This window comes from Ostrinia furnacalis, unplaced genomic scaffold (genome assembly GCF_004193835.3).
Source record: "Ostrinia furnacalis isolate ACB-3 unplaced genomic scaffold, ASM419383v2 OfSCF5444, whole genome shotgun sequence".
Classification (NCBI taxonomy): domain Eukaryota; kingdom Metazoa; phylum Arthropoda; class Insecta; order Lepidoptera; family Crambidae; genus Ostrinia; species Ostrinia furnacalis.
The window spans coordinates 353627-414574 of NW_021135683.1; the positions used below are offsets into that span (position 1 = coordinate 353627).

Genomic DNA, 60948 nt, shown 5'->3' on the forward strand with positions numbered 1-60948 from the left:
ACCATTGGTTATTTTAACTACGAATCAAAAAACCGGGCCTTAGTAGTCTCGCTATTAATTTAGTTTTACAATTTCCTAGCTGACGTGTTTAGAATCACAAAAGCGTGAGAGTTGGCCCAAATTCCCGCGTTACATTTTCAATACCCGTCCATAACTTTAAATATTGGACATAATAACAAAACGTAAACACAATTATCGCGGCCATCACTAAATTTCGCCTGTAAATATTCAAAATGTGTTGCCATGTTTAGGGCTTGTTTGTAAACTGTTATCTATATATATAAAAATGAAACCCGTTTCGCGTTGTCACGGCATTACGTGTGAACGGCTGAACCGATTTCGATAATTCTTTTTTTTAAATGTTTGTGGAAGTCCAAGGATGGTTCTTACGGAAAAAAATATTAAGAAAATCTCTACGCTAAGGCGGTACGAAGTTCGCCGGGTCAGCTAGTAAAAGATATTAAAAAGAAAGCACATAAAGAGAAAGGTATGATTAATAGCCTATTGTAGTATGAAAAACAAAATTAATATTTGTACCGGCAATCTTTATCGGCCGACGGAGAGCAAACTGCCGGGCTAAATTAAAAGTAAGCATACGGTTAAGTTGAAGGCTCCAGGGCTGCCGTCTGTCCGGGATCGTCCGGATTTGACCTTATTGGAGGACGTCCAGGGGATAGATTTTACTTTTAGTCCGTTTAAAACTTGTCACTGTACGTATTACTCATATATACATACTCAGCTGTTAATTTGGCCGAAGAAAAATGACAGATAAACATCATTTTCTGCCAATTTCCCTGACTAATTCAAGGTAGCACAAAATCTCGAAGGTCTTTCATTCGTTTGATAAATAAAAGGCATGTCTACAAAAATTACCAGATTTAAGTATCTGGGATGAAAACAAAACTTCACGCCAATGTACGAAACTGCGCAATTTTGGACTACATCAGCAATTTAGGTGATGACAGCCCTGTTGGACGAGACCGGCTTGTATTATGTTACGCCAAACGAACCGAGCGCGCGATAATCTTAGCGAGATTTGTTCAAATCTGCTCTTAGTCCAGAACTTTGCAAGTTTGATAGAGATACCATGGTACAGGCACGGTATACAATCTTTGGTTTAGGTTTGGTTACAATTTCGAGGCCTTGCTTCTGTCTTATGTTTTAGAATTTCCTTGAAATTCAGGTTTACTAAACGTTTTCGATAATACAAATATGTCCGTTATCGGATAGACAGACATGGTATGGTATAGGTAATACATTCAAAATCACTACAGCTGAGAAAGCCTTCGAAAACCCTTAATATCAACCGTGACATTTAGTGTTTTATTAATTTCTACATTAATAATCGGTTTGCTTACACTTTCTTGGCTCAGACTTTTAAAGTAGGTACCTATTACCACAACATTAATTAAATTACCTATTTCATAAACAGTAAAAATTATAGCCGATTTCAAGCTGATTTATTGTAATTGTTAGCGAGTGGCTTAAAAAAGCGTTTTTAAGGTAAAAATTGATAACGCACGGCCGCAAAATTGCCAGCTTCAACGTGACCACGGGGTCGTAGATGTTTACACAATTTTTATTAAAAAATAAAGTATAGGTACAGTAAAAAAACCGTCTGTGCTAAAATAAAGAGGTTCAAACCAAAAACATTAATACTGGCCAGTTAACATAATGCTTCATTGTTTTAAAAAATTACACGGTATTCATTTTCAAAACGATTTGACGTTTCATTCTGTCATTTGTTTGGAAAATAAGTTTACTTTTTAAAGATACTGGCCAGTCAACTCCACATTTCATTGTTTTAATTAGTATTTGTTGAGTCGGTGACCTTTTTCTAAGGCACAAAATTCAAGTCGGCCTCGATGATTGATATTGGCAACAACAAAAAAGAAGAAGACCTTTTTTATTCGGGGTTTCTTTTTCTTTTTAATACCTACTTGTAACATTCTAAATTATTATGTGCCAATAAACTTATTCTTATTGAAACTTGGAATCAAAAACATTTTGTATAATTTCTTTAGTTCATGTAAGTTATAAATTACTGTATTGGATTGAAAAAGAGGCTGACATAGGTGACTGAGTTTCTTCCGCCACTTCTTCTTGGCACCAACCCATATGTTGTTCCGAAGTGGTGATAGGGCAAGCTATATTTGGGACGTGTATAAGTGCCATGGAAAGGGCCTACGAGGGGAGGCTGAAAAGTTTTGAGCCTAGGGTATTAAAAATGCCGATAGAAAAGTGTAAAAAATATATTTTTCTATTTAATCTGCCTCTACTACAACGGACTTCTTACATTTGTGTAAAAGAGCTTTTAACCCACTGAAAAAAAATTCGCAATCTTTGCCTTCGAAATGAGCCTTTAACGCCGCCTTCCTTTCTTTGTCACTCAAAAATCTTCGTTCCTGGAGGTCTTTTTTCCAATTTGAGAATTAAACAAAATAGCTAGAGAATTGGACTAAACTGTGTGGTGGGTGATTAATTTCTTAAAATCCAGTTTTACCCGGGGTAAGCCATGCAACATGCGCGGTGTGCGCGGTTGAATTGTCTTGCAGTAACAGATTTCCTTTTGCCAGTTTGCCTCTTAATATTTCAACAACCACTTGACGCACTCCTATCAACAGTACAGCATAATAATCCCCGTTTATTGTAGTTTTTTTTAAGTAGGTAGTCAATGAATAAAATTCCTCAAAAATCCCAAAAATAGTGGCTATGAGCTTAGGTGTCGATCGCTCCACTTTGAATTTCCGCGGCGGCGTTTTCCCTTTTGAAACCGTTGCAGTGACTCTTATTTTGACTCTAGATCGTACTGCCGGATCTATTATTTATCAATAGTGATAATGTGAGAAAAAAAATTGTTAGGATTATGGTCAAAGATGTCCTAAAACTCCTGCGAAGTTGTGACTCGACGCTGGTTGTCGAGCGGCGAGAGCATTTTTGGCACCCATCCCGCGCACCCCTATTTCATGTGCAAATGAGTATGAAAAATATCGCCGTTACGTTCTTTGTTAATGCCTATGGTTTCAGCTATCTGTCACAACTTAATTCGCTGATCTCTAAAGCAAGATTTTTTAAGTTTTCATTATTTTATTCGTTAATGGCGAAATCTGGCCGCCCTGACTTGCGGTTATCTTTTAGAGACTCCCTGGCATGCTTGAACTATCGGATCCAATATTTCATGATGGCAAATGAAGGCCCAGACTCCCCATAAACTGTAGACATCTCTTCAAATGTTACCGTCAGCGTTTTGTTCCTCTTTTTGAGGAGTTTTATGACAACTGTGTACTTCGATTTCGTACATTGCGCGGATAACTGAGACATGATGATGTTTACTGATTAATTACTAAAAGCGTGATGACGCTAATGAAATGAAACTTTGTACATATACTAAGGAGGTTATTGGCTAATTAAATAAATTGAAAGCGAGTCAATAATAGCACTTGAAGATACTTAGGCTCAAAACTTTTCAGCCGCCCCTCGTATGTACTAAATAAACTATTTCATTTCATTTGACTTTATGTATTATATCGAATACACTTTCATGGTACCATAACTACATATTATTTTCGCCGTTCGCGTTCCGTGTTCACATACCCACAATATCGCGGTATTGTGAATTCCGCGACAAACTGGAGGTCCTTTTGCCCGGTCCAGCTGATAAGCTACGTCAAAGCTGATGCGATCCGTGCTCTATGATGTTTTATCTTGCTCCGGGTATGTAATAGAGTTGGGGAATATATATGAATGTGTGTAATATGGCATTTTACTTCATATGGGAATATACGTGACATTAGCTGTTCAGCAGATTGTAAATTGTTAATGCTTACCTGAATGTCTAAGAAATATCAAAAGTAGGTATTACTATAACTTACTAGAGAAAGAGTGGCAAAGGATTGTGTCTAAAAGTGAAGACACAAATGTCAATGCCAGATTTTGTATGGAAGGTGGTGTCTTTTTTTTTCTCGCGGCCATCGACCAAACTTTGTTTTTTGATTACAAAATAGTGTAATAAATCAAACTTACTATGGCATGTATACCTCTAAACTCATTCTGAACTGAGTTACCAGCATTAGAAGTTTGATGATTTTACATACTATTTTGTAATCAAAAAACAAAGTTTGGTCGATGGCCAATCGAAAAAAGACGCCAATTTCCGGCATTGTCTTTTTCCCTCAAATTAACAGATAAAATAAATCAGTACTGTATCTTGATAATTAAATATGGTCATTAAATTTTACAGTAACTTTACATTTTGTGATTTCACTGTATTTGCTCAATGAGTCCTTATTTGATTCTGAGTCATTCTGAATTCGAGTGTAAAATATTAATTTAATTTAAACTTTCAGGAACCAGATTAATATTTTCTTTCAACTTTAGGTACATACAGCTCATAACTTTTTCCATTGACACTCTTACATCTATGAACCGGTATTAATATCAAATAGCTAATTTGGTTTATAAACTAGGGCTCTTCGCGTTAATGAGCCCGCCAATGGCCCGGCGATAACGGATCGTCTCGTTAAATTTTGGTACGCTGTTAGTACAAGAAGACGACAGGGCTGTCAGTTAAAAGTTAGGTAAACCTGTCAGTGGGCATATTTTGAATCCTTGAAACAAAAGAAAAAATCCAAAAAAAAAATTGATTGTGAAAATAACTGATGTGAATTTCAAGTAACAGAAGTTATAACATGTAAACGCACACAGTAATCGCATACTACTAGTTCAAAAAAGAGTCGATTCGCACGCGATTTTAATACTTTTAATACATCCCGGCGAAACGCCTACTAAAAAAAATATTATTGAAAGGGGACGTTTCGCACATTCGTGCGAAGGAAAATTGTGCGAAACTACTACTAACCCATCAAAACTGTATAAGATGCTAGTGTTTACTTTGATGTACCATCGTCTGTACATAATTTATTCAACGCAAATTCATTTCAATTCTACTTACATAATGAATATTTCTACCGAAATAATATTTTTCTCCTTCACAAAATCTTTCAATTTTCTCAATACGATGCCACATCTCACTAATCTAAAGAACAATCAGATATAAATTGAAATAAAAGTAAGTTCTCTTACTGAAAATATAATTAACATTGTTAAGAAAATAACAGTATCAAAATGTGGCAACCCTAACGAGACAAAATCTGAAAAATAACTGATAGGCTGCCATTGCCATCTGTTACTTGATCTTTGATTAAGAGCGTTGTCACATTTTTCATGCAGAAATCGAGAATTTGTCAGATTTCGAAATGATTTTAGTCATATAATTTATTGTTATAGCTTCTTTTGACTTATATCATCGTAATTATCATACGTTTTTACGGAATGTCTATTGACAAAATCTCGTTCAAATTNCTGCGAGCTATTTCGGTTACTTTGGTTCTCCTGCGGATCTCCTCATTTCTGATTCGATCACGCAGAGAAACTCCGAGCATAGCCCGCTCCATCGCCCTTTGGGTGACCTTGAGCCTTCTTATGAGGCCCATAGGACGACGACGCTTACCAGAGTTATTCGTGCTCAATACTGGTTTTGGTATCGTTTACAATACGTCGCGGCGTCGCAAACAAGTCTCCCGCGACAATGAGCGTGTAATTGAGACCTGACATTCCTTTATCCGTATTTGATGTTTAATGAAAATTTTGTTTTCAGTACGAGTTCAAGGCGAAGGGGGTTAAAAAGCGAAAGGTGACTGTGGACGTCTCGACTGACGGAGTTCGCGTTACAACTCGCAAGAAGAAAGCTAAAGTCAAGGTACGTTATATCGTTATGTATCTAGTAATACTCCTATACTAAGGCTGGGTTGTACCATGTTATTTTAACTCTAACAAACGTCAAAAGTCTGTCAAACTCCATACAAAAAGCAGCGGTTATTGTTATAGTTACAGTTAAAGTAGGATGGTGCAACTCAGCCTAATATTATAAAGGCTCTTTGTTTCTTTGCTTAAAAACGCGCTAATCTCAGGAACTTACTGGTCCGATTTGAACAATTATTATTTTTGTGTTAGTTAGCCCATTTTTTGAGGATTTAGGCTACTTATATCATCACTAGCCCAAAGTAACTATTCCACGTGCACGGAGTCGGGTTACAAAAGCTACCATAGATTAAGTAAGTAGATAGGTAAAACAACGATTTTATACCATTCACCCAAATACGAGTAAATGTCTCGTAAAAAAATCATGCCAAGAAGATTATATCGCATTTTACTTTTTAATCAGAATAAACAGTACCTTTCGATTCTCAAGAAGTCCAAATACATTTATGTATCCTTTCATAAGTAAACATTATGGTGACGCAAATGCAAATATTTTTACTTGTTAGAATGTGTACAAGTACATTTAAAAACGCTTTGTCCTTTTGAGCTATCATATCTATTCAACATAATTGAGTAGATGATCCTGTTTATAAAATATACCTACTTATAATTGTTTTAAAAAACATTTTACGTTCCGGGAAGATCCATTAGTCAATCGACCGGAGGCCGGAACCTTAATGCATTACTCGTCGGATATGTGAAACTCGGTACCACGTTCCTATGAAATTATATCAATGCAGTTTTAAAAAGAGTTATCGATAATGCTTTTTGTATGTAGTCTCGAAATTGGGTATTAAAACTAATAATTGTTATGGTATGCACTAAGTAAATTGAGAGGATGGCAAACTGAACGTAATCGCTTAGGTATACATAGATAACCAAACTGTATGATACTCGTACATATCAAAATCTATTAGTTATACAAAAATTCGTCGGCCGTTTGGTGTAGTGGTTCGAAACGGACTACTATTCCGGAGGTAGCGGGTTCGATTCCCGCACAGTACAAATATTTGTGTGCATAAAAATATTTGTTTGTATTGGACTGGGTTACTATGTTCAGCAGTGGACGTCCTGTGGCTGAAATGATGATGATGATGATGATTGGACTGGGTGTTTTCTATGTTTAATAAGTCGGTATTTACAAAAAAGTAAAGTTACTTAGTTTGGGACTAGAAGCGCAGTATAAAATGTCCAAGGATATTTATTATTCAAAAAACACAGATAGTTATATTGTTCGTTAAAAGGGCACACTCTGTCTAATCAACGTATGTATAAAACACACTACGCTGGGTAACCGTGTTATATCCCCCGTAACGCTGTTACGGCATTTCCACTTTGTCCCAGCAAAATGTACCTACCTACCTATTGCATTAAAACGGCTTAAAAGGTTTATCTATCCCTTCCTCACGATATTCCAATAAAAATTGGCAGCTTTTAACCCCGCAGGCAGAGTTAAATTGAAAACTTTTTCGAGGCCCACTCAATAGCTCCATTCATATTCACACTCGAGGTGACTTCGGTCGATCACAACCATGAAGTTGAGCAATGTAGCTAGCCAATCTCTGGGGAAATCTAATGTTTTGTTACCTCAAAGTTACAAAGGTAAAAGAAATATGAAAAGTTTCAAACTTATTTCGGATAAAGGCAGCTTTTTGGCCCCGGGATAAACGAGAAAATAATGGTAACCGAACCGAATACGTGAACATTATTAAATTTATTTAGGTACCTGTGCTAGAAAACTGAAATAAAAGAGCGGTTAATGCTCTTTATATTTGTGGATAGATGATTAGTTACTTTCAACCACAACTATGAAAATATAGCTATGAATTAAATACATAGTTTCACAAACGAATAACATTGCTTAGTGCCTTGTAACGAACTAAACCCGACACAGTAGAATAATGTAAACAGAACGCGCTCTGTCGAAAGTTATTCCAAATGGATTATGTATGAGCGGAAGCCCAAGGAATCGTATACTCATGTTGTTATTGGCACCCAGGAGATGGTTTGTAATTACGTTTCAAGCACAGGGCTAATTGAGATCTATTTCTTATTGGGACGCGTTCACTGAGGCGGGTGCGTCTAGTGAATGAGCTTTGGGCTGCTCTACACGTTGGCTCCAACATTGGTCCCAAAGTTATTAATCCAAGGTGTGAATCTAGAAAATAGCTTGTCCCAAGTTAAAGTAAATCCTTTGTAAACCCACTTATAGTTATTGCGATACAGGTCTGCGAGCCTAGTGCAATAACTACTGCTGATCCTTGTATTGTACAGTCGCGGAATGAAAAGGTTCGTCACCTTAGTGTCGGTTTTCGCTTGCACTAAGTACTGTAAGAGTCAAACCTGCCAACATAACAGTGCAAGAAACAGTGCTGCTAACATTTAAATAAAATGACGTTTGCTAACGAATAAGGTTTTGCTTGTTTATTTTTCTATCCCATCAGTGCAATGCAATGATGACATTGACCAATTGACAATAGTTTTTTTATTTAATAGAAATAATAATGGCAGGTTGAACCAATAAGAAGGTTTTAGTTTATCAATCATAATAATCTTCTTGACAAGATAATCGTCAAACAACTTTGATCTGAATAATTTTGAACTTTACTGACGAACAGTTAAAGATTATTTTCTCTAACTCGAGATTATTCTGTAACATAGTTTCAAAAGGTAATATGTGCTCGCGATTCGTTGAAGGAATCAATTTGAAAACTGACGAACCTTTTCATTCCGTGACTGTACCTAGTTTTTTTTTATGAAATAAATATTTTATTTATTTATTTAACATAGATACTACTATTTTCTAGTTTCGTACGTAGGACAAGAAGCACTAACATTGGGACCAATATTGGAGCCAACGTGTGGAGCAACCCTATAATAGAATAGCGAATTCATATGATCATCCCAGCGTTTTGCGGTTCTTTTGTAGGTGGTATTCTACCTATCTGCTAAAGTGTGCCGAATCTAATACTCTCACCTTTTATTACACTGACTTTATAGCTTTTATTTGACTGACTGCACGTTAAGCCGCCAGTCTGAATGAGCCATCTCCGAAGTCTATGGCGGATCATAAACTCTGGCTAGGGATGTGATCTCTTTTGTAACCACCTAGACCTATTGTTTTATTTTCTACTTCATTGCATTTAACATTTGAGTACCTACTTGGTTACGTGAAATCCTTGTTACCTACTAAAGCCTGGTCCGTGAGCACGTAGAATCCCGTCCAATGACCCCAAGCTACCCATCCTTATCGCTCGCGCGTAATTATATTGCTGTCGCGACTGTGCGACGCGCGGACCAGGCTTTACCACTATTACTAACAAATTAAAATCTAGTATTTACTAATCGATTGTCATTTTTAATTATAGAGATTTCAACTACCTCTATCGTAGTTTCAGAATAACTCGTAGATAGACTAAAAAAAATACGTCTGAAATTAGCTAATTGATCTTGACTTAAATGCGAAAAATGCTCATCATTCCGTATAAATGTAAAATAATAGTAACCGTTTTGTAGTTAATTAAATTTATTGTGTTCTTTGAACAAAAGATCAGAAGCATAATAAAACGCGGCTCAGGGTCATAACAAAGCAAAGCATGTATAGCCGAGAGCTTTAGCTAATTAATTACTTATTTTTAATTAATCTGCTCTCAATTGAGAACAATCATTTATTTTTATTTGCCAGTTGTACAGTCACGACTGTGACAATGATACGTTGAAATAAGGGATTGCTTGTGTAATTAATTAACTCTATAATCAAGTGGCTCACTCATATTGCACTATTTAGCCCTCTCTAGTTGACATATTTTCAGCTGAATTTTCAATGTGTTCATCATTAAATCTTAAAAACACACCACAATTAGTTCAAATTAAACAGGACATGGGCTTCTCCCAATACGCGCCTTTTCATGAATGTCTTCTTGAATCTAATTCAACTTTTGCCTTCTTTCGCACGCAAGTCGATACTTTACCGAAATAGTGTCCGAGAAATTTTTGGTAGGTACTTAACGCAACTAAAAGGTGTGCTTCGCGGAATATTTAGGTGCGCATCATTAGGTGCGCTTGAAAATGGCTGCGCTTCGAGAAATACCTAAAGCCGCGCACGCGGCCGCACCGCTCGTATGCCTGCCACAGTTATTTATATTATGTAAGACGGCGCAGCGACACCGCTCCGGCGTCGCATCTCGCCGTAACGCATCGTGTGCTTTTACTTCGACTCTAGCTCCTATATATACTCCTATATAGTCGGGAATGTCAGGACATTTATCACCTTATTGCCTTTTACAGCGGAGCTCAAGCTCGATGCTGTTCAATCGCAGCAGCCGAAACAGCACCAGCAGCGAATGCATCGAGATCATGAACCACCCGATCTACCGCATCTTCTACGTGTCCCACGACAGCTCCGACCTGAAGATTTTCTCGTACATCGCTAGAGATGGCGCCACCAACGTCTTTAAATGCAACGTGTTTAAAAGCAACAGGAAGGTTAGTGGCTTTTGTTTGTTAGAGTAGGCGCACACCGTTGATTTTTCGTCGGCCGATAGTTTAGTCGGGCAGTTGATCAGTATGGGCATGTATGTGAGTGCGCACACTACGCCGATTCAATTTGACCGATTCTTCATACAAATTAAAATCGGGCACAACTATCGACCAACTAAAAATCAACGGTGTGCGCCTACTCTTAGTTTTAACCAAAGGACGTCCACTGCTGCTGGACAAAGGTCTCTAAGGATTTCGACAATGACCGGTTCTGCTCTGCCCGCATCCTGGTGCTTTCACTAGAATGTCCCTCCAACGAGTGATAGACCCAGATTACGTCACCAGCTACCTACATTACGTCTTTCGGTGCGTAGTCAGCACACGAGAATTTTCTGCCCCAACGTCTATTAGCTCTACGAGCTATTTTTATAGTGTACTAGCTTTCCGCCCGCGGCTTCGCCCGCGTGGAATTTTGTCTGTCACAGAAAAACTTTATCGCGCGCGTCCCTGTTTCAAAAACCGGGATAAAAACTATCCTATGTTCTTTCCCGGGACTCAAACTATCTCTATGCCAAATTTCATCAAAATCGGTTGCGAGGTTTAAGCGGGAAAGCGTAACAGACAGACAGACAGACAGAGTTACTTTCGCATTTATAATATTAGTTGGGATTTACTACAAAAGAGCTTAATTCTTCAGAGTGCGGATAAGCTGACACAATACCTTAATCAATTATCTAGCTAGAGCTCTAGGGTAAGACTAGACTCAGTGGGTACCTATTTATTTTTATTAACTTGTGTTTTTATGGTTATTTTCACAAATTGTGACACGTATAAAATTTACATTTTAAAAGTATACAAAGATAGGTGAATAGGATTGTAAGTGACTTATATTAAGTTTTTTTATTGATTTTTTAATTAATTACATTTAGTAGATGTTGTCATGTCCACCTTAGATTGTTTTAAGTAATTCTGGATACTTTTGTTCATATAAAAAAAAAGGTTTGACCTGTAAGAAGGCATATAAAGCTCACGGAAGCCATTTATCGCGTGAATGATTACGGTGGGCCGGAAACGTTCGTGCGAACGTTCGTTCTTTTGACGATTTCTCGAAACGAGTTCAACGTGACGAGTAAATCTTACCTTAAACTCGCATAAGAAAGTTATATCTTTATTTTTGCTCCTTTCATTATGATATTTCCTTTTGTATAGAAGCACAGACTATTAAACATTTTGGTTGCAAAATAACCCGTATTACAAGGAGATAAGACGCCACTGTGATGAGCTTGAACTGGTGTGGTCCATACCTATAGGTAGGTCGATTGACCAATTAGCAGATAATAAAATTCCTACTTGGATCAGAGCTCGCGATACTCGTAGCATTTTAAAACGAAAGGTTTTCTATGATTTACTTTTCTTCAAAACTGACGATTTATTCTAAGATTAATATTTATTTTTGTTTGGTCGAATCCACCCTTACGGCCGAATACTGAAACACTACTCAAATCTGTCACTCAGCTGACGGGCTCCTAAATTTAAGTATCCTTCAATTTTAAATGGTATTCTTAAACGCCACTCAACGGATTTGAAGCCGTGATCAGCTAAGCAGCTCTCAAATGTTTACATAAGGGCAACATTTACCAAAAAAAGTATGTTTTCATTTACACAAATGATAACTTTACGTTTTTTATCCATTACACGCAGCATCGTTTGGTTATGTATTGTCTTTTATGGAAATATTACTCAATCAACTTAACATACAACAGTTTATTTTTAGTTTCTATTATACATAAATCTCGTTTTATCATATAAAAAAAATAATGCTTGCATTTTTATTTAATTAAAAAATAATTTTAAAGGTGATACTTTTTATTTTTGAAATCTATTAAGTGGCGATCGTGGACCGAAACGTAACCACAATTGACATTTATCATTGTTGACAGACAGAGCATCAAATTGACAAATCAACAACTCTTGGAAATGCTACTATGCGATGTCCCCATATTATTCCTCAGAAATAAGCATGTTTATGTAAAGCGATTTCATAGCAGCTATTTTGGTTGTTACTTTGTGCAGTATACGATNCCGTTAGTGAGCTAAATGCAAAGCTGCAATAGTCTAGCGGCAGCTGGGTTCGAACTCGCGTTCCTCGAATCCCGACATCGACATCATTGGGCCATCGTCGCAATTCAAATTTAAAAATTTACTAAAATTCATAAAAAACTCATAAACCTCATTTATTTCTGCAAATAGGCTTTAAAAAAGCACTTTTACACGTCCCAGTATTAACCCTACCACTGCTTCAGGACAATAAATGGGCCAGTGCTGAGAAGAAGAAGAAGAAGCTACTAGATGGAACTAAATATTTGCAAGCAACCGCCAGTTGTGAGTTTTATTTGCTGACATTTTATCAGCATTGAAGGAAATGGAAGAAAAAAGTGTATTCTCTTGTTCGATACCCCTCGTTACAAGCTATTTCCACCTTGATTTAGAGCTGATTTTCTGCGACTATTTTATTTTACTTTGGTAACAGTTTACAACAGGTGACATTCAAGATAAAATGTAAACAGAAAGTTCTAATTTCTTTTCATAACTTGATTCGTTGTTTTTATTAGACTAAATAAGATTTATCAGAAGATAAAAGCTTTTTACAAAATGCGTAGTAAAAAGACCAAAGTGTCAGTCAGTCTTATTCATTCCAGCTAATCTTTTGTAAGCTAATATTTTGACGGGACTTTTAATGATTCTTCAAGTAGTAAAGAGAAAGTATTAGGGGTCCGTGCAAAAACTTGTGATATTTGGAAAAAAATCAGTATTAAACCGAAATCTCAGAGCAAAGCTGCGTAGTTAAGCAAGTTATATTAAAAAAACGAAGTTTAAGTAATACAATAAAGTGCCTTGCTGGTTCTTTTTCACATAGTGTCATAACATTTTTCCGTTGAAAATGTAAATATCAATTTTCACAGCTGAAGTTGCTTTCCTCTTAAAATGATTGCATGCATTTCAAATGGGCAATCCTAGAAACTTCTGCTGTACATGTTTCTAGATTACATTGTTATTTTCACCCGAGAACAGTAAAGTGTATGTTCAACTGAATTTTTCAGTGTGAACAAAATTTTTTTTATCACAAACATACCTACTTACTACTTTTCTTTTTCAGGCCTTTCTACAATTTATTCTTAAAATCAAATACTAAGAGTAGCTCCATCCATTCCATACGATTGAACTAATGCTCTGTTAATGGAATATCCTTTAAATTGAATCGAAAATGTTTCCCGTTCAGTCGTAAGCAGACACTGCCAAATACCTCTTTCGAATGTTAACATACAATTTTAATGTCGGGTACATTTCCAACGCTTACGACAAGCCCTCAGAGGATTTTAAAATCCATTTAAAAACAGCTTTCCGAATATTACATGTTTGCGCAGTAAACTGGATTTATTTTTAACTTCGTGGCAATTTGCGTCCCTAATTTTTAGTTACCTACGCTCACTACCTAAACGCCCGTTTTTAAAAAATATTTTGGCATTTTCTAATTCAGTTACCTGGTGAGAGGTAATTATTCAGCCCGGTTAGTCCAGAGTAGAGATATTTTTAAATTTCAAGTTTATTACCAACGGTTTTTGAGATTCCATTGCAATATTTTTATGCCTTTAATTATTAAAAAATTATCGGAATCAAAACACTAGCTTTTGTCGGGGAACATAATTTCTCAGTAAGTATTCCTAGAGACAACATTGTAAAATTATAGAACAACCTCAAAATAAAGTAAAAAGGAGACCTACCTACCTATAGCATTTTAGTGGACCTTTCATGTGTTACAGTCATTTATCATGAACACAGTTACAAGATCTCGAATCACAAAGGCTAAAAACACTCCCCTGTGAAACCCCAACCCGTAGGTGGAACCAAAGGCAAAGCTAGGGTCAAATAATTTAAAAATACTTTGTCCATATTTGCCGCACAGCTGTATAAAGACAATCTGACCGCTCACCCTGCTGTGGGACCTCTAACAACATACAATTTTAATGAGAACTCGTAATTTTAATTACGATATTATTCCGCTTAACTTTTGTTTATTTTGTGTTACTCAGAATACGTCTCTATCTGTGCTAAATTAATTTTAATTGTTTGTTACGATATTTCCTTTAGAACTTTTTATTAGATTAATTCAGAATTATTGTAAATTTAAAACACTTTGTAAATATTTTTAACGAGTTTGATTGTAATTTTTAATGTAGATGAAAAATAATATAACATTTTTACGTTACCATATTCACATTGCATATTTATTATTTGTTACCTACTCGATTCCTGTTGGCTGACATTTTATGAAAATTGCTTCAACTCGTAAAAGTACCGAGTACCTAGTTGAGAGCAGCCGGTACATAATAATCTGAAATAAATTACTCGTAAAAAGAAAAAAATGAGCGCAGAAATCATAAATGAAATGAGAAAATGAATCTAGGTTTATTGACAGAAGTTTCAATGACAAACCGGAAAATTACGGTTTTCCCGTGACAGATGGTCAAAAAGATATGCACGTGAGTGATCATAAATAGGGGTTCCGGTTTATAACTTGTAAAGAACCTTAAAGAGATATACAGTAGGTATGAAATGCAACACTGTGTAACTAATTGTAATACGATTGTGCTTTTTTGAAAATAAAAAAAAACTGTTCTTTTGATATGCCGTTAACAATATTGTTGGCTGTTTATCCCAACTAATATTATAAATGCGAAAGTAACTCTGTCTGTCTGTCTGTCTGTCTGTCTGTCTGTCTGTCTGTCTGTCTGTTACGCTTTCCCGCTTAAACCTCGCAACCGATTTTGATGAAATTTGGCATAGAGATAGTTTGAGTCCCGGGAAAGAACATAGGATAGTTTTTATCCCGGTTTTTGAAACAGGGACGCGCGCGATAAAGTTTTTCTGTGACAGACAAAATTCCACGCGGGCGAAGCCGCGGGCGGAAAGCTAGTTGATAATAAATTGACTATTGAATTTATTGAATTGATGAAAACGTGTCAAAATATATTCACATTTATACGTGGGTGTTTGCTATTTTTACGATAAAAGGTCACCCTTAGGCACATTGCTTTTTAGAAATTGAAATCCCTCTGCGCTCACCCACCATCTTGTGCAGCGAAACAAATCACCCACGACTACCAACTTTTTTTCAATACGAAAAAAATTAAACCCGTACTTTGTGTCATACAAAAATGCATGACATAGAGATGTGAATATACCTTAACCTCTCCAGAGCTGGTGACAGTGATACGGTTATGAAGATAGCAGTGCCTCATAAACACTGGCGGTCGTAAAACGCATCTGGCACGTCACTCGTACGGATACGGTACGGTACGCGACCACGAGAGAGACACCGCGTTCTTAAAAAATAAGGAAACGATGAAAAAGACGCGTCGACGAAAGATTATTCGAGGATTTTTATCTTAATCTTAATAAATGTTCCTGATGCGAGATGGATTCCCAAACGAACAGTTCTGGAACTTCTGGACCATAATGATCGTGGAACATAACTACAATTATGTGCACGCATCAAAATTTCCGAGATTGTTTGTGCTTCAAAAATTACATGACGTGTTTTTGGTTCCCAAGTGCAACAGTATTACAGGCAAATTCATTTTTTTACCTCAGAATATTATCATAGTTCACTGTGGTTGTTATCGTGAATTTAAAATCCTCCTCATTTACGTGACTCTAGATACCTGCCCTATTATCGGTGAAAAATCTTGTTAGAAGAAATTGCATCTAACTCTAGGAAAGCATCTCCCAAAGGAGCGTAAGATCGACCGCTGTTTACAAACTCGTTAAAAATTCCTCGAACCGTTTTTATAATAAAATCTAAAACAGAATTAACAAAATTCATAAAATACAATCTGGAATGAGGGCGAAAGAGAATTCAAAGATTAAAGATGAATCCTTAAACTTTGTGAAGTTTTGATTTGATTGAAGTACCTACCTACCTATTTATTTGCCTGCCGCTTTTTATTGCGTAGGGTAAGTGTCGTGTTTTGTTTTCCGCATATTTTTAATCCTATATTATGTCTGTTTTAGATTAATTATCGAATTAAAAATTAAATTAAGACATCTTCAATAAAAAATGTATCAGGTATCACGAGAACCTTACAACTGAATCAACTTTCATCATTTCTAAAACAATTTTGTAACAAAATATTTCGTTTAATTTCACCTACGCTTTAGTCATGAATATATATTTTTCGTATTAGAACTTTGACAGTGTTTTTTGTACTATTATGTTGAAAAAATATTTATAGGAATATAATTAAGAATGTATTTAGTTGTTTCGTGCTATTTAACATCCATCATACCATTTCACTGCAGTGGTAGGGTTAATACTGGGACGTTTAAAAGTGCTTTTTAAAAGCCTATTTGCAAAAATAAATGAGTTTTATAAGAGTTTTTTTATGAGTATTTTACTTACGTTTCAGATTGTCCAATGTTAAATTAACATTGAAACACAACGTAGCTTTTGATTCAGCTATATCCAAAAGGCTAGCTTTAAACTTTAAGTGATTCTAGTTCGTTCAACCATCGGCCTAGACATTAAATTTAATAAACGAGCTTATCCGCTCAATTAAATAGCTGATTTAACTACTCGGCTGCGTCAGTTATACTGCAAAAAGCTTTGGGACAAATACTCTAAAAACTGATTGGTTATAATTTATACACTAGTGAAGCCGGAGCTGCCCACAGCTAAAGTGTAAGAATATTTTGATACTCGTACTTCTCTCAATAACGTGAGATTTATACAAGTAACTATAGTATTCATGTAAATCTACACTAATATTATAAAGAGGAAAACTTTGTTTGTTTGTTTGTTTGTTTGTTTGTTTAGTTGTAATGGATAGGCTCAAAAACTACTGGACCGATTTTAAAAATTCTTTCACCATTCGAAAGCTACATAACTCACGAGTAACATAGGCTAAATTTTATTTTGGAAAATAATAGGGTCCCGTAAAATATTTGGGATTTTCATAAGACGTGGAAAAGCGCCATCTATCGTCATTGGTTAAAATCTTCTTGCGCCTGACAAACATTTTTGAGGTACGTAAATATTCATGAAGGCAAAGCTGTCAAACGCCATCTATCGACATCATTAGTAAATTAGTAACTAAATATTACATGTAGGAAGTTTATATTATGAAAGTCCTATGTGTTTAAAGTAAGAGAGTTGAAATTTAAAATGTATGCGCTATAGATGCTAAGAGCGGATTTTACGAAACTCTACCCCTAATGGAGTAAAACGAGGTCCACGCGTACGAAGTCGCGGGCGGCCGCTAGTGATAAATAAAACTGAGATCAAAGCCGCCCGTGACGCAGCGATCTATTGGTTAATCAGAAAATATTTAATATCTCCATGCGACATAAATGACATCACATTCTCTTGAAATATTGCCCTGTAGCTACACATCCTTAGCATCAAAGATTGTGTAAAATTAGCCTTATGACGTCTTCTTTAGTCATGTGATTTATATAAGAATTTTGCTAGCGTTGTTGTTAATTTTTTATTGGTACACAATACTCTTAGTAGGTACGATGGTATGGTATCTACGTAGAAAATACCAATATTTTTTACAAAGCAATGTGGGGCTTATGAAATTGCTAGAAATCTATTCAGTTACTGTTCAGTTTTAGGCTATTAAGATGTTACTAATTAGTGTAAACAGTCCTTTACAAAGTTCTATTCAAATAAAATCAGAAATGCTTTAATGAGCATTGATTTGATTTGGCAGAGTTCTGTTATGTTTCTTATCTTGTAGATAACTTTGTATCTTAAGACGAAACACCTACCCACTGTAATATGGGGTAATAAGATTAAAAATAAGAACTGTAAAATCAGATTTTATGTTATTACTAGCGGCCGCCTGCGACTTCGTACGCGTGGACCCCGTTATACCGTGAAGTTTTGTAAAATCCGTTTTTAGCGGATATCTAAACCATTAAAATTCTTAGGTGTTATAATTTCTGAGATTTCGTGATTAATCAGTGAGCGATATAGATTGGTGTATAATTTGACTTTGACAATGTTACGATCTATTAATGCTTTAACACGTTCAGCGCCATAAAGTTTTGTCTTGAAAAGTAATCGTTTTGAAAGGGTAACTTTGTTCTGATACCGAAACTTTCCCTTTGTTCCAACAACTTGTTACAATCCAAAACGCTTAATCTACTCTTAGTAACAATGAATGGCTTTTCTGTAGCATCCCTCTTCGTGTAGGTACATACAAAACATAATAGTAAGGCGCTCGTGGTACGTTACAAAGTTACTCACGTGGAAACTTAAGTTGTGGAGTCGTAAAGTTACATTACTGTATGTAGAATTCCAATCTTGAAATTTACAATGAGATGGCATGACATTCTTGTTACAAGTCTTAAATAATTTGAATTCCTATTGTTCAGTACAGTTTTAAAGTCCCTTTGTAGAGCCGAAATACAGTAGGTACTTGCAATCTTTGTCTGTCTATTTAACAATGAAAATAAAGTGAAAAGTAAGTATTACTTACTACCTACTTACTTTTCACTTTGACGAAAAGAAAAAGTTTAGATATAATGAACTGTGTTTAAATAGTCATCAATTTTTTATCATTATTGGATAGATGACCCCAACAATAATTGTTAAAAGAGCTATTGAACTAAATTAACAAAAATCTAACGAAATCACGTAAATTGTATCCTGTATCTTTCAAAGTTTTTACGTATGTAATCCCAACAAACGTGTAACTGCGAGTTACTCTTGTTTATGGTCTGTATAAATCTTCTATTCCACAAGCTGCCGACTTTTATAATCAATTACAGTCGCCGATCACTCCTTTTCGAAGCCCATAAATATTCAGGAAGTAACAGAACTGTTTGTATTAAGCCGTCCGAGGTGCTTTTTAATTACGCCAAATTGATTACATCGTAATTTATGAGTCGTAGCTTACGACTGCGGTTTCTTTACACGCTCTCTAATAACAACTCAGAGTTTGCACGTGCAGAATTATCGTTTAGACAGTATGCCTAACTAAGAATAATTTTAAACAAAAATATTTCTACACAAAAATAACAACTGTCATGTAATTATGAGCTAATTATAATTATTTTCTTCGTCTTGGACCAACGATAATGACAACTAAAAACAAGGTTGGTAGATACTAATTTATATTACTAGCTAGATACTACTTCTTATTATATTAGTATTAAATTATGAATTCTGTGATAGACGAGTCTTATACTTACGTAGGTATTTTGTTTCTCTCTTAGAAGGTAATAATAATAACATTGTAACTACATTAACGAGACTAGGTAAATATTACTGGTAAAGGTAAAGTAAGTTCGTACGCCAGGGAAATAAGTTTTGCAGATTTAGAAGATTAAGGTGGTGTAAACATATTAACAACTTTGGTCTAACTAATTACAACATATTAATCCCGGTGGGTCGCTTTCATTGCTCTTCAATTCAGCTCATAACATATTGAGTCAGAACATTTTATGGTATTCAACGGCTTATGTTACAATTGTAGTTGGCTTCCGAAGCGTCGTGTCGTAAACTTTCATTTATGTTTTCGTCCAAGTTTATGTTTCCATTTCGTAATGTATTTGTATCTTCGGGAGCTATCAACCGTGTGTGAGGCGTGACCAATAAGTAGTCTTGACGTATTCTCACACGATTCCCAAAAGTACGTGAATGTTTATTTGCGGTCTTTGAAGCGACGCGAGTCGTACGCTCTCACTATGCCGCGACCACTCCAGTTGTTTCGTGAAACGCTGTGTGATGCGCGTGCGTCGCTACCGCGCAATATCGGGTGCGAACTTCGAATCGAGCTGCCGTGTAAATCAAGATAAATGACAATGTCCAGCCAAAGAGATCCAAAACAACGTCGTAATGACCACTTGTTGAAGAGTCTACCCACAGAAGTATTATTAAAAGCAAGAAGCACACTTGTTTCTTTAAGCGGTGCATTAAAACCAAAAAATGAACAACTTCGACCTAAGTTAACAAAACAAGATACAAAAGATAAGAAGAAACACGACAGACTTAAAAGCAGCCGATCAGAACCAGAATTTAGTGAAATTCGTAAATCCAAACACAGGAGTCGAATCGACGATGGGTTGTCTCGAGATTTCCAGACCAAACCAAGACCATTATCAGTTGGTGCTGTTAAGCGATATGAAGAAGTAAATGAGTTTGAAAGTGGCAGTTTTCCGAATGATGTATCTCCTATAGGTCAAAGACATTTTGAATCGGCTGAAGACGTATCCGTGCATTCTCGATTAGTGATTCCTGTTTCTGAAAGATTGGGTAGTCAAGATATCCATGTGCAAGATGGTAGTGAGAGACCACGTAAAAAGTTATCATTTCGTGAACCTGAAATTGTGCCTACAGGTAACGGTGGTGGAACTGTAGGTCGGTCCAACAAGCTTATGGGTGTAAACAGCTTAACGAGGAGACCGAATATGATGTCGTTACGTCCTGAAACACATTCTTCCCTGGAAGGAATCGATTCGGACTTAGAGGTACGCAGTTTAGCCTACTTAACTAATACATAGGGCTTCTAAATTTAACATGCAGACATAAGTTAACTAAAATAATTTTCATATTTTTACAACTATACTCAACATCAAATAAACCGCACCTTCCGCGACGCGAACTTTAACGATTTTCTTCTGACACAATCATGGTGCCCCAACAATATTGGTGTTATTTGAAAGCCCAATAAATATCCTTAAAGAAAAACACATTTAATTTCTTAATAAATGATTAACATATACCATAAATGTGACTTGAAAAAATACCTCACTTTGGGCCCACCTATGGGATCAATGAGATCAATTTTTATGGTTATAAAACCAAATAATGATCTCACGTGTCCTCTTTAACAGATGGATAGCGATTAATCCCAACTTAACAGTCTTATAGCCATAAAAGTTGGCTCTAGCGTAACTACCTATTTTTTGAAGAAGTGACTCTGTATCCTTCTAAAGACACATTTTTTGGGGTAAAAACCTTTCCTTCAATGAAATGAAGGTTAGAACTAGGCTTTTAAATGGTGCCAATATTGGTGGGAAGTGGGGATGCATACGTTTGAAAATGCTTGTCGCGGGAGGTGCGATTTATTTGATGTCGAGTGTATGTGAACATTTCAACTCGCAACTATTTATTTGTACACCCGTAATAATTCTGTGGCATAACTTTTTCAGCACTGAAACACAATAGAATAAAAAGTATCCTACTGTAAACATTGTTTGCGAAATGTTTATTCATAAAGAAGGTAACATTGTAATGTTACAGCTTAGAGTGCTGTTATATTACTTTAGTTCTGTTATGTTCTATGATGAACCAAATGATGAAGATAATGAACAATCTTCCAAAATTAAACTGTAAACATTTAATAGAAACACCAGATTCCCTCCAATTTTTTTTCTGGCAACGGCCTGGTATTTACCTGAATATTAATATAAACCGTAACTAAGCATTATGTTAGTCATAGAATGTGCCGAGCTATATTTCATTAAACGATTGTCTTTGATCAACACCCAACTAAAATCATACTGAAAAAGTCAACGGAATAAATAATTAAACGGAACGTTAACTTCGCCGGCTTCGTGTTTATTCAGTGACTGGCAACGGCCCGTGGCTTCGCTCGCGTGCATTACGTTCTGTCACAAAAAGACTTAACTCTGCACACGTCTCCCTTTCGAAAACCGGGTTAAAAATATCCTTTGTATTATCCAGCCTCCAGGGTCTCAAACTATCTCAATACCAAATTTCATCTAAATCTTTTCAGGTCTTTAAGCCTGAAAAGCAACAGACAGACAGACTTAATTTAGCAGTTATAATATTAGTAAATATTGGCGCCAGTGTACGGAAGCCATAGTCTTTTTATAAATCAAACTCTCCAGTGACATTTCTGCGTATTAATTCGCTTATTACGTCAAAGGCGATACTTCCGTCGTCGGTTTCATTTATTATTTAGAAAACTTTAGTGAACTGGTTCTGTTTGTATGACGAGATATTTTGGAACCGCGGCGCGGTGAGATACGCGGTATTACTGAAACGGTCTTGGTAGCCACCATTAATTCTCTTTTGCGTACAGTTTACGCGTTAGACCAACACACAAGTGCTAATGGAGTGAAATAAAGCAAATATTGTGGCAAAACTTACTGATGCATTCTTCACCAGCACATTAATTATATTAGACGCAACTCGTACACAAAAACAACTAAAATAATTCTAGTGACGTTACAAACTGGATATTCATTCTTACAGTAAACAGAAGGGCTCGTTTTTTACACTTTTCAATTTACGGACATTGGTATGCGTATTTTATTTTGAAAGTGACCTAGTTTTTTACGTAAATATTTGAATGGACTCTATCCATGTCGAAGGATTTTTTCATCTTCTAATTCCACGAAAAGTTACAATAGGTGAAACTTCTGCGAATCCTTGAATATCTGGTCTATCTATACGTTTTCTTGACGAATTTACCTGTAACATTCCTATCGGCTTTCTGTTAATTCTATGTTGAACAATCTGTTATTTTTTCCTGTTTACCTTGTAAAAGGTTGGCTCATTAGATGATGTTCAGTAACAATTAATTAAGTCATTTAGGCTGCCGTTCCGCAAAAGATGTTCGAGATAGCTAAGCTTCAAAATTATTTTTCTACAATGCAGATAAAGCTTTAGCGGATCTAGACTAATAAAACGAGGTTCAGTTACAACCAAATTGTAATTCAAGCTGCCCTAACACAAAAGATGTGCAACTGTTCATGTTGATATTCTTGGTACGCAGCTTAGCACATTAGAGGAACTGACACTACCCTAATAGAATTTTCTTGGAATCCTTATTACATAAATTCACATTGTTGTTACCTTGTATTTTTACAAGACTTCAATGATATTATGTATGTTTTTACAAATTAGAATTGATACAAATATGAATTCGTAACTGCTGCTAATATTTAAAATATTCGTATAAATATCGAAGTTATATTTTGTGCTTTTTTATTGTGATTCGTAGTTTTTACGCAGTCGACTAATCCGCTAACATGATAGTAGGATCAGCTTCTCACTGAATTTTCACGTTAGCGCCATCAACAAAATGGATTTTAAAATTTTATTTTTGCTCGACATTTTTGAGCCTTTAAGCTCTATCGACACTGACATGTGCCCCGCCGAAGGCGTCGCGCATTGCGGTGATTTTGCCTGACTTCATGTAGTACTCGTAGAAGAAAAATGTCATGTTCTACGATATATTTGAAGTCACGTGTCGCCCAGACCTCTTCACAGTCTCTTACATGTCGCTCGTCTGACAAGAGTCATATTAATTACCTTAATGCTACAAAATGTCACCTAACAATAAAGCATTTTATTAACCCATAAAGTTTTAGTTAATCCAACACAATATTTATGTAATAGAAACGAAATAGAGGGAATGGGGTAAACGTAACGCGAATACAAATATTTGTCGACTAATTGGAGTTTGTAACCCATTCAGAAATTATACAAGGTTAGCAATAACTTCTGTGGCAATAACTCTTACAATAAATTCACCTTATAGCGACTGCCAATTATAATAACAGGACTCGGTCGCCCTTCGGGGAACTCTATAATGAATGTAAACACTGTATAATGTTTACCAAACAACGTTGTTACCTGAAATTTATTGGTACACAACGAAACAAAAACAAACGGCGATTATTGTTTTTCTGATGAGATCAAACATAGAATCACACTAATATTATAAAGGCAACTTCTTCACGTGAAACGGCTGGAACGATTTTAATAAAATTTGGTATAGAGTTAGCCGACACCCTGGATTAACACATAGGCTACGTTTTACCGCGGGTAACACCGCGGGGCACAGCTAGTGGGACATATTTTTACAATATCGCTATCGTTGCTAAGTCTACAGACCGCTATTAGTGTATTTTTGATCAAAGACAATTAAAATTTTTAGAAGCAGAATTTACGAGTATTGTTTTCTTTTAACTTTTATAAACTTCTGCAAATTTTCAGAATTTTATATTTAGATTTAATGAACGTGTTCTATCTAATTTCGACGTAACCAATATCGTGAAGGAAGATCTAGTGAAGTTACAAAAAGTCTTTTGATCATACTACGCTCTACGTTGACTTAAAATGGGTAAAAGATGTCACTTTTCTTCATACTTGCTCGAAGTTGTCACCATTCGTCGTACCTTTTGTGATGATGGTCATCCAGCGTATCGTCAGTTGCAGGTTCACTTGGGGTAACTGACAAAATACGGTTTTTGAGTTAAATATACAGTTTTTCTTAGTTTTTTCTGCTCTTTCGAATGGTATACGTAAAAAAATTCTAGCTTTAAAAAAATTACAATTACACGGACATTTTCAGGTGTGAACTTTTCAGATTTCCTTCACAATTTTGGTGTAACTGACATTTTAATAATTTTACCAGGTTGAATTGGTGTAGAAAAGATACTATCTTTTAAGACAATGTTATTTACTATCAGCAGAGTGCATGTAATAAACACGCGTGTGCTTTATTGCCGCCGCGTGCTAGCCTGTCCGGCACGTATGAAAGCTTTTAACCAAACCAACCGCATTTCTTTTACCTCACTCCGTGTAGTGACGATGTCTACGAAAATAGCATTCTGACGTGGCCACCGGGGTGAGGTAGCCAAAATTATGATACGCGCATAAAGGTCATTGTCTCACTCTGACCAACTTTTTAACAACCGTAGTTAAGTAAGTTGTCAAAATAGAATTAAAAACTCAGATAGCCTAACTTTTAATAAAGTTGTGATTGAAATGCCCTTTTTGTACTCCACCTTACTACCAAAATAACTTTCTTTATCAACCCAAAATTGCTATTAACTTTTTTTACTTACTCTACGTGACGTTTGGCGTGGAGGTATTTTTGTTCCGAAGGTCGAAGAAATTATTAACTTTGTTTATGAACAAATAACTCCGATTGTTATAACTTTGAAGTTCAAAGGTTTATTTCGTGAAGCTATGGAAAAGGTGTTTTTGAAGTTTCGCATTTTTTGGACAGGTAGGTATTTCGTTAGTTCTGAAAATGAATTAGTATATATTCAATGCCTTTGTATCTTAAATAGTAAAAAAAATGTTACGCAAACTAAATAATCGAAAGAAAATAATGATGTTACATGACATTTATGGCAAGATTCTTCCTTTGCCCGCGGCTTCGTTCAGGTGGATATCATAGTAGAAGGAATATCACATATCCCTCGGGAACGGTATTTCGTGAGAAAAACACCTGTTTTATTGAGGAGTAGGTTTGCACTAAGTACTTATTATTAATACGAGTGCTTAAGTTTGAGAATCGGATCACAAGGTTTTCAATTACCATAAAAACATTAATCATGTAGGTACCTACCTATTTTTGTGCGATCTGACTTCTTCTTAATTATTATAAGTTTCATATGCATAACGAAATAAACTAATACCAAATAATTAAAATATTATAGCTACCATTCACTTCTAAATTATAATAAAGCCCTTTCAGTTTAGTTAAACTTGTTCGGTGAAATAAGCAAGACCATCAATAAAAATGCTGAAACTAAATAAAGTTGCAGAAGTTATTGATTGGTGTGTAATATTATTTCGATATTCCAGTGAACGTGTTGTGAATTTTCTTTCATCGATCATTGTCGAAAGTTGTTCATCGTGCTTACCTCCAGTTTTCTGCCAAAGGAGATAAAATCCGCAGAAACGTCTATTTATACTCCTTCGTGAATTGATTGTACCTACCAAATTGACACTACACTGAAGTTTCCAAGGTTAACAATATTGAATACGAAAATTCTCGTAAAGTTACAGTCTTCTTTTACAATAATATTTTCTTACTCTCTGCGTATTGAATTACCTACGTACGGGAATCATAAAACATATAAAATAAATGTACAAAAGCTCCTCGAGAAAAAGAACACGCAGTTCTTTTTGTATACTGAAATAGATTTTAGCACTCGCATGTGAAGTGTAATAATAAAGTGTGGATGTGTATCATAATTGTTTTGATGATAAAATCCTCTTGAATCAACGAGCTTTTGTTTTGATAGGTATTCGTCCAGCATTCCTCATTGATAATAATAAAAACACCGACGCGTACATTCATGATAATATTGTTACACCTAAGTTCTGATGCATTTATTGCAAGCTGATAAATCAATTTGATGACTAATTTGGAACAGTAGTTGGGAACTCGACTAGGGCGCCAATGATCGCTGATTGACCGCGGCACAAAACATATTTTTGTGTGCATTATCTTAACTGTTTTCTAAGGAAACAAACATTATTTATTCCCTGGTTACCACAAGAAAAGCTTCGCTTAGTTGGCTGCAGTGAAAATAATAAGTATAAGCAAGTTTCCTGCGACTCTACAAATCAGATTTTCTATTGTTGCCATTATTTTACTGAGTAAAATTTCTTATAACGGTAAATGTAAATATTGTTATTGTTTAAACTTTGACCCTTCATATCGTTTTCTCATACTTTCAGCACTAAATTAATATACAATATTCAGCAGACAATTTGCGATGATATCACGTATAAAACGAAAGCAATAGAGCTGAAAGTCGCGAACGTAGTTTTACCTGAGCGTTCGGTTCTTTGTACAAGTATAGGAATATCTTGTCGATCTCTGGCGGCGGTCCAAGGTCTCAGTGCTGTGTCCACTCAATGGATTCTCAGATCTTATAAAATAATGTCATACCCATATAAATGGGAATGGTCGTCATTATTTCTATTTGCAGTTTCAGTACTTTTAGGAAAAAAATGTATCATTTTAATAAATAAGTAAGTAGGTAGTTGTGTCTCAAACGTCCCTTCCCAAATGACTTTATTAGCAAAGGTTTAGTATAAACATATAAGAGTCAAATCTTATTGAAACAGTGCAGTTTCTATTCTGGCAAAGGAGTTTCAAAAGTTAAAGGCAATTTAAGTAAGTAGGTATTTATCTATACATATTTACGGTCACTATTTTAAACTCATTTGTGTATGTCATAGTCAAAAGACGATATGCAGTCTCTTCGCGGAATTTAGGTTTATCCTAGGTTTGACCAAGGCCTTCAGGCAAACCCCGAAGTGAATTCTTATTTCGGCCTTTGACTAAGTCAAACCTAGAAGTGCCTAAACTATTCAGTCAAACGTCGAAACCTAAATAACCTGTATCGGGCTTTGCCTAGTCAATCCTAGAAACGACTGTCAGACTCAGTCAAAAGTTGACGGCTAATAGAAAACCGGCCAAGTGCGAGTCGAATTTGCTCACGAAGGGTTCCGTGCGACTCTTTTATTGTTGCATGGGAGTCTTTAAATATTTATTTTATTTTAATTTTATGATTTATTTTTAAAGTAGATAATATGAAACTAAATATTATGTGAATATTCAAGGGTTCACCTGTTTACGTCTTAATATCGGGCAGAAAACTTCAAAAAGTCACGTTTGCTGTAAAGAAGCTCCCATGAAACATTTAATTTATTATCGAATTATTTATTTTTAAAGTGAATAAATAATTAAATATTTTGAAAATGATTCATGAGATAAGTACGAGCCTGGTGACAGTCAAAATTCAGCGAAATCATAGTAATAAGGTCTCGTTTTAACTCTTTATCCTCTAAGGTACAGAACCCTAAAAAATTGTAATTTCAAGATCGGTCTAGAAACACTAATAAACAACCGCAGTAAATAAGTTTAGTTACTCGTACCTTCACATATAGAGATAGCTGCTCGTGTAAACAATAAGTTGGATATCAGAACAGAATGAAGTATAGTTTACTTTAAAGTCTTAATTGAGGTTTGACTAGTCAAACCCCGATTTCATCAAATTGAGTTTCGACGTTTGCCTGACCAAATTAGTTACTCCTAGGTTTGACTAACATTCTTTAGTCAAAGGCCGAAATGTTTGGGCTTTGACTAAGACTTCTAGTCAGACCTGAGGATTGACTAGTCAAACCTAGGAGTGCCGGAACTTCGAGGTTTGACTATAATATGTATACGAACTTGATTATACATTATTATCTCATTTTAGTGCATTAAAGATTGAACATAAATTGCTTGCACTTCCTTGCAATAAATTCAAATGCTTACTTATTTATTGTATGTTTATGAAAGAGCTAAATTAATTTAAACTTCCCGGATTGATGCGGTTTACGTTCTCATTAAGACAATTGTCTCGTGCAAAGTTTGTAATTTAGACGAATTGTCCCGAGCAGTATGCATACCCGGCGTCCCGGGTCGATGTTGTTTTAGGCTGGGTTGCACCATTTAACTTTAACTTTAACAAACGTCAAAACTCTGTCAAACTCCATACAAAAAGCACCGGTTATCGTCATAGTTACCGTTATATTAGATGGTGCAACTCACCCTTCTTAGTATGTGCCAGAAAATTAGACCGATGTTATTTTTCGGCCAATGTGCGAGGTTCCGTAAACCAGTGAAGCTCTTGTACTGTGGCGGAGACCCACATTAATTAGGTGCGTGTCATCTCCCGCGCCGCCCTGACCCTCTTTATCTCCTCTTTGTAAAGTGTCACTTGCCCGCACCTCCTCACCCTTTTCCTTCCGATGCTATTTTGATTCCGTCGCGAATCGTCGACATTCTATTTTTCAATATCGCCGATGCGTAATAAGGGTTTGGAAATATCGTTCAGGAATAAAGACTACGTGACGGCGCCGAGACGTTGACGTGGTGACCTTTGTGCCTGAATCGTGGAATTAATAATGATAATGATGACGTACAAAATCCATTATTTTGGAACACATCATGACGTTCACAAGCTAGTCCGTTAAGATCAAATTTTAATGTGGGTGACTATAAATAGGTATTGATCTAGAATGAGTTTTCAGGCTATATCTAATCAAGTATAAGAGAAGCCTCGTTCACCACCTCCGAGTAAAGTGTCAAGTAGGCTTGAAGCCACGAGTCTTGAATGACATTGACAAAACTTTGGTGCACTACTAATCAGAAAGTACTACTGTATGTTTAATTTATTTTAAAACTGTTAAGATCGTCGTTCTGCCTCCTTCCTAAACTAGTTGCTGTGCCCTGACTGTGTCCACATTCTAGTATAACTGCCTAAATTGAAAGACCTACTGTGAATGTGCTAATGTGGTTATGCAATAAACAATTGAGTATTGAAGAACGTACTATGTACCTACTCAAAACTTTACTCAGAGATCGTGAAAAAAGCCCTTCATATTTTGTCGGCCGTTTGATGTAGTGGTTCGGAATGGACTACTATGCCGAGAGGTCCCGGGTTCGATTCCCGGCCGGGCAGAAACTGAAATGATGAATTTTAATTTCTGTGATGGGTCTGGGACTCTGGGTGTTACTACACTCGCGAGCAAAACTATGGAATCACTTACATGAAGTTGTTTCCACGCAAACTTGTGTACTAATGAATTTGTTAGTAACAAAAAAAGTGGCACCATTTTAAAGATTAAACTTTTATCTTTAAATTGATACCAAATTCATTTAAATCACACCAGTATTTAAAAAGATATCCCGGCTGATGTGAAGAAGTAACGAAAAAGACATGTATGAACTGTTTGATACGTCGCGAGTTGCGGCCTATTTACCCCCTATAAAAGCAGGCGTTTTCGGATTTTTGCTTTTACATGTTGATTCATGCACATCTCCGCTTTTTTTGACACTTTACCTGGGATTCTACACCTTCAGAAGCAGCACAAATCGTTGCACTATTGCAAGAAGGGCTCAGCCAGCGGGCTGTCGCACGTCAGCGCCACATAAGCCAGTCCTGGGTTTCGAAAGTTTTAAGACGCTTTCGGGAGACTGGTGGCTTTATCCCGAGACCAAGTTCTGAACAGCGCCGGCACACATCGCAGAGGGAAGACCGTTTTTTCATGTCAACCTCTCTATGAAATCGTCATTTGACTGGAATCGANGTGATTTAAATGAATTTGGTATCAATTTAAAGATAAAAGTTTAATCTTTAAAATGGTGCCACTTTTTTTGTTCCTAACAAATTCGTTAGTACACAAGATCGCGTGGAAACAACTTCATGTAAGTAATTCCATACTTTTGCTCGCGAGTGTATAATATGTATGTATTTACAAAAAAAGGTATTTAAATATGTTGTCTAGTACCCATAGTACAAGCTTTGCTTAGTTTAGGACTAGAAGCGTAGTTTAAAATATCCATGGACATTTGTTTATTTATATTGAAAAATATACATATCCATAAGTTGATAAGTCATGTTTCGAGTATTAGGTACTGGTATATTTAATTTCATTTTTTCCACAGAGCCAGGCCATGAGGATCGTGCGCACAGTGGGGCAAGCCTTCGAAGTGTGCCACAAAATCCAGCAGACTAATACACCAGACCAGCCGGCTCCATCCACCTCGTCTGCTGTCGATGAGCTGGTGCCCACTGATCTGGCCAGTGAAGCTGCACCATCCAAAGGTCAGTTTCATGGTATAACCAATACTTGCCCGTGACCCCACCACTCAGTCTACTGGGCTTTTGATTATAAGAACCATTAGAAATATAGTTGGCCGTGACCCTACCAGCACCACTGAGCTATTTATTTTAGTAAGACCATTGGAAAGACTGAAATTTCTGTCAAGATCACGGAAAAGAACTCCTGGTATTACTAGTAGGAGGAGTGCGTAGGATCACGAGCAATTAATAATAGACTTAAACGTCATTTCGTGAATGCAAGATGTATCTTTCTTAGCATAGTGTCTTGCTAGATTAGATTGTAGAACTTTGAGATGTCGCATCAAGTGAGCTAGTGCACGAGTATTGGGAAATTCCTATGATACATACAAATAAGTGTTATACAGGGTGTTTGGTAAATGGGTATATGAGCCGACACTAGCCCATGTGAACATGGGCATATAAATGATATGGTGAAGTCAGAAATTTGATATCATCATTTTATTTTTTTAAATTTTCATACAAAATAAATTTTATAAATTCCGATTTGTATAAAAATTAAAATAGTTAAAATGAAGATATTAATTTTCTGACTTCACCATACCATTTATATGCCCATGTTAACATGGGCTAGTGTCGGCTCATATACCCATTTACCAAACACCCTGTATATCTCCTAGTTCGGACTGATGCCGCATCTTACTTCTGATTTCATTTAGTAATAGTGCTCTGAAAAATTGGATTTACCGCTCAACAATGTTTTTTTATTGGAAAGCAACTATATCCGTAATCCAAGCAGTGCACTGAGTGGACAATCCAATTTGCTGAGTTGTCACGGTGCTAGTCGCGGCAAACACCCTTGCAGTACTCAGTACTGTTAATCTTCTTATTCATAGCGTAACTGCTGGCGACAGATTGTACAGGCTATTCAAAAAGTCATTTCTTGTCGAGCGAGTTTGAACTGAGCTAATAATTAATTTGTGTTGTAAGCGAATTGTGTCGAATTGCCTTAGCGAATTCTGGTTTCATTGATTTTTTCATATTTCATTAGCTGTAAGTTATTTATGCTATTAGTTTTCTTAATATTATTAATAACTAAGTAATTGTAATAAAGTATGTATATTCATCAAGCAATTAATAAACTTACGCTGTCTTTTTACCTTACTGTATTGTATACTTACTTAAGAAGTAAGTATACAAGTATGTTATAGTCAAACATCGAAGATTCTGCGCTAGGTTTGACTAGTCAAACCTCAGGTCTTATAAGAAGTTGTAGATAAAGTTCGAACTTATAACAGCTTTCGAACTCTGACTGATGTTGTCTAAACCTAATAGACCAACTTGAACAGTGAAATGCCAACACATTTTCATGAAATCAAAGTTTGAACAAAGTTTAATAGTTGAATCTCGATCGAAAATAGCAATGAGTTATATTGTTATTTCGTGATTTTTTAAAACACCAGTCAAAGTCGAAAATTGTATTATTTATGTACTTATCGAAAACAAGTAATTACGCGACGGCGCAATCGACTTTTAATTATAGCACAAAATAAGACTATAGCTATGTGTGAAAATCACGATTGAAGTACAAATCGAAAAACTTTTGCTTTTGAGTATACATTTTTATTACAACTTTTAATATATTCGGCCCACCAATGTTGGATAAATAGAAGGCATATGAAGTGTTTACAAAATATTTGAATGGTTTACAGAATAATATTATGTAGGGTAATTCCAGGATACATGCCCCAGTGGGATAGGTGCCGCGATTTTAAATTTACTATGTTACAAGCAACTTAGCCTAAAGTTATAGTACGTATAATAGAAAGGGACCTCCCCGTACCACTTTGAGCCTCGCAAACCATCAAAGAGTGGGTTCGTTTAGCCAGTGAGAGCAAAAATTTTCCGCGGCCAGACCTTATCGAGCGTCGAAATAATATTGGTAAGTATCTTATAATGGATAATTTTTTTGTCAGTTGCAAAATGAAGCAGATTTTTATAAAATTTGATAGACTATCTTATAAGTTATACGGGATAGCTATGTTTAATTCGATTTTTGGTGTTATTATATTTTTTATTAAAAAAGGCACCAATCCTATGCTAAAAGGATAGTTGCCTAATTTTTTTTGGGTATAGATGCCCTTAGGGCCATATCCCATGCACCTAGGGGCATCTATCCTAACCTGCTCTTTTTGTCACAGGTAGCAAGTAAGAAGAAAAAAAGAATGTAGTACGGCTAACCTTAGGAAAGTAATAAATAGGGTGCCCTTCTGATCGAATAACCTTTTTACCCGACTGCACTAGAAGGAGGTTTATGTTTTTCGGGTTGGATGTATGTATTATTTTTAATAAAAATATTAAATTTCATTTTTAGTCAACAGTCTTAAGTAATAATACTTGGCTTGTTTGATTTCAAAATGCATTTTTGATTCTTAGAATTCAAAAACTGTATTAACGAGTCATCTATCCCTGCATCAGGCATCTATCCTTTGAAGAAATCATACAGTGAGTCTTCTATCCCCCACATTAGGCGTCTATCCCACTTTTAAGAGGTCAATTAAAATGGTATTTACTCAGAATCGGTATAACTTAAACTAATATAATTATGGTAATATCATAGACGAAAGACCGAAGTTTACAGATACTAAGGTCAAATTGTTGATAAAAACTTACTGACTGAGTTACAGAGCTGTTTCAAAAAGTGGGGCATCTATCCTGGACTTACCCTACACATTGCGACGTAAAAGCGCCACTAAAGAGTTATCTGTATTTTTAAAGATTTCTGTTTTATTATTAAACTTAACGAAGCAAGTTTACTTTTAGCTATATAAATTATTTGCACTAAATACCAAATCTAATTATTTTCTCTTTTTTCCTCTACATGCGTTCATTCACAAAGTAATTGTATCAATTCTCTTCTATAAATAGAACCATATTAGCAAAACACTCGTAACTCAAAGTAAGTATTAATTGTTTAAAGCAGCGTAACGTCCGACTATTACAAAACAAAAAGTTAGATTTTTACAGATTAATACTCGTGCTGCCAAGAGCTCTTGGTACCGCTAAACTTATTCAAAAAGGTTTTTTTAATATTGTTAATCATAACAACGTTTACAGAGATACAATCAGACACGACTATCAAATAAACTAAAAGCAATCTTCAAAATGATAAAACAAAAAAAAACCAACTGTGTTTAAAAAAAAAAGAAGAATAAAATTAATGCAAAAACATTAAAGAACTAAACGCAATGCTTCTGAGTAGAATTGTTTAATTAGATCACCGCAATTTCACCTACCTACGTCTATTCTCTTTAGTTCGTCGTGGGCAGCTTATAATTAGCTTTTATGTATCATTTTATGACATCCGACGCATATGAAACAGCTGTTTTAACTGGCAACGTCATATTGCTATACCTTCGCCTAGCAGTTTGTATGTATGAGCACAGAAACCAAAGTAACGTTTCTGCTACACCATTGATTTACTGAGTGATTGATTTACTACGAAAACCATTCATGTCTCATTTACGACATTAATACTTACTTCCGTTTTCTCGGTAGTAACTGGATTTTACTTTATAGGAAATTCTCGCTATTCTTCCTTATGCTTGTGTGTTTGATTTAAAAGAACTAAAGTTCAATTTTAATTGAAACGATTCGCCTTTATCTACCTAAATAACCACTGCCAATTTCCCAACCAAATAAACTACCAGTTAACTCCCAATTTGTATGCAAGCTTTCTGTTAAAAATCAACATCATCAAAGTTTCCAAAGATCTGGAAAACCTATATTTTACCAGCGCTTGGATTCAAACATTTGGTTAGAATTGGCACAACAAACTCAGTCGGCGCTGTGCGGGTTATAACAATTTGATGCAAAGTGAACAAAAGGGCCCCACAAATTTATATTTAACGATGTTTTATAGTCATCTGAATATGGTAGCAGTTGCCTCGCTATGTATAAAGATTTACCGCCGTATTACTTAATGAGATGTAAATGCAAAATGCCGCGATATTCAAAGGGCTTGCTTCCGTGGATCAATAACCACATTTTTTGTCATTTCTTTTGTAATTTTGCCTTCTTTTTGCGAAATATCAACTGTCTGAAATTTCAAATAGTATAAGTACGTTAAATATAATTTAATCATGTTAAATTTTTAATAATGGGGTGAAGAGGTGAAATTAAACTTCATTATTTTTCACATTGTTAAAAAACCAACAAAATTCGTGACATGTAGCTCTAAATTGATAGGTCAATGAAATCGGGACTGAATAATTCAATTACTACTGAAAAATAAATTCCGAAAATCCTAGCTTAAACCAATTTAAATTGTATTTCATATAGTCAAAATATTCGTACTATCCAATATTCGGATTGACTTTTTTTTACAAGTTTTAAAGGAACGCTGCAATTTTAAATACAAGTAACATGAAACTCAAAAAAGCTAAAATTAAACTTACATTTATTCTGAACACGAAGGTATATTACTCAATGCGTTTCAATAATTTTGTAGATAGTAAAACCGCATATAACTCTTCATACACTGATTTATTTTACGAGGCATTTTACAGTTCGTCTGCCTGCTATTTGTAAACGTCTGTTTCACTTACGACCAATTTGGGTTCCTGTCAGCCATTCTTGCGTCGCATAAACGCATTCTGTTGACTTGAAATAACTCAGTTATTGATTGATGGTTGATTTTCCAATTGCACATTATAAACAAAGAAATGTTTTCTTCGTATGTGTATTAGCGCTCGTGCACACGACGCCGCCGCGCCGAAGAGTAAAGCCCGCCGCCGCGCCGCTCCGCGCCGCTGCCGCGCCGCCGCCGCGCCGCCGCCGCGCCGCCACCGCGCCGTCAAAGCATAATTTCGCCGGCGGCGCGGCAGCGGGCTTAACGCGGCGCGTATAAACAGTGCATAGGCGCGGCGGCAGCGCGGCGGCGGCGTCGTGTGCAGGAGCGCTTAAGGTGCTATTCCGAACGAAGCTGCCAACTACAACTCCCGACAGCATGAAGGCTGCATGAGGTCGGCCATAGCTGCACTACTGGTTATGTGAGACTTCCAAACGCCGCGATAGTAGCTCTTGAAGCACTAGCTGCAGTGTCGGTCTTTGGGAGGCCCCAAATGCCTCCACGTTCTCCTGATGAAATCCAAAACAAGACTTTCAAAATGTACTTAGTAGTTCTCAGTACTCTCATGTGTACACATATAGCGGGGAGGCCGAGATGGCAAAAACCCCAGAATGGTCTGGTGCCCCCACCGCAAAATGGGCTACCGATTTGAAAGATGATAGCATAGTACTAACCATGATCCCCCCTGTTACATGGCCATGGCCATGGATACGCCGTGTTTTTTTAAAGCTAGGGGGGCCCAGTTAGCTTTGTCCGCCCCGGGCCTCTGACGGGCTTAGTCCGCCATTGACTAGCTGGACTTCATGCAGCCTGCACGTATCGGTAGCTCGGTTCAGGAAAGCACCTTTAAAATGCTGCAATTATTTTTGTCGTGTGACTCTACTTAGTGCTAACGCCCACAGAAGCAGCTTCAGATTGTGGAGTTTCGGACGTAGGGGGTGCGTCTACATCGAAGGGAGTGGTGGAGGAAGGAGCAGTCGGTGGCAGCGAGCCCTCCAGGCCCACTCATCTGGAGCTGTTGCCGCCACCGCCTAGGAAGGAGGGCAAGCGATCTCCCATGGTATGTATTAATATCTTGTATAAGACCAAAACTTAAAACATTTTAACTGTAAATTTTACAGCCATGTAAATTGTAGTCTGCCGCATTAGAAACCGTTTTTCTAACAAATAAGACCGAATAACATCGGTATCTTTAAGAGACACTGAGACAGTATACCTAATCTTTGTATAGTAGTAGTAGGTAATTATTATAAATTCTTTGAAAATTACAAAATTATATTGATGCATGATATAATTAACATGTTTTATGATATGAGTAAAATTGTATCATTACAAAATATTTTTGTAGTGACAATGCGATCGCGCTTTATGAAACGATCAAGTGCTTTATCGGGAAAAATAATATTATTTACTCGTATTTTCATCAAGAAAAATGAAAGAATCGCGTCAGAACTGTCACGTGTCTCCTGCAGCTCGGATGTGATGTGGCTGAGGTTTTGAGAATAAATCCTTTACAAAACTCGTACTAGCTTTCGTCTAATGGAATATTTCGTTGTCAGATGACTTGTAACATTAAGGCTGGGTTGCACCACCTAACTTTTCTTTAACTAAAGTCAAAAATCTGTCAAACTGCATACAAAAAACACTTGACTTACTTGACTTATGGTCCCCCCTAGATGGGGCAGAGGGCGTCCACAACAGTCCTCCATCGCGTTCGGTCTTGAGCTATTTGTTTGATCTCGCTCCAAGTCTTGCCGATCTTCTTCGCCTGGTCTGCCACAGTGCGCCGCCAAGTTTGCTTGCAATACAAAAAAACACTGGTTATCGTTAAAATTACTGTTAATGTTAATTGGTGCAACTCAGCCAAGTTATAATATATCTCGTTTTCATAATGCAGATAGTTGTCAGTCTTCTTAGTATGACGTGTGAGCTATAACCATCAAGATCACACAACCCTGATATTAGATATCATCAGGCATCTGGAATGGCTTAATTGCACTACTTATTTTATGTAGAACACACACAGCTATTATTCTATTAACGTCATTACAATAAGAATCTTTAGGCTGGAGTAATTGCACGATCTTACTTTAACTTTGACAAACTTCAAAAATCTGTCAAACTTCATACAAAAAACATCGGTTTATCGTTATAGTTACGATCAAATTTAGGTGGTGCAACTCAACCTTACTTTCTATAATTCAATTAATTTATAAAATTAGTAGAGATTGTATCTTTAACCATTGGTATTATTTTAACTACTCCATTGGGGATTAAAATAGTTAAATAAAAACTTTTCCTGATGCACTCTGTAACAGTACAACTCTCTGACCGCTGAACCAGCAATACTAATACTGCAAGGCTATGCAAGCTGCGTTGTGTTGTCCATTCCACTGTTGGCTTAATCCTGAATACCTTTGAGTGTTACATTACGAGTACAAGCCAATACAGGTGAACACACAACCTAAGCCACTCAGACATGATGGAATAGTAGGTACGTTTCAGCCAAGCATGGGAGCGAGCATTCAAGGTTAGGTGTAACGTCATTCGTTTTGCTACTAATATTAGTTAGAATCACACACCAGTAATCAGTAATATTTGCGTCCACCTTTAGATTTTCTACCAACAAAATGATAAAATCTTTAGGGTCATGTAAGTCCTATTATAACTTCTAACGACCTCACCCCAAATTAAACAGAGCTTGTACTTTCTGTGTCAATTAAAAACTAATTTATGTAATACTCGTACATAAATATTACGTACCTACCCGTATTGTAATCTAAGTGAATCGTGATTCCCCAGTAGACATAATGACCTGATGAAATGGTGGTCGCTATTAACATCCATTTCACACTAACATTTGACCCTCGCGGATTTCGCAACCACAGATGGCGTTGTAGATTTGGACGCGAATCGCCAGACCACAGACCGTCAATACATCAATACAATGTAAGACGTGACTCAGATACAAATGATTTACACTTTACACGAAAGTTTGTCCTTGTTGCTGGATCAGAAACCAGAACCATTGGCTTTGTAACCCGTATTAGTGCGATGCGATGCGACTAAAGTACAAAGGGTTTAATCGTTAAGGCTGGGTTGCACCATCTTACTTTAACTATAAATAGACGTCACAAATCTGTTAAACACCAAAAAAAACACCGGTTATCAATAAAGTTACGGTTAAAGGTTTATGGAGCAATTAAGCCTAAGTGTGCACAAGTGATAAGTAATTCCACAAAAATGGAAAGACAACATTTTATTACTATTTTTATTACTATAAAGATAAAGGATTTACGAGTAGGTACTCATTACCGGAACAACCAATTGTTCATACCTGACGATTAGACCTTGTTGGCCTAGATCTCTACGGAATTTGTTACTAGTATATCTATACTTATTACAAGTATTAAAAAGCTGAAGAGTTTGTTTGCTTGAACGCACTAATCTCAAGAACTACGTCCGATTTTAAAAAATATTTTTTGTTTTGGATAGCCTATTTATCGAGGAAGGCTATATTATTACATCATCTTACAACCAATAGGCCCATGGGTGGAATCCGAAAATATTATTCAAACTATTTTCAAGTGTACGAATTCGCAGGCACAGCTAGTACAGAACAATCCCCTTCACTCAGATTGGCCTGGAGTAATTGTCCGAATAGCATAATTGCTGAAACTAATATAGTAAAGCAAGCCCGAAATATTTTGCAGTACCTATTCAGTATTTTGTTGGAAACATCTTCAGGAATGATTCCAAGATTAAATGAGTTAATTGCTATGTTCCTGATAGAATTGTGGGGTGTAGAGTTCGCACAAGCTCGAATTCGCCGCCTCTTGATTCTCTATCGGGTAAATTAGCTTTTTGATAGGTCGTTTGGGAATTTTCTGCCTTTGGTCACGGACCAAGAATTTCGGTTGGCACAGAAATACGAAGCTTGTTAGCCTGTCTATTTGTCTGGTATCAATTTTATTTAAGCCACGTATAGAGTTCGAGAAGTAATATATACCTACTTATAACTGCTTTTCAGAGGCACCTATAATACGTTTTCAACGCACTTGGTGGTAAAGTGGTTCTTATAACCTTGTTTTAATTTCATAATTTATACTTTAGGTAGAACGCACGTGTGAGTTTTGGATTATTATTACTGCTCTTTTAAGTTTGCCCATCTTTTACTGATGTCTGAAAAATATTTAAATCTTTTTTTTAGTTTTTAACTACACTGAGCTCATTAGAATAAGAAGGTAATCGTCAAAACCTCCAGATTTACCGGTCAATTTTTATTTTTAAATACGTAAGTACCTATACGAACTAGGAAATTATATCCCACAGCATGTTTTATGAAGCAAAATTAAAACTTTAAAACTGAAACGTTTTTGAACTATTAATGTCGTTAGAATATTCAAGTCGTCCCTTATGAATGTCGTTAAAATATTCAAGACCGTTGTAAGACCAAGAAAATGCTTTGTAAGTTCCACATCTTTTAATATCAGCTCCGAACTGGCTCGTGGCAGAAACAGAATATTTTATATTGCACTTTGCGATTTGGTGCATCAAACGACAGTATTGAAATACATTATGCAAAACTATATTTCGGAACAAGGTCTTAAATCGCAATGCCGTTTTAAATCCCACATGACTACATGAGATAATATATTAATAATAATAATAACAAAGCATAATCAGATCGCCTCTTTAAATCAAATTACGAGCAAATAATCAGTGCGAACTGGAAATGTCGTAGTTAGTTTTAGTTACATGATTTCCTTTGAAACCCCTCTAATACAATTGAGTCAACATAATATCAGAGTATGCTCGTGAAACAAAGCTAATAATTTCGTTTATTTTAGGTCGCTTTGTCAACTTAGCGTCCTCGTCGCTGTGTACATAAAGTAGCAGCTTTTTCTTTGGGCGGAGCAAACGAAGTGAAAACTCGTCAGACATGATTTCGTATTTAAATACAAAGAAGAACGGTCATCTGTGACCCAGGCCCGACAGAAACGAGACATATCTCAGTTTTTTTGTCATGTCTTAATTAGTTAAATTATATATTTTTTATATTCGAAATCTATGTATAACACCAAAATATTACCCTTTGTTTTTGTTTAGGCGTTATACAAAAACTACTACAAAATGCCTATTTGTCACCAAAATTGGTAAATGTATGCACCTAAATGTCTATTACAGCTGCTATGGAATGTATCTAGGTGACCTGGAGATACAGCCGGATTATACAGGGTGGAAAAAATAATAAGTTACAAAATCCAAAAATTCAATGTTACCAGCTTCCATAATCTATACCCTATTATTGGTACCATTTGAAAGAGCTCATGAAGCACTTTCAGAATCAGTAACTAGTTTTTCAATATCTTGTATAGTTTAGAAATAATCGAGTGAGATCACTTATTGTTCCATATGTATAACCACCCTGTATAATCCGGTTGTATCTCCAGGTCACCTAGATACATTCCATAGCAGCTGTAATAGACATTTAGGTACATACATTTACCAATTTTGGTGATAAATAAGCATTTTGTATTAGTTTTTGTATAACGCCTAAACAAAAACAAAGGGTAATATTTTGGTGTTATACATAGATTTCGAATATAAAAAATATATAATTTAACTAATTAGGACATGAGAAAAAAACTGAGGTATGTCTCGTTTCTGTCGGGTCTGGGTTTTTTTTGTATGGGGCGTGACCGTTCTTCTTTCGGTCAAGATTGTTTTGAAACAAGTTACACTGAAGTTTTTTGGGTTATTGTTAAAGCCACAAAGTCGATTTTTCGCACTTTTGTAAGTTTTGTACATTAAGGCTGGGTTGCACCATGTTACTTTAACTGTGACAAACGTCTGTCAAACTCCATACAAAAATAACCGGTTATCGTCATAGTTACCGTCAAAATTAGGTGGTGCAACCCACCCTAAAAGTAAATTCGTCATAAACATGAATTACGCGTTATTTTATCAGTAAAAACGTGTGACGTGTGACGAATTCAAATGTAGAGTCAAGTCTGTGGAAAATCATCAATAATGTCGTATGTAATAATTATTACTACGAAGAAAACATAATTAAGATATTCTATGAACTAAATACTCGTAAAGCTGCATGTAGAGTTTAGTATTTTTGGTTTATTATGAAAATATTTTTTCATGATCGGATATGGTTTAGTACCTCAACATGAATAAATGGTAGATTACTTTGATTTCCGTTCGTCCATATGTCTGCCTATCTTCTGTCTAAGACCCTTTTCACTGAAATTAATATTAGGACAAGGCTGCTTGTCTAGGTGTCAAACATTCAGAGTCAACGTAATCAAGGTAGCAATTCTCTGATCAACCTTTAGGTGCTTTAGGGTACTTGCCGTTGACAAACTCATTGCTATGACAAAGGGGAATGGTCATAAAAACGTGAAAATTAATACATTGCAAATACCACATGTTGCAGCGGTTTTTTTTTTTGGTAGCCATTGTCTAAATCCTAGTTATAACCCAATGGCATTTGTTCCTAATAATGTTTACACCATTAATCTACCATGAAACAGACGTCATATCTACATGCTAGCTAGCTTACAAAATGCACAAAATCCTAATTGTAGCATGTATAGCGTGCATAGCAATTTCTGATTTTTCAGTTTTTTCATTGCCAATTATGTTTCGATTTACCTTGATGTGTATGAAAAATATTTTTCACGGCTAATGCTGGTTTTCTATATTCAATCCAATCCAAATCCGTTCGTCAATTGCCAAATTTCAATATGTTTTTGGTCAAAAAATCTACGGTTTTCGATTAATGTTTTTACATTTTCATATTTTTATAAGACTAATTAAACAATATTAAAGTGTAAACGCATCGAAAATTTTGTATATTTGATCAAAAACTGATAGTGAAATTGGTCCTTCAGTCCGATTGAGCCTCTCATTACAGCAATATTCGGTGTTTACTTACTATGAAAATATTTTTATAATATCCGGAACCAGACAAACATCGTCGAGGCCCGATTCTGGGGATGGATACGTAATTAAGTTTGTTTCCCTGAGGGCGCGAATCTTACTCGCCTTTGTCAGTTTTTTAACTAAATCCGCAGCCCGTTCAGCGTTTTTTGAGTAGATCTCGATAGGATTTTCCTGAAGAGAGGCATACTTATCGCAGGATTAGTATTTACAAAGGGTCAGCATCTTAACCTTTAACTATGGACGTGAAAAAATAATTACACTCCCATGGACGTCGGGTCTCCCAGACCCCTATCTAAAATACTTCTTATTTTTATATCTGAATCAATTTGAATTTATTAAAGAGTTGATATATGTCTAATAACTATTAATAAAGGATTTAGTAAATGTAATCCAATTTTAACCATAATTTAATTATTTTTTTGCAAATTTAAAAAACTTAGTCATTTTTCAGTGTTAATTGACTTGCCACACATATAGGCTCCTTGATTACAGTCGATTATTAATAAACGAAATTAATATTTTTTTCCTTGCTAATTAATAACCACGTAACATAAAAACATGAACAAAATTTCTGAAGGACATAAAATAAAATTTTTGACAAGGGTTAAAGTTACCAAAATTTTACACAGTGGCCTAGAACAATAAAGACAAATTATCTCTACAGGCATGTGTTATCTTTCTTTGAGAGCTTTAATAGGCAAAATATACACCATTCAGAATCGGAATCTGCAGCAATGGTAAATTCTAAGACATCTAAACTAAAAAAAAGAATCGTTTACAAGTAATACCTTACTCCTGAAATGTTCTTTAGATAGTTGGGCTAATAATATAGCTGATGTACTCAGATACTTTCTGCCATTATGTATTCTTAAACTAGAACATTTTACTTAAGATTATAATAATATCATGTAAAAAAATTATAGTTGACAAGTCACATCCATAGAAGTATGTTTGTATGGAAATTATAGTCATCGGGTCTCCCAGGCCCGGACAAAATTTTGGATGGTTATTACTCACGTAATAAGTGTCGGAAGACGCGATTTTATGCCTCCTCGGCCCAAACACAGTTAAAACTGAAGCTACTGAGATGGTCGCGAGCAGCACGTGGCGGGAAGGTGTTTAAACCGAGAAATTGGAAAAGGGGGTGGGCCTCTGAGACCCGACGTCCATAGTTAAAGGTTAAACCAGCTAACGATAAGAGCGGAATCTGTCTAGCTAAAACCATACTACGAGTATTAGCAACATTAATTATTCATGAAACTGAAGGAGATTTCGCATACACAGTTGTGTATCATAGGTATAAATAATATGTTGGGAGAAGAAAAATAACTTTTTCTACTAAATCGTATTGTCAAAAACAGTCCTCGTATCTTTCCATTATTATCCAAGCGAATTACAGTGCAAAAAAGAAAATCGTTTTCTAAAACTCACTATGCAAATGTTTTGCAAGTTGTTGCCCGCCGTCACGGTGAATTCTTTGTCAAATATTTACTCCGTTCTTTTATAGCCATTCGTATTTCGTGGAAGGAAAGGGGAGCTGAATTCCTTAGAATCATTGCCACTTACAGCCGTACTCAATTCGCACTAAACATTGCATCAATACGGAACATGCTTTCTGAGATACATATTGATCTCGAAAGCCTAATAGAACAGAGGATGCTCTAGCCCTTTATTCTTCAAAATAATATCTCCAAATATAAAAGCATCTCCAACTTTCAATGTTTACTCGTTTTTGTTTCATGCCTTACACGTACTATAATAAAATAAATCGTGGTCCAATGAAATGAGATCAGGGTTTTTGAAATAAACATGATATTCCCAGGTATCCACAAGAGAGAAATATATTTTCATACGCCGCGAACGTTGTGTTCCGAAATATGGGATAAATTACGACCCCTTTGCCTTCCAATTATTGACACATGTGAATATCATTTTGGCCCTCTTTTCAAACAATGCTGTTTAAATATGAATAATTTAAGATAACTCTGACATACATAATTATAATTCTTAGTAATAACTCGTGGAAAAAAACTGGTCTAATCTAATTCTATTATGAAGAGTTGTCATAGAATTTTCGATTTAAATATAAAATAATAAATTCGTTGAAAACAATTCACTCAAGCCGATTGAAATAGAAATACGAGTGTCTATTACTAGACTCCGAAAATAGTATGCAGTACTCACAATAATCGCTTACCCACATCGAATCCAGGAACAGTTGCAATAAATCAAATCGATAATAATATCATCGGCTTGCGAAAATTACTTACAGAATCAACGAGTGATATTATCTAAGGGCCTATTCACACAGCTATTTTAAACGCTCTGTTGAACGCACAACGAGAGTGCGCTTTTTTCCTACAAACGCCTACTAGTTAGTGTACAGGGTGGAATTTTGTAATGCCACCTGAAGGGAAAGTACTCTTAAAACTGGAGATAGAAAGTTTTACTTAAAGAAAATATTCCTTTATTTTTTAAAAGAAACTCATTCAATGGTTTTTTTACTAAGAGTACTTAGACAGCAGGAAAAAAATAGGTTATTTGTCAAAAACAAATAAAAAACTTCAGAAAATAACCGATAAATGCCACCTGCATTACAAAATTCCACACTATAGATAGGTCCGACTTTCGTATGTGTACATATCGCATTTGTATCGGACGGCGCGCTTAAAACGCCGTGTGCATAGGCCCTTATACTTACCATTCTACAGCTGCATGCTTCACGTGTGATGGTCAATAAAGGTTCCCCTTTATTTTCTGTCAATAAAGGGGATGCTAAGACACATGAACCGACTAGATTTAACTAGTCTCTTTTTTGGGCGCCTGTACGCATTAGGTTATTTTCGGAAGTTTTTTATTTGTTTTTGTCAATTTTTTTTAACTATGAAATGTTAACTTTTTGCATTCTTGAAGTTTGTTTTCATAGGTCACATAAAAATTAGGGATTGATGGTGAAAACTGGCTTAAGACTTAAAAGTTTAAAAAATCTTTTATGGCCTTTCTAAGAGTAGGTATTAGGGGTTACAATGAGTGAAACTCTTTCTCAGTGCCTGCACTATAAAATAAAGACCATTCTTTCCGAATCGATCAAGGGTAGGCGTTGATGAGTCAGAGTACAGCCGTCAGAAAGTTACGCCTGTCTTTTATTGGGTAGATTAACTTACTAATTTATTAGTGACTGAGTAACCTTTTTCCGCGCGTCGATTTTGTTTTGTAACAAACACTGTTCCGCGAAAACTTTTTAGATCCTTGATATAGAAGCAGCCTATAAATTATTCCAGCAGTTCTTAGATTTTACAAACCAAATAATGTTTTTTTTTATTTATGTTTATTAAAACGCATCACTGAACAATTTATTTCTGCTAAATTCCAGCGTGCCATTCATAATGGAGCTTAAAACAACGAACTCTGCGCTAACATCTTACCGAATTCTAGACTTAGTATATTGCCTCGCAGCTCACTTCGGCCGCGCCACAAGCGTAATGAAGTATTCAAGTAGACTACTTTGATACGCGCTGCGGTCGAGGCTTTGAATTTTCCGACGATTCATTATGCAAAGATCTCGCGTAAGGACATTGAGTTTGAGCGCCGAAGGACACGATGCGTTGCGACGGCGGTGCGACGCAGGAACCACAGTGATACTGTGCTGGAACGGTGCCGCCGCGTCGTCTTTGGGCTTGTTTCCACGTGTTTTAATATTAACGTTCACACGAACATCCCGTTTGTAGTCTCCCGGAAAAACCGATGGAATTTGTAATTTGAATTTCAAACACACAATAAGTAGCGAAATCTTTATATCTCAATAAATATCTAATTAAACCTTCATAATTTTTGCACCACCTTAGTTTCTCTGCTTGACTGACAGATAATGCCACCTGGCATTAATTCCGCCACTGTACATCAGTATTATGTGCAAAAGTATACATAAATAAGTGCGGTGGCGCAACGCATCGTGTGTTTGGCTCTAATATCGCAGCTCATTCTGCAGCACAGCAAGCGAGAGTCTGCACTGTTGTGTTTAGAACGTCGGGGACAAAGAAAATGCTCTCGGGCATCCCGGTCACGCTGTTAGTACACCACAAACTGCTCAATAAAACGTTTTTGCTGAACAGCAAACCTGTATTTCTTTCGGAATTCCTTTCTTGGCATTGAATACACTCTTACATAACATAAATTTAGATTAATTGTACAAATAAATTGTACCTCAATTCAGCTGATTGCTAGCACTTTACTTTATTAAAAATATGGATTCGAATCTACAACAATTCATTCTAGACACTTCAAGTAATTATTAGATGTTCTAAGTAATTATTTTGTTCATAAAAGTGCTGCCTAATAAGACATCACTTATTTAGATCAATGACCGTAAATAATACTTAGTTAGTTATCTAGACATAAATGTTGTTGGTACACGGAAACCTAATTATATTTTCTTCTGCAATAGTAGAAATAATAGATAGTCTCATTGATTTCATATAATTATTTCCTTATTTCTAAGGACAATGACCAAAAGTGGTCCAAATGTCCACCACTAATGAGACCTATATTGGCTTATAGTCCATTAAATAGAGATTAACTTTCAGTATGGGACGAAAAAAAAAATAAGCTGTCAGTAAAAAGTTATGACCATATGAAAAATTGTAGTAGTTTACGCGCTAATCTCAGGAACTACTGGTCCGATTTGAAAAAATATTTTTGTTAGATTGAGATTTTGGACCACACTCCATACATTTTTGGTCATTGTCCTTTACCTACTTATCTAATCTAATGGCATCTATAGCGTACTACTTTAAGTTAGCAATTAATCGTTTGGTTGGGCACATTACGTCCAATTTGCAAAATGTCCAACTGTGCAATTTCGCACTTTGTCCAATTCGAAAATGGTCAAATGCAAAGTGTTGATGTATCGAACACAATATGGTTAGATTGCTGCAAAATTAAGTGAACGTGTTTTATCCTCATTAAATCCACTGTGTCCATTGATAGGCTCATTATTAACGTTTGTTGGATGCGTTTACACAGCCACAGTGAAACTATTGTGTGTAGGGTTGCCAGGAGTCCGGTTTTAGCCGGACATGTTTGGCTTTTTATGGACATGTCCAGCCAAATATTTTCTCACCCGGCCTGTCCGTCTTTTGATAGTCTTTTTATATGGCTGCCGCGCCGCTTGATAGTCGAGCGCACAATTTAAGTAAAGCCAAGACGCGATTTTTTATTATGTAATATTTTTCGGCTTTTGGCTTTTATAAAGCTATGATTGCTGTTAAAGGTATGTCCGGCTTTTAGTATAAAATGGCTGCCAAGCTAAGCACCGAGTCCGGGTTCTGTGTTTTTGGACCTGGCAACCCTAATTTGTGTGCCCACGCTCCGTGTTTATCTTTAGGCATGTGTTTGACAGGTGAAATAACTAAAACAAAATAAAAACAACTGAAACAAACTGCACCACAAACTTATCAGACGCAGTGCGATGGACAGACTTTTAAATTTGAATTTTCGATGCAAAGTTTTGGACTGGACTTATTTGGTTTTTGTTAATGCAAAAACTTTGGAATGGATAATATTAAAATAAATGTATTTTAAAGAAAAATATACTTTTACGCCTTTTTGAATATTGGAATTTAATACGTTTCTGTAACAGTTATTCGAAAATCTTTATTAGCGTTCTGATAACTAATAATAACTATCTGCATAATTATTTCTTAACAAAATGCACCTAAATATTTTAGGTGCTAGTACGATACTTGTTTGATAAAACCTACTAAATCAGTCGTAATTAAAAGCGCTAGCATTGTGCATTGGGCTTAAATTAGCGTTTGTAATGTTGCAAATAATGTAACACAAGCTCTAATTTCATTTGAAATAGGCATAGATTAATTTGAAGGTTAATAAAAGGAAATTACTTACTGTGATCCATTCCATAGACACATGCATGTTGTAAAAACACAAATTCTTTACTATATTGTTTATATTCTGAGTAAAAGATGCCTATATTAAAAAAACCTCTCTGATCGGCGATCTTTCATAAAATTAATAATCCAGGATTATTAGAGCTTATCCTCTACGCAAAGTATTTTGCGTACGTAATATTACTTGTAAGCCTTTACATATTACGAAAGATACGTTAGGACTAACTATTTGCTTTTGGCATTATTTTTTTATTGTATGATGTAAGTAAACCGTAAAGATACTCTCGCTCTTTGTAGGTATCTTATAAAAACGTTATATGAACGTTTTTATGACAAGCCTTTGTAGGGTTATACAGAAAATAGTTACCTCTAAAAACCGTATATTTGTGATTTCGAAATCAAATGTAGCCATAAGTAAAGTTCATGAACATGCAGATATTGGCTTGAAGCTCAAAGAGAGCCGTAGAGATAATTTTCAGCCGTAATGAGTACCTATGCACAAAATAAATAACAAACACGCTTCGGACGCTTCGGTGTGAATTCCGGTGCACACTAACGAAAATCCGTACAAAAAACAAATGACTGTAAACCGCGTGTCCTAAGTAAATTTCTATATTTAGATCAATTCAAATCACAGAAACAGAATCTATGAGATTGAGAATCCATATACGTATCAGACTTTGGATGTTCTTTTGCAATACGGACCTCATTTTCCACCCCTTTCTGATCCCTAAACATTAAGGCTTGGTTGCACCATCTTACTTTAACTTTGACAAACGTCAAAAATCTGTCAAACTCCATACAAAAAGCACCGGTTATCGTTATAGTTACGCTCATAGTTAGGTGGTGCAACTCAGCCTAAGATTGTTTCGACTATCACTCGAACTACTGGATCTAATTCCAAACTGTTTGCTTAACTTCTTTGGTTTTTTCTAGCGCACCACACCAGCTCCCAGCATTGCCCTGCCAGACCTGCCGGAGTGCGTTCTGAACATTGATCTCTTGACCAACGGGGAGAATACTGACGACGCGACGCCGCTCAGCGCTCAACACCAACTGCAACTGCTGAGGGAACGTCTGGAGCAGCAGGTGCAGCAGACGCGCGCTGCTGTGGCCCAGCTGTTGCTGCTGAGGGACCAGCTGGCTGCGGAACAGGCAGCGCGATGCGAGGCTCAAGTAAGGAACATGGGATTTATGGTCCAAACCCAAACATTCTTAATACCAGATCTCCGTAGATCTCCCTAGCCGCTACCCTCAGCGTGGTGCATCAAAGGCAGTAACGCAGCAATTGGGCGGTAGCTAACAGTAGGTACTTTTTGGTTATTGGAAGTTAAACATTGTAACTTGCCGGAGTGCGTTCTGAACATTAATCTCATGACCAACACTGACGACGCGACGCCGCTCAGCGCTCAACACCAACTGCAACTGCTGAGGGAACGTCTGGAGAAGCAGGTGCAGCGGACGCGCGCTGCTGTGGCCCAGCTGTTGCTGCTGAGGGACCAGCTGGCTGCAGAACAGGCAGCACGATGCGAGGCTCAAGTAAGGAACATGGGATTTATGGTCCAAACCCAAACATTCTTAATACCAGATCTCCGTAGATCTCCCTAGACGCTACCCTCAGCGTGGTGCATCAAAGGCAGTAACGCAGCAATAGGACGGTAGCTAACAGTAGGTACATTTTGGTTATTGGAAGTTAAACATTGTCACTTACCGGAGTGCGTTCTGAACATTAATCTCATGACCAATACTGACGACGCGACGCCGCTCAGCGCTCAACACTAACTGCAACTGCTGAGGGAACGTCTGGAGCAGCAGGTGCAAGCAATAGGCAGCGCAATGCGAGGCTCAAGTAAGGAACATGGGGATTATGATCAGAACCTCCCAAATACTTTAAAACACCCGATATAGTGCAACGAGAGGTGCTTCACAGGGAGTGAACCATCTCGTCGAAGAAAAGGCGGGCCTTTCCGACCGAGACTCAAATAGGTATGAAACGAACTTAAAATGGGGATTATGGTCCGAACCTCTAAACCTTCAACACTCAAAAGCTGATTTAAGGCATACAAAGAAGGTAACATAAATTGGGATTATGGTGCATATCATATTATACACACCTAAAAGTGTAACGGCCAACGGTACTTTACTCGTATGGTTATGGGAAGGTTTACATTATGCTAAACTTATGTATGAGGCAGTCGATATCATCATAGCCCTCTTTGACATAGGCTCACTCCAATGCGCGCCATTTTTCCTTATCTTCGGCTTATCCAAATCATTTGATATCCAAACCATAGATTGAACAATTGGATTTTTCAATAACTCAATTTAAAAATGTAGTTCTTTTTCTGCTGTGAAAACCATTTTAGATGTATAAGCTTTACCTACCTCAAACTAAAATTTATGAACACCCTTGCTTACCATCTATAACTTTAAAAGTCCTGAAGCCATTTCAGAACCTTTATTCACATGCGCGAGCATTTTTCCACCTAAATCAAATCCGGGCAAATTAAAAAGGCCGGGCGAAGTTCGGGCGAAGAGCCAAAGTTAGAACATGTCCGGACTAATCCAGACAGTAACCCTAAACCGATCTAAGTTCGGTGCCTGAACTTTAGCGCAGCTAGAGAAAGGCTAATGTTTAGCATAGACGATTGGCAATCATTGGATTTCAGTCGAGTGTACGTTTAGTTAGTTAATTAGTTCTTGTACGTGTCGTACTGTGCTGGAGAGGATTATGCTAGAGACGATTAAGTTTGGTTTTCGTTTTATCTATATCTAAAGCGAATGGTCACACTGATTGACTGACTCACTCACTCATCACGAAATCTCAGAAACTATAACACCTACAAACTTGAAACAGGTAGGTTTCTTATAGGGTGTAGCCATCCGCTAAGAACCGACTTTACGAAACTCCATCCCTTAGGGGGTAAAACGGGATCCACGCGTACGAAGTCGCGGGCGGCCGCTATTTATATCTAAATGTTGCGGAGAAAATAATATTCATGCTAATAGAGGTGTTTATTATAATAGACAATAAATACTGCTGAGACAATAAGCGTCTAATTGCAGACCTCTCGTCACCAAGGGGCAGACATAAGCAAACTGCGGAACTCGCATAAGAGGCACTAGATCTAATTGCATCGACTCCTCTAGTGTACTAGAATTGCTGAAATAACAGCAGTATTGAACCAGGTAGAATAATATTTAGGTTTCGCGTACTTGCGGAATTTATCCCCCCGCAAAAATGCAATTTCTTTTAGCGCGATACACCTTTTACTAACACAACGTTGCTACTAAAATAATCTTGTATTTTCTTGAACAATAAAACAATATTTATCTTGTTCTAATGCGAGTATTTTAACTTCACGAACCAATGAAGGTTTCAATCGACAATCAATAATCCAGCTATTTATGCTTTCTAAATATTTTTCGTATTTTATTAGAGAATGGACTCGGTGCAATTAATTCTATTGTTATTTAGTTCTTTGTATTTAGCTTTTTGACAATGAACGTGTTTTACCTACCAATAAAACACACATTAAACCACTTACCTGATTCGAAGCATAGACAATATAAGAATGTCGTACTATTTGCCTCTCTTTCTTTCCTGTTGTTAGTGTGTATATAGCCGTCTCTGTCGCACACCTCCCCCCTCTGGCCAGGCAGCGTGAGCGCTGCGCGCTTTCGTTTTTGCCATTGTGCTCTTTTGCTTAGCCAGGCAGCAATTAAACTATGCTTCGAATCAGGTAAGTGGTTTAATGTGTGTTTTATTGGTAGGTAAAACACGTTCATTAAACCTCTGTACCGTGATTCGAAGCATAGACAATATGAGATGTGTTTATTATCGCCTGGCCGAGGAGGTTGCTAAAGTGATATCACAGATGAGACAGGGACATCTAATGATATTTGTATGTAATTACTAAATTCATAATATTTCAGGATTAAACGAAGTTAAGCTTAGGGGTGAAAAATAAAAATTAAGTATGTGTGATCCTGGTGTGCGACTATTTGAGTAAATTATTATTAATAACTATTATTCAGTTACAAAAAAGAAATAAAACCATTGAACAAAATTAAAGTCTTTTTCTTTATTTATCCGAAAAACTTAACAAATTCAATGGAATCATATTGAAATTACACAATCATAAAAGGTTATATTGTGATAACCAAAAGAAAATTTGATACAATACAGGACCAAAATAATATAATTAAGGCACTGTTTCAAATAACTTATTGATTGGATTATTTTGCAACTGCGGCTCTTATGCTTCCTGGGGTAGCCGAGATACCAGCTGACATTAACACAGATTTTATCCAGCCGGCAATAATAGCGCGTGATGCAGGTCTTGGTTTCCCACAAGCAGTTAGGAATAAATTGTTTACTTTAGCTACTTCCCGCCTTGTTGCAGAGAGAGTGATCAGTCTGTTTATCCAGGTTATAGGGTTCAGATGCGGATTTACTGTATTTGGTAGTAACTTCCATCCAGATTGCCGATATGTAGCTGAATCGGTCTTGGATCCAAACTCAGGCCAAAAAACAACGTAGTTTTCAGTAAGTAAACAATGATCTGCGTCTATACGTAGCAGCGTTAGGTCATGAACTCTTCTGCCCGAACATAATAACAAAAGCATCGCCAAGTGTTTCGATGTTTCATACATACTGGACGTGTTGACGTTTGCTCTAGCGAGATATGAGGCCACTATATCGATGTCCCATGTTGGGGCTCTAATTTTATTTGGTTTTTGAAGTGAAATTGCTTTCAGAACATGTTTCACGACAGAATTATTTGATAATTTAGAAGCATCTGAATTACACAGAGTTTCCACTACCGATTTATGTAGTAATATTGTGTTATAGGCCAGTCCTTCCACTTGATAAAGGTCAATAAGAAAACGCGCCAAGTCCGACCCTGAAGGACTACAAGTATTTATATTGTTTTTGCGACTCCAAGAGACCCATCTCGACCATGCTGGTTTATACGTGCGTAATGTTGAGGTTCTCCAGGCAGACTTTAAGAAGTTTATTTGTTCGTTGGACCATCCACATAATTCTNACTCGACGAGGCAAAAGACGCCAATGGCAAAAACGAAAGCGCGCAGCGCTCACGCTGCCTGGCCAGAGGGGGGAGGTGTGCGACAGAGACGGCTATATACACACTAACAACAGGAAAGAAAGAGAGGCAAATAGTACGACATTCTTATATTGTCTATGCTTCGAATCACGGTACAGAGGTTTAATGAAATAATATAACAGGTAGGTTTATTTTAATAGTAGTTTACAATATGAAGCGATCTGCACCCATCTGTTTATTCAATCAAAAGTATTTTAAATCAATTTTAGGGTGTTAGAAAATATCGTCACACAATATTTTCTAACACCCTAAATGTTTGGTCGAAAATTTGGAGGCGCAAAATTTTGATCAGACTGGATATAGTGGCGTAGACACGAAAAAGAAAAAGAGGTTACAAGTAGGTACTCCGGATTTTTCTGAATTAAGATTGTTGGTATTCCAGGCTCGTACCCACCAGCTCCTGATCCATAACAAGGAGTTGTTGGAGCACATCGCGGCCCTGGTTTCTCATCTACAGGAGCGCGAGAGGGGCTCCTCTAGGCCTATCAGCGCTCAGCAACTGACACTTCTGCCTCAGGTTAGTCCATAGCAGATTAAACCCGCTTCTTTTTTATGTGACTCATGCCTTGATCACACGTACCGAGCAAACGGGCCAGACAGTGCTCGGTGTGTATGAACATTACGCCGAGTGCTCGGCCGAGCGCTTGAGTAGGTGACTCGCTCACCCAACTCTCTCGGCCAAGTATCATTTTACTGTCTCGCCCGTCCACTCGGTAGGTGTGATCAAGGCTAGCATTAATTGCAATTGTTTTCAATTTGACATTCATTACTGTGGCAATATAAATTGCTGTGATTACTGTCTTTATGAGCCAGTGATGTACGTAGAGGGGACAGAACATCAGGCTATTATTAATTTTGGTTGTAAAATCGCACAATCCAAGAAGATGCCAGGTGGCTTGATGTCATACTGAAAACAGTCGTGATAGATGTTGAGTTAAACCCCGATTTAATTCGAGTCAGTGTTCTCAGATAAAACATAACCGTCTCGGATTTCAAAGATTTTTTGCTCGTTTTTTTTTTGTTTTTATACTCAACCTTTTAACAGTCATCTCGGGTAACTTCGTCATATTACCGTGGCTTCGCATAGAACTTTAAATTCTAATAGAATATTGATATAAACTTTTTTCTTTATCGAAGGATGATGCATTGATTGGTATCTAAAATATCATTTATCTATTTTATTTTTAAAATTATTAAGTTTGTAAATGAAACACTTTTTATACCTATGTTATGTTACCCAAGATGATAGTGTAATTAGCCACCTATTTTTAAAACAAGTGCGACATCAAAATTACCCGGCCTAAAAGTTTTTCCCAGCAAAATGTAATATTTACGACGGAGATCATCCATGCCCACGAAATGTTGCAATTATGAAGACTTAATTTTGAAGTCGCTTTAAAATTACTTTAATACTGTGTGTTGTTTTAGCTTCACGAAAACTAGTTAAAATTTCTCGTTTATGTCTAATTATGTTAAAACTTATAGCCATACTTTTATTTTAACTTTTTCATAACATGATTAAGTTACAACTTTTTTATGAAAAGTGTAGGTAATATTCGCGTAAATAATAGCTTCAATTTTTTTTGTATGTTTTTAATTAATACTTAAAGCCTGAATGCCTGAAGCATGTATTGTTTATTAAGTAGGTGTGCGTCATCGTAACTTCTTTAGATACCTACTAGAGAACTATTTTTTTTTACCTAAAAATCATATTACATTCTTTGACTTGTTTGAGTAGTCAATATTAGCTCCAGTTACCTACCCATTTTTGCCAGAGAGGTGTGTGTGTGTAGGCTAAATCCTCAATTTGTCTCTGGTAAATATAGAGGATCACCATCCCCCAGGATTGAATTACCTAATGATGATGATGGCCTCAGCAAGATCTGAAGATTAAAATACTGTTTCGCTAATTAAAAATCCACCTCTGATCCAAACCTTTGTTTTGTCACCTGTCATCCGCTTCGCACTGAAGGGAAGTTCAACCTTGACTTCGAACTCCTCCCATGTTTTTCTGATTAATTTCGTTACCCGTCCAATGACAGTTTAACTTTTCCCCGAAACAAACTTCACATTCACTGGTTGTGTATTAATTGGCTGTCAAGCTGTAGATCCTGACTACACAGGAGTTGCAGAGGTGGGAACAAGAGGTGGGAATAGTCTTACTAATCCCTTTTCAGAATGGCGTATAAGGATGCTTGATAATTAATATTGTTATTGAATGGCATGAACTACTCTAATCTTTCTTTCTGAAGTTCATGAAACAATCACGAATCATCAACAAAAAGTTCTATTCATGTCACGTTACATTTTGCATACTATGTTGTGTTGCGTCTGTGTCTTTTTACATTATAATTTTCTTGTGATAGTGTATTTTTATAGATAAAAGGTTAATTACATCTATAAAAAATCACCCATACTGCTTGATTTTATTCAAATTGTAGTTCTTAGTTTGTGATTATCTATAGGACCATAAATAAAAGCTGAAACTATTTGGTAACTGATTTAAGCAAAAAAGGGACAAAGGGTTTTGATACGATGAATCTGAGTTAAACTGCGGATAGACGAATTGGGACCCTAAAAACCGTATAAATTGTTTTTGTCGTTCGTAATACCTCAAAAAGAGTTAAGTAATTAGATTGCTAAATAAAATCCGAGTAGTAAGCGTTAATAATATAGATAGAAAACTGTTTTATATGACTGTAAATTATTAATGAATATTCAGTTATTAATACAATAAGGTGTGCTTTTGCTCATGGTCCATGGATACCTATAGATTTTAGTCATAAACTCCAAACTTCTATGTAAATAATAAGCAAGATCGTGCATGACTGTTTAGCTATTTGTTCATTTGCTATAGACGTGTCATGTGTCCCTTATGCCCGTTTTCACCATCAATCCCTAATTTTTAAGTGATCCTTATGGTAACACATAACAGGAATTTTGTTTTTATAGGGGTCACTTAAAAATTAGGGATAGATGGTGAAAACGGGCATTAGTGTCCCTTAGAGACAATTTCATATACCTACACGAAGAGTTTGGCGCGTAGTTCAAAGCAATCACATTGTTTTTTAGATTTTAGTATTTTCACACAACGAGTGGTGTAAATCGCTTAAAAATAACAATTTTGAAAGTTCATAATTTTTTTCACGATTCCAAATTCGCTACTCGAAAAAGAGGATTGGTTTACATACGGCAGTAAATAAGACTATACATTTTGTTGTTAAATAGCCGGTATTACAACGAGCTAAGTAAGAAACCACTACCTATGTTTTTTTTAAAGACTATTAGCAATTTGTATTGCCCAAATTAATAATAGTCCCATTAGCCCCTCGTGTTAAGCTAATAAGCTTCTGTTACGAGTGGGCTCACCACAATAGTCGAGCGCGGTGGGATTCGAACCCGCGTTCCCGGTTCCGCGTTTTCGATTCTTAATATGCCGTCGTCCGTACATCACGGTCTGAATCAGTCAGTGCAAACGAATATAGACCCGTTTTTGCTTTTTCATTAGAAAACCTTCAAGCCTACTAAAATAGGAACGTAAAATAAATAAAATAGGTAGGTAAAATGTACTATTATTTACACTAGCTGCTTTGATCTCCACAAGTTCCTCGTGTGTGTGCATGATCGCTTAGTTTACTATTTCATTAGTTTATGTGTCAAACTTTTTAATATAAGTACCTAAGTAAAAAACATCTGAATCAATTGTCTAATTGTCTATCATATCGTTTGGGAAATTTTAAATACATTTAGGTAAGTGATTTAATCTGAATGTGCTTTATAAATGAAATAATTATGCTCATTAGACGGCTCATTATCCGTATTACGGGACATTGTATGTGAATTGCTAATGCCCTCATTTATTGACAATTGATCCAGGTTTATAATGTATTATGTTCTATACTCGTAGAACCACATAATATTGTTAGGGGTTTAAATAACTCTTCAAAGCATACTCTCCATGCATTAAATAACACTTAAGAAACGTAGAACTGAATTCTATATGAAAAGTTTAGTAGTTTTTGTTTGTTATTATTAATGTTACAAACACTGGGGAGTATACTTCAAAAGAAAATTAAAAGATAAACTGGCCTCCTTCTTTTTATAGCTCCTAGTTGTAAATCATCGGTACAAAACCTTCTTCAGATGAATTATCTACTGTAAGTAAAGTTTGTATGTTCAGAGGTTCAAGGTCATGTTCGTTACTGCTCATCTGATAAGCAATTACGAGTATTAGAATGGACCTTTAGGATCGTTCATTAAAATAAAACTGTCAGACTCAAATAGTTCGTGTGGAAACTTTCAGGTGAATCGATAAAAATAAGACTGTCTAACTAATTTTAAAAGGTCTTTTAAACAATGTAAGTAGTTTTTAATTACCTTTTAATGACTTTATGTAACAAACCAAAAACCACGATATTATACATTTATCGTTGACCAAAAACCGTGCGGGCGAAACCGCGGGCAGAAGCGCTTTAATTTATAATAGAATCTATTTTTTTAGAAATCTATTTTGTAATCAAATAAGCCTCATTATCAAGTATTATGTACATTTTATGGTCTTTCGTGATAGATTATTCCCATCCCATATCCCGTATATGGGTTTAGTAGCGATCTCAATCGTAACGTGATGCCATGAATGCTTTAATTAATTTGACATTGACAATGACATTTCAAGTAAGTGTCATTGGAAATTAAGATCTGACGAGCCAGTCTAGATTAGGTATATTACCAAGATTCCTCGGTGACCGCAGACGAATTTGTTTTTCCAACTATCAGTTTATTTCGAGATCATCGAAACGTAAAATTATTACTTCGATTTATATCATTAATAGAGAAATAAATTGCTATAGTAATTACTTAACAATAGAACTAAGTGGCGATAGGTTTAACAACCGATTAATTGATACAACATTTTAATTAACAAAATAGTTAACAAATATTCTTATTAAAGTCGTTAGCCACAGAACATAGAAACCTCTTTTTGTGTTCTGTGTTCGTTAACCATGAAGCGATAAAAGCACCTTCATATTCCACATTACATCCAAAATGTCCCTTTTACAGACGTGAGTGATAAGGGTTTTTGCAAAACTTGTACGGAACTATAATATAACCTTCATTACTTTGTAAACTCTACATATTTATTTAGTGATCAAAGCTTCTTTAAGAGGCGTTAACCTTTTGTATTTCTTAGTATCAATTTAGCCACTAAAATTACTTAGGTACCTACTATAATTTTGTCTGAAAATTGTTTTGTACCGATTTATAGAAACTACTGTCGCTAGTTTATCAAACAAAGCATGTAATACATTTAAAATACGTAAATACATTTAGTGAGATCATGCAAATCCCATATTAATTGTTTTCCGTTTATAATTAGAACGAGGCAAGTAATCACTTTAATACTACTGTTATTTTTATGTTCATGTAATTATCTGATGTGTTTTTGTCTTCGCTTGAAAAATATAGGTTAAAGGTGACTCTGGATCTAAAGAAGCCCGCAAGTCCAACGCACAGGCACAAGCTGCAGTCAATGGTAACAACATCCAGCTCGGCACAGATCAACTTCTCAACCTTATCGCCCAGAACACAAAGATGACACAAAACGTCGAGAATAACAACAACCAATTTTCTCCGTTCTGTACCACGCCGACAATGCCGCAAAATGGGCCGTTCTCCGCTCCGTCCTTCGGCGGAATGACCAACGAACAAATCCAAAATTACTTGATCTCAAAGTTCCAAGACATGGGCGGTTTTCCCAATGACTTCACCGAAAAGAAAATAGCCAACCAACAATTCTTTCAAAACTGCAACGCATTCCCGAATATACCACCACTGACAAATCACTACAGCCACACAGACATCGCGAGTCTTCTAAATCACAGTGTGTATAAGCACAAAAGCAATTCTACCGAGGAGCTGGGCGCCATAGCCCAGGCGATGAGCTTGGGTCACTCTGAAAATTCGTTATTCAGTAACAGCCAAGCTTCGACATCTAAAGATTCTACGCCCGATGCGTTTAGTTCGGATGACGGCCTGCCGTTTATAATGCCATTGTCGCACAATGGTACGCTGACGGCTACTGGTGACGATGGCCGTGTTCGTCTGATCGTGCCAGTGAGTCCCTCGGAGAGCGCTTCAGACGTCGCGGACCTGCCTAGCGATACGCAAGGCCACTCGGGGGTGAGCCTCAAAGTGCCCGACCGCCTAACGGCTCCGGCGGCCCCTATTACGCGCTCCACTAGCGAGAAAGTACCGAATCGCAGCGAAATGATGACTGCGCTACGATCCCAATGGACAAGGCATACTACAAAGTAAACATTTACCAACCAAACCGTCGTTTATTTTTCAAATCAAAAAATATTATATCATTCATTATCTGTTTCACGTCATGGTTAAATTGCAGTTGAATGACTTGCGTTCAGTGCAATCAAAGTGATTAATAAAATATTTTCCAAAATTAATAAAATTATATAATTTAGAAAAGATTGAGACTTTAAAAGGTGCCAAAAAATTAGATACGTCACCTAAAAGAGACGTGCATAAAATTAGGGTAGAACATAAAATAATGAAGAATATATGTTTACATATCAAGTGATTTTTATTCGACGAACATAATGAGAAGTTGGCACATTTTTGTAATCAAAAACATATTATTATCTTGGCATATCAAAGTAAAATAAAGAGAGAAAAATGTTTCTTGGGTCATAAAAAGCTTGTAAAAATACTGGTAGCTAGTGGAGACGTGCACCCCAATTTCTATGTTGAACCTCTTAAATTCACCCTGAATAAAATCTATAGAAGTGTTTTCACCAGCATTATTATAAATATAATAGAATTATTAATCAATTATGTACTACGTTATCTCAATAGTTTTGATGTGGTGAATTAATAGTGTTTCTAAAGAGTCACATTCTCAAAAATTTTATATGGCAATTCTATGAGTTATAATTAATAAAATACAATATCCACGATATATTGTACTTACTTCAATTTTTTAAAATAAAAATATATTCAATTACATATTGCTTTAGAATTAACTGAAAATAAAAAATTGTAGGAACTGTCATTATAAGTACACTTACATTATAAAAACAGACACAATGTGGATGTTGCCTGGGTCAAAAAGCAAGAGTTTTAATTAGTCCGTCAGTTAACTTATCAAAAAATACTCTACACGTATTTTTCACTTTTTCAAACTAATGAAAATTAAAGAGATAAAGCGCCCCAAAGTTCATAAGAAGAGGCCCGTGACGTCAACGCTTGCTTAAAAATGCCGCACGTTGTGACGTCGTGCGCAACTTCAACGCACCATAACTATGTAATTATTTGTTAGATTGACAAATAAAAATATACGTGTCCAATATTTTTTGATATTAAACATTACGGACTAAAAAAATTTTTTTAGGCAACTAGCCTATTCTAACAATATGTAAGATTACGAGTTATTCTACAAAACGTAGTGCAAACTTGTTACACATAATATTTTGTAGCGTAAGTACGTAATAGTCACTGATCTAAATAGGAAACAATAATAGAAACTGGCACTAAAATAACTTCATAGACTTCAAAGTTACTGTCTATCGTAAGACTTGTAGTAGTTACCTAC

At 36.2% G+C, this 60948-nt stretch overlaps 2 protein-coding genes across 2 annotated transcripts; both read left to right on the top strand.

Moving 5' to 3' along the window:
- Nucleotides 1-5481: 5481 nt before the first annotated feature.
- Nucleotides 5482-10332, top strand: LOC114361185 (carboxyl-terminal PDZ ligand of neuronal nitric oxide synthase protein-like). The gene is made up of 3 exons (XM_028316153.1): nucleotides 5482-5595; nucleotides 5657-5758; nucleotides 10108-10332. The coding sequence occupies exons 1-3, from the start codon at nucleotides 5482-5484 to the stop codon at nucleotides 10330-10332; spliced, it is 441 nt and encodes a 146-aa protein (XP_028171954.1).
- Nucleotides 10333-20009: 9677 nt separating this feature from the next.
- On the top strand, nucleotides 20010-60483 carry LOC114361193 (capon-like protein). Its single transcript, XM_028316169.1, has 6 exons — nucleotides 20010-20835; nucleotides 30585-30744; nucleotides 36253-36410; nucleotides 49150-49389; nucleotides 53725-53859; nucleotides 58809-60483. Exons 1-6 carry the CDS (start codon nucleotides 20164-20166, stop codon nucleotides 59655-59657), a joined length of 2214 nt encoding a protein of 737 aa, XP_028171970.1. The 5' UTR covers nucleotides 20010-20163; the 3' UTR covers nucleotides 59658-60483.
- The last annotated feature ends 465 nt before the right edge of the window (nucleotides 60484-60948 follow it).

Excerpts from the sequence above, each read along its gene's own strand:
- LOC114361185 (XM_028316153.1), top strand. The coding sequence starts at position 5,482 with ATGAGGCCCATAGGACGACGACGCTTACCAGAGTTATTCGTGCTCAAT. Across the intron at positions 5,596-5,656 it reads TCTCCCGCGACAATGAGCGT|TACGAGTTCAAGGCGAAGGG; the intron begins GTAATTGAGACC and ends TTTTGTTTTCAG. Across the intron at positions 5,759-10,107 it reads AGAAGAAAGCTAAAGTCAAG|CGGAGCTCAAGCTCGATGCT; the intron begins GTACGTTATATC and ends TGCCTTTTACAG.
- LOC114361193 (XM_028316169.1), top strand. The coding sequence starts at position 20,164 with ATGACAATGTCCAGCCAAAGAGATCCAAAACAACGTCGTAATGACCAC. Across the intron at positions 49,390-53,724 it reads CAGCGCGATGCGAGGCTCAA|GCTCGTACCCACCAGCTCCT; the intron begins GTAAGGAACATG and ends TTGGTATTCCAG. Across the intron at positions 53,860-58,808 it reads AACTGACACTTCTGCCTCAG|GTTAAAGGTGACTCTGGATC; the intron begins GTTAGTCCATAG and ends TGAAAAATATAG.